The sequence below is a fragment of the Ahaetulla prasina genome, chromosome 7 (assembly GCF_028640845.1).
Source record: "Ahaetulla prasina isolate Xishuangbanna chromosome 7, ASM2864084v1, whole genome shotgun sequence".
Lineage (NCBI taxonomy): Eukaryota > Metazoa > Chordata > Lepidosauria > Squamata > Colubridae > Ahaetulla > Ahaetulla prasina.
The window spans coordinates 48420591-48492679 of record NC_080545.1 but is presented as its reverse complement, the minus strand read 5'-3'; the positions used below and the strand labels follow the sequence as shown (position 1 = coordinate 48492679).

The 72089-nt window shown below is 40.5% G+C and overlaps 1 long non-coding RNA gene across 1 annotated transcript; it reads left to right on the top strand.

Annotated features, from left to right (window-relative positions):
- The first annotated feature begins 25696 nt into the window (after positions 1 to 25696).
- LOC131202528 (uncharacterized) lies at positions 25697 to 47537 on the top strand. Its single transcript, XR_009156173.1, has 5 exons — positions 25697 to 25772; positions 27425 to 27534; positions 32612 to 32695; positions 42375 to 42520; positions 45279 to 47537. It is a non-coding gene; the product is annotated as an uncharacterized LOC131202528 (long non-coding RNA).
- The last annotated feature ends 24552 nt before the right edge of the window (positions 47538 to 72089 follow it).

Below are 72089 nucleotides of genomic sequence, written 5' to 3'. Positions count from 1 at the left end.
ATGCGAGGGATCTGCAAATATTTTCACGGCCCTCTTCTTGATTCGTGCAGTATACAGGTCCTCAATGGAAGGCAAGTTGGTAGCAATTATTTTTTCTGCAGTTCTAATTATCCTCTGAAGTCTGTGTTTTTCTTGTTGGGTTGCAGAACCGAACCAGACAGTTATAGAGGTGCAAATGACAGACTCAATAATTCCTCTGTAGAATTGGATCAGCAGCTCCTTGGGCAGTTTGAGCTTACTGAGTTGGCGCAGAAAGAACATTCTTTGTTGTCCTTTTTTAATGATGTTTTTGATGTTAGCTGTCCATTTGAGATCTTGCGATATGATAGAACCCAGAAATTTGAAGGTTTCTACTGTTGATACTGTGTTGTCAAGTATTGTGAGAGGTGGAAGTATGGAAGGGTTTTTCCTAAAGTCTACCACCATTTCTACGGTTTTGAGTGTGTTCAGTTCCAGATTGTTTTGGTTGCACCACAAGGCTAGTCTGATTAAATTATAATGATTAAATTAGTGGTTAAAGCATTGTCATTTTATTTGATAAAACAAAAATAAGATTTTAAAAAATAACACACTTTTTTTTTTAAAAAAATGGTACTGATATAGTATTAGTAGATAATTTGCTTGAAGATTTAGGCCCATGATGGCAAACCTATGGCAAATGTGCCACAGGTGGCATGCAGCGCCCTCTCAGTGGGCACACAAGCCGTTGCCCCAATTCAGCTCCGCTGCTCATGCAAGCACGCCTCCTGCTGGCCAGCTGGCCAGCTGGTCATCGGGTCTCTGCCGCACATGCACAGGGGGCGGGGCGCATGCCGGGGGGGGAGCTGCACGTGCATGCAGGGGCAAGAGCACGTGTGCATGGGCGGGGGTAAGGCACATGCAGGTGGCACATGCGCATTGCATTTTGGGGGTTCAGGTGCACGCTTTGGTCCGGAAAAGGTTAGCCATCACTGATTTAGGCTATAATCCATCAATGTGACCATATTGATGCTCAAAGGTGAAATGGACAGCTGGTCCAACTGTCAATTTTTTCCCTTCCTGGAGTAGGTGATTGGAGCTATTACAATTATTCAGAATAGGAGTATGCTACTCAGCCTGAATCACTTTTTCTTTTGAGGTAACGTATATGCAACATCCATTTCCTGTTAACTTGCACTACAAATTTGACAATGATAATGATAGCATAGTTTCCAACAGCAGAAATGATACACTTCCATCTCTTTAGTTTCTGTGCTGGGATCTACAAATATAGCACAATTTTTAATAGATTGGACTGTCCTATTTTAGAATATAGATACATGATTACAGTCTAAATTTTTTAAAAAATCCTTACCAAAAAAAGAGGACGAGAGTAATTGGCTGAGATCCTGGTAGAATATTTTTCTTTGATGAAAGCTTTTACAAGAAAGATACATCACAAAAGCCATATGCTTAGCACCATTTTTGCATCTCTTCCTTCAACTTATGTAACTCCCATTCGTGGTGGTTAAGAAACTCTCTTTGATAGTGAAGTCAAAGAAGTTGAAGATCAACTTCTGCCATATTGCATCTGCTAGAGTTGATGCATAGAGTAACACTAAAATGGAACTCCATGTAGCCATCTTTCTTTTAGGTCTTTTTGGACTAGTCGTCAGCTGCACAGGACTTAACCCAGTGTCCATATGGGTCTATTGCTATTGAAATGAAACAATTACCAAAACAAAGTCTTACCACATGGTTTTTCTGTGCCTCTGCTGCCTACACATCAATACGTATTGCACAATTCTGATATCAAAGAAGCAGTAACAGACAAGAACAACCCCCAACCCTATGATTCAGGGCATTCTTGGAAAACCAGCTTTTTAATTACATTTTTCTCTCCACATTTAGCATCAAGTGAAATGCTTCTTTCATCATGTTTTATCTGTGCTTGTCGGCATATTTTTCTTTGGAGATTGCCTGCCTTGCCTCTGCTTTCCAGCTTACATTTTACTCACACATCATTTTCTACAACAGTATTTGTCAATCTTGACAATTCTAAGATACTTACATACCAACTTCCAGAACTCTCCATCCAGCCATGGCTGGATGGGGAATTCTGGGGATTGAAGTGCAGGCACCTTAAAGTTACTAAGGTTGAAAAACACTGTCTTAGAAAGAAATTCTAAAATTGAGTTTTAGATTGCTGCTGAAGCTCAGGATTGACATTAACACATTTCACAGATTTATTCATCTGCTACTAAGATGAAAGTGACATTTTTGAGACTTCTCTGCTTTTAGCTATAGTTTCACATTTTAATCTTCCATTGCAAGCAACCCCATAGCAATGTGTCAAGAAGAATATTTATCCAAACCTCCAGAGAAATGTACACACACATATATGGTAAAATACCAGAATGGAAATCAAGAAGTATAAGCCTCTTCTTGAAAAAAAAAATAGGGAGAGGGAGAGGGGGAAGCTACACAAGAATGTTAGCAATGATACTACATATTCGGCTGAATAAATCCATTGCAAGCTACATGATAACAGCAATTTCCCATTACATTGCCTTCATGTGGTTCCCAGTCCATGAGTGAAACAGTCCTAAGTGTTCCTCAAAGTTAGTAATGTTTATCTTCTTATTTTATCACCATCCAACTGTATTCTTTACTATATTCTAACAGTAACTTCTGTTAAACTTTACGGTTTCCACTCCTGGATTTGAATTAGATATCTTCTAGAACTGCAGAAGCAACATATGGAGGTAAAAGCACTTGTGTTTTCCAGTCCTATTCTTTACATGCAGAATTTGAGTCTCAACAGATAATATGATCTGATGGCAATATTTTCCACAAATATGGTTACTATTTTTATAAACCATAGAAGAGATCACCAAGTTCACTAGAAATCCACTGTGTGGAAACATTGTAGGATGTGGTTTTGTTTTAGGAACAGGTGAATCAATCTCTGTGTGCTTGTCACACTATTGCACAAATTAACCCATTAATCCATTTCATTCTACCATTTTTGGAAGACCGCAGGGAAGTGACCTTTCAGTATTAGTTTTTAAGGTGTTTTCTGTGTTCTTATTAGTGTTTTCTGCCCGAATGTGGGTTTTTTTAAAGATGTATTTTGATACATTTATTGTTTTTTAAAACAAAAACTATATCAGAACATTTGTAAAGATTGGAAATCAATAAATAATTGGGTTCTAATCCATAACGTTTATCTCAGAGATATGAATAAGTACCATGCTTTTCAGAATGTGAAAATATCAAATTTGAAAAGCATCATTTCTTACTTATTTCTTCTTGTTCTAAATCCACTGCCAATCCAGTTTCTTTGAGTAATTCTATCTTGGGTTATAAGAGAGATTTCCCTTCTCCACTAAAAATATATTTGTTCCTAAATGAATATTAGGGAAGGAAAAATGCTTTGATTTCAAATAAGATCTTGCTAAAAGTTTACCTTTAAAAAATGTTATGTCTCCTCTTGCATTATAGAACTTTTAAGACAGAACATTTGCCAGTGAAGCCTAACTTCCTGTTGCTCCAAGTTTAATTTCCAAGTAATTACTAAGCTACTTTACTTTGAACAGATGGATCACAAAATGTTTCAGATTGAATGACAAAATAAAATTTCAGGCTTAAAAAATGTGTCTGTGTGTCTCTCTCTGTGTATGTGTATGTAGATGTGTGTTTGTGTGTCTGTCCATATGAGTGCATTTTATTATCTTGGCTGAGAAAATGGTGCAGATTTGCTCTTTGCTTTGTAACCTACATCCTGACTTGGCCTCCCCTAGATGACAGTGAAGCATTTCTACTACAATGGCAATTATTATTGTTGTTGTTGTTGTTGTTGTTGTTGTTGTCAGTTTTCTTTATGAATGATGAAAAATGTACACGAATATAGAACACAGCAATAAATATTCTAGTTATATATTCTAGATATATATTCTAAATATATATCACTTGAATTCATAATTCTCATTTTATTGTTTAAAATAATATTTATTTATAAAAAACCCAAATATTTTAGAAAGCAAATTATAAAGGATTCATATTCTCTACTTACTTCAAAGTAAGAAAATATTCAGAAAGTGAAAAGATCAAATAATTGTCAAAAATTGTAATTTGTTAACAAATGATTTATAGATATTTGTTTTCCACCTTGCTTCAGTGATAACATCCAAGGTGCCTGTTACCAGATGGTTTTCTATACAAACCTGAAGCATGGCAGCCAGAGGTGGTATTCAGCCAGTTCTGACAGGTTCTGGAGAACCGGTAGCAGAAATTTTGAGTAGTTCGGAGAACCGGCAAATACCACCTCTGGCTGGCCCTGCTCCCAATCTATTTGCTGCCTCCCAAGTCCCAGCTAATTGGCTGGGTCTTCTTTTGTTGCCCTGCACAGGAGAACAGAGCTGGAAAGCAGGTTGGTGGGGTGGGGTGGAAATGGAGATTTTGCAGTATCCTTCCCCTGCTATGCCTACCAAGCCACACCCACAGAACCAGTAGTAAAAAATTTTGAATCTCACCACTGATGCCAGCCCTACTGAATTTCAGTCACATAACTTTGGATTCTGCCATTGGACTATTGAGTCCACTGTAAACTTAAAACAGAAAAGCAACCCAGCACCCTCCAGATTTTACAATTCTATATTTCCTTGCCACTTTTATACATGTTAGGACTCATGGAGACAAAAACCCAAAGAAGGTTATCACTAAAAAAAATATTTTGCTCACATTTAAAGTTTGCTTATGCAAAGATGAAGAAGTCTACTGTTCGAAGGACTAACACTGAGAAAAAGTCCAGCCTTCTGCCTCTGAAAGCTGTATTTAATCAACAAGTTATGGAAGAATAGGGGGATGCATTACAGTCAAAAATATGAACAATGTACATATTCTTTTTTGTGGGATTTCCTTTTTTACTGAAATTCACTTTAGCATGAGCCTGAATATTGGAAGGGAGTGAAAGCTAATTCTATAAGTGCAACATTCAGTAGAATACTGTATAAATGAAAAAACACTTATGCCAAATGTCATCAGATTTTTGGGCCTACACACTAGTGGCAAGATGCTGAAGAAATATTTCTCTTCCACTTCCATTGCATCTTCTGAAGTGTCACCTGAGAGGATTTTTTCAATGTAAGGGGCCTATTACAATCTGGTTCAAGAGTAAAGTTGGAGTACCCTAGATAGCATGTTGGGAGAAATTTGTGAGGTGCTTTGTTCACATTCATCATTATTTACCCTTCACAGTTAATGTACCATAAATCCCTATGGGAAATGTCCATCCTGTCTTATTCTATTGGATAAGTTTCAGTTGTTCAGGCCTGAAGAGGTAGACAAGTGGTAGCCTACCACTTAGCTGCCCAACTTTTAACTTTCTTGGCTTTTCAAATCTAGTAGGAGACGGATGGGCTGTCCAGCTAGGTCCAGGAGATTGCAAACATCTTGTTGAGAGAGGGTGCATCTTTCACCCCTTTAAAAGAGACAGTGTTCTCTTTTAAAGAGACCCAGGGGATGAAAAAAGTTATAGGCCAGTGGTTAATCCACCTTCCTGGGTAAAGTGCTTGTATGAATGGTGGATTAGTCACTGACTTCAACTCCAAGATCGTGTACATGAAACTGATTTTTTAAAGATCCATTTCAATCTGACTTCAGACTTGACTAAAGAACAGAAATCCCCTTGATTATCTGCGGTATGATCTGTATTGGGAAAATGACAGGGGAAGTGCAACCCTGTTGATCTATCTGGAGGTCTCATCAGATTTCAATACCATCTAGACAAGACAGATATACTGTTGGTAAAGGGTATGTCCAGCCAGCTGAGTGAAGGATTACTTCTGGACACAGATATCCCATTTGTATAAGTGCAAATAAGTTGTATGATGGGGTTCTTTTTCAAAATTTTATTGACATTATTTTGGAGCCAGGCAAAACCTTTACATTTTTGCAGGCATATCATTTTAAGTATATTCAAATCATATTTTAATTCTTGTTGTTTTAGATTTTCACAACTGTCCTGCTACTGTTTATTTTTTAAGTTTGTATATTGTCCTTATTCTTTATTTTATTTAATTGTATTTGTTTTAAATCCAGTTCTATTAGAGCACCGTAAGACATCTCAAGAGCTCTGGCTATTGGGCAATTTAAAGTTTTAGATAAATAAACTGGGTTCTAGGGATAAAATATTGAGGATCATTTCATATATTTAATTAACAGTATTCAGATTACAGAGAGGCCAGAGTCAAAAGTTTTTGCTAAATAAAGTGGTTAACTTTAATTTTTGGTTGCAAGCAGCTATAAAACTTGGAATAATCAGAGGGCCAGGCAAGTGAATTTTATTCCTTCTTACCTTTCTCGTCATAATTCAAAGCTATTTAATTAAGTGATCCTTGTAGCACATTATTATCTGTACCATGTCCTGTGGATGGAACTGTCCATTTTTTAAAAAAATTAAAAAGACTGTATGTCATTGAGCTATAAGCAGGACCATGCAGGAAAAATAAATGGTTTAAAATCCAATAAAAACTAATACAAAGGGTTTTGTTTTTGCAGAAATTTTTTTAATAAGAATGATATGAGTGTCTTGCATGAAAAACTTATAACTTGTTCCATTTCTGTTGCTAGAGTCTGTTGCTCTAGTGCAACATGCCGAAATGGGAGCGTGCCTGTGAGTGCGTGCCGGAAACCGGAAAAGCAGCTGCCCGGTGCACATGCGTGCACTGGGAAGATGATTTTCCAATTTCTGGCACGCACAAGCGCACCAGCCAGCTTGTTGTGTCTTGCCCGCCCTCAGAGCAGCCGGGGCCTTCTTACCTGCTCCCGAACACTGAGGAATGTATGCCTCCCGGCCCCAGTCCTGGCTCCATGCCCACACAAACTGCAGAAGAAGGAGCATCTCCCTGCCCCAGCCCTGACTCCATGCCCAGGCAAACGGAGCAGCTAGACCCCTCCCCCTCCTCCACAGCAGGTGAGCCTGAGGAGGGTTTACTCCCAACAACAGCTGATTGGAGTGACCCTCGCATCAGAAGATTGGAGAGGCGGAGGCAACAGAAGGAAGGGAGGGGCAGGCCTTAATGAGTGCTGAGTCATGGAGCCACACCCCATGGCCTATATAAAGGATCTACTTTCTGGCAGTCTCTGAGTCAGGCAAAAGTCGAACTTATCTTGCTGAAGTCACTTACTGGTCTCCTGCCTGCTCTGAGGACTTTGCTAGGACTTTGGGCAGAGCTGCAGAGGCAAGCCTGATTCGGATTTCCCTGACCCAGCCGTCAGCGGAGGAGTGGGACACGACACAGCTGGTATTCTCTTGTGCATGCGAGCCAGAAACCGGAATACCAGGTGGTCGGTGCACATGTGTGCACCGGAAGCTGGAAGATTATCTTCCCAGCGTGCACATGCGCACCGGCAGCTGCTCTTCCAGTTTCTGTCACTCCCGCGCGCGTGAAGACCAGCTTGCTGGTGTGCCAGAACCCAGAAGAGCAATGAGCAATGGCTCGCGTGCCGGGAGAGATGGCTCTGCGTGCCACTTCCAGCACACGTGCCATAGGTTCACCATCACGGCTCTAGTGTATCCTAAATGTGGGTGTTTTAATTGGTTTATGGTCACTGCTTTATCTGCAAAGACTTTGTTCTGCCTAAGAGGCTTCTGTTATTCTGCATCTCATGCCACACCTTTTAAATTATCCTCCCATACCTAGCACCAAATACTGTATTTATGCAATGGCTGAAATGACTCACTTCAGAATTCTAAATTGCTCTGGTGCTTAGCTAAGTCTGGACAAAACTTGGTCTAAAAGGACTCAAAATTTCTTGCAAGGAGAAACACCTAGAAATCCCCCATTAAAAAAATTGATTGCTAGGACCAGGGCTGTTAAAGCAACTGAAAATACTTTTTAAAAGTAGTATCATTCAAAGTAATAATAATAATAATAATAATTGTAATGTATCTTTAAAAGTTTTGGCGGGAAAATAGCACGTTGCTGATTGGTTGAAGCCTCCGGCTAAACTGTATATAAAGAGAGGTTTTTCCCAGCACTGGCTGCTGGGTTCACCATATAGTAAAGAGCTGTTGTCACTATCCTGGTCTCCTGCCTCGTTATTGCCCGAATCTAACACTGGCGACGAAGGTGGGATCTCGAGGCTAAGAGCGCCAGGAAAAGAGCTGAACTCACCAGGAAGACGCGAACCCAGCAAACAAGGGGCGGAAAGCAGCGATGTCCGGCTACACACCGCCAGCGCCATTCGACCCAGCCAAGGAAAAATGGGGGTCATACATGGCTCGTTTCGAGTGTTTCCTCGAGGCGAACGAACTTCAAGGAGTTTCAGACAACAGGAAACGAGCGTATTTCCTGAGCCACTGCGGTCCAGAAGTTTTCGACACCGCAGAATCCCGGGCGGGCCCAACGCCGGTACAGTCGGTACCGTGGCAAACTCTGCAGACCTTATTGAAAGCCCATTATGCACCAACGCCGTCCAAGTATGTGCAACGGTTCGAATTCGGGGAGCGCAGACAGCAAGAGGGCGAGTCCATCAGCGCATACATGGCCGCCCTGAGGAAAGCCTCAAAACATTGCGAGTACCAGGACTTGGATGAGGCATTGCTGGAGCAACTCATCCGCGGGGTCAGGGACATCCGTTTGCGGAGGCGGCTGCTGTCTAAAAGCAACCTAACGCTGGCAAACGCCTTGGACGAAGCCAGGGCTCATGAGATGTCTACCCAAGCGGCGGAAACCCTACAAAAGCCGCTCACACCAACGGCTGGTGCGAAATCAACCCCGGTCCACAACGAGGAGATCCAGGCTGAGTCGGACGGTGAGGAAGAGGAAGGAGTCTTCCACACCGGGAGGCCAGAGAAAGAAGACCGGGGTGACTGCGCAAGTTGCGGAGGGCAACACCAACGACAACAATGCAAATTTAAGGATGCGGTGTGTCGGTGCGAAGGAAGGGCACATAGCACAGGCCTGTCGAGCACCCCAACCTTCCCGCAAAAATTCAAACCGACCAATCAGAGCGCTGGAACGCAAGCGGCCCGCGAGTGGTCAGTTTAAAAGGCGAAGTTGAATCAGACTGTCGTGAGAGTGGGTCACGCATCAACACGCCTAGAGAAAAAAATCTTTACAAAGGCAAAGATTGAGGGGGTGCCGTGCCGATTGGAGGTGGACACCGGCTCATCGATCACGATCATGTCCTGGGACAATCTCGTGAGAGCCTTACCCGCCATCGCAAAGCGCAAGCTGCAACCACAGAAATTAAAGGTACAAGACTACCAAGGGAATCGCATCCCTGTTCGAGGGGTAACGTCCGTCCACGTCGAGTATGGACAATACAAGAAAACTCTGCCCATCACCATAGTCGATGGGACCCTGCCAAGCTTGTTGGGACTGGACTGGTTCCGAGCATTGGGCATGGGAGTGACTGGAATCTTCAGAAACGAAGTCAACCTCAAAGACGTGCTCGTGAAAGAATTTGGGGACGTTTTCAGAGACTGTCTGGGCAAGTACACGGGGACCCCTATCTCTTTTAACTTAGACCCCCAAGTTGCCCCTATCCGTCTAAAGGCTAGGAGGGTCCCGTTCGCCCTAAAGCCCAGGATTGACCGGGAACTGGACAAGCTAGTAAACCAGGGAATTCTAGTGCCAGTTGACCATGCTAAGTGGGAGACCCCTATAGTCACCCCAGTCAAACCGGACGGGTCGGTCCGGATTTGCGCTGACTATAAGGCAACGCAACAAAGCGTTGCAAAGAGTGCTTACCCGTCCGGTGGTACAGCACTTACTGCACTCAATGGGGCAAGGGCAAGTTTTTGCCAAGCTAGACTTGGCCCAAGCCTATCAACAGCTGCCCGTAGATAGCAGCACAGCCGAAGCGCAGACAATTGTGACTCACAGAGGGGCTTTTAAGTGCACCCGGTTACAGTTTGGGGTTAGTGTGGCTCCAGAGTTATTCCAGAACCTAATGGAGCGGCTATTGCAGGGCCTACCAGGGGTGGTACCATACTTTGACGATGTACTGGTATCCGCTGAGAATCTAGAGGAATTAGGGGCAAGGCTGCGAAAAGTTTTGGGCATTTTCCGGTCTGCCGGTCTCACAGTTAAACTGAACAAATGCCAGATCGGGGTTGAGTCTGTGGAATTCCTGGGCTACCGAATAGACAGGGAAGGGATTCACCCCACTGAGAGCAAGGTACGGGCCATCAGGAAGGCCCCGGTTCCAAAGAACAAAACGGAGTTACAGGCATTCTTAGGTCTGGTCAATTTCTACGCGGTATTCTTAAGGAATAAGGCAACAGTAGCCGAGCCGCTGCATAAATTACTAACAAAGACGGCTGCATGGTCTTGGGGAAAGGCGGAAGCTAGGGCATTCGAAGGGGTAAAGAATCTCCTATCGAGTGATAGCCTCCTTATCCAATACAATGGCACGCTGCCATTAGTGTTAAGCTGCGATGCATCTCCCTATGGGGTGGGGGCTGTGCTCAGCCACAGGTTACCAAATGGCACAGAAGCCCCTATTGCATATTACTCCCGAACCATGTCATCAACTGAAAGGAATTATAGCCAGCTTGATAAGGAAGCCTTGGCTATAGTCTCCGGAGTAAAGAAATTCCATGAATATGTATTTGGTCGTGATTTTGAAATCATCACGGACCATAGACCTTTGCTAGGTCTGTTGGCAGGCGACCGCCCAACGCCCGTGGCACTTTCGCCAAGACTGACCCGATGGACTATCTTCCTGGCAGCGTATTCTTACAAATTACTACACCGGCCAGGAAAGGAATTAGGGCACGCAGACGCCCTGAGCAGATGCCCGTCACCAGAGACTATCGAAGACCCCACTCCGGGGATACCAGTTCTGCTAATTGACTCTTTGGACTCTGGCCCAGTCACATCCAAAGAGGTGGCTCGGGCTTCGTATAAGGACATTACAATAAGAACTATAATTGGTTGGGTACAAAGAGGTTGGCCCGCTGCGCCAGGCGAGCGTTTCAAAGAATTTGTAAAAAAACGTGGGGAACTCTCAGCCCAAGGGGGGTGCCTGCTATGGGGGGATCGAGTGGTGATCCCGGAGAAATTGAGGGAAAAGGTATTGGGACTCCTTCACGAAGGCCACCCAGGGATAGTCAGAATGAAGGGTTTAGCGAGAAGCTATGTGTGGTGGCCCTTAATGGACACGGAAATTGCTGAAAGGGTAGGGAAATGCCAGGCCTGCCAAGAATCCAGACCACTACCCCCAACGGCCCCGATTCGGGAGTGAGAGAGACCCCAGGGCCCTTGGTCTAGGATCCATATCGATTTTGCCGGTCCCTTTCACGGCCAAACCTTTCTGGTAGTAGTCGATGCCTACTCCAAATGGCTGGAAATCATTCTCATGAGATCCATGACAGCCGAGGCCGTGATTTCAGTCCTACGGCACCTATTCGTAACGCACGGGCTGCCCGACACGTTAGTCTCTGATAATGGCCCGCAATTCACGGCAACCCAGTTTGAAGGATATTTGGCAGAAGAGGGCATCCGGCATGTCCTCTCGGCGCCTTTCCACCCTGCGACGAATGGCCTTGCAGAACGTTCCATTCGGAACGCAAAAGAAGCATTGTCCAGAATCAGGCCAGGCGACTGGCAAACAAAAATCGATACCTTCCTGGCCGTCCAACACAGAACCTCCTGTGTCACAACTGGCAGAAGCCCGGCAGAGCTATTAATGGGTTGGAAGCTCAGGTGCCCACTAGACCGTTTAAACCCAAACTACACACCAGACGGTTACAAAGGGGTACAGGGTAAAACAAGAGGGATGGCAGTAGGCGACCTAGTGTGGGTACACAACTACAGCGAGGGTCCGACCTGGGTAACAGGAAAAATCCTAGAGATAACAGGACCAAAATCATATCTAGTAGAGATAGAGGATGGCTGGGTATGGAAGCGCCACATAGACCAGATAAGGAAACGCATAACCGGTAAATCAGAAACAGACGAAACAGGCCCTGACTACCCAACGAATGAATCCACAACTGACTCAAACCCGTGGCAAACGCGAGACTTATCTGAGTACCAGAAGGTCCAGCGACACCAACCGGCCCATCCTGAAGACAGCAGGGACGACTCTGCAAATAATCCAGGGCCGGATGGCCTAGAGGAGGAGCTGAGAGGAACAAACAGTCCCTCCGGTCAGCTCAACTCACTCCCAGAAAGTGAATTGCGCAGGTCCGAAAGAGTCAGGAGACGTCCAGTCTACCTGCGTGATTACGTAGAAAAATAAGATGCTAATTTTATGCAAATATTGGTAAAGTGTTTTCTGGGAGGGAAGGAGTGTAATGTATCTTTAAAAGTTTTGGCGGGAAAATAGCACGTTGCTGATTGGTTGAAGCCTCCGGCTAAACTGTATATAAAGAGAGGTTTTTCCCAGCACTGGCTGCTGGGTTCACCATATAGTAAAGAGCTGTTGTCACTATCCTGGTCTCCTGCCTCATTATTGCCCGAATCTAACAATAATATAACAACAGAATTGGAAGGGATCTTGGAGGCCTTCTAGTCCAACCCCCTGCCCAGGCAGGAAACCCTACACCATCTCAGTCAGATGGTTATCCAACATTTTCTTAAAAATTTCCAGTGTTGGAGCATTCACAGCTTCTGCAGGCAAGTTGTTCCACTTATTAATTGTTCTAATTGTCAGGAATTCCTTAGATTTTATAATCTATAGAAAGCCAAGATCACATTATGAAATCAAGGTGTCAATTTCCCCAGAAATCCACTACCACCCCTGGTAATTTCACTGCATCATCATGGCATCCACTGCAGGTTTTGGTGATCCAGTTGAAAGCAAACAATGCAGTCCTCAGACTTCACAAAAGTGGCAGTGTTTGGGAAAAGGCTGGTACCATAAGATCTTGGATAGTTGCTACCATTCAGAGGGATTGTACTGAGTTAGAAAAATTGTGCTTTAATTTGGTTTAAGGCAATTTCCTCCATTTAGCTGCAGAACCAGTTTTGGGGGCCTTTTCAGCATGATTGAACTGTCATAATTTCTTTGTTATCTTCGCATACCTACTTATCTTTTCTGAATCCTATAGCCTCGACTATTCAGATTTGTTCGAAAGATGTGCAAGAAAATATAAAGTTTTTTTCTGCCCATCTCTGAAGGATGCACCATGGCTCAATGGTTAAGATGCTGGGCTTAACGACTGGAAAGCTGGTAGCCCACTTTAAGACCCAAGCACCATACCATGGGGTGAGCTCCTGTCCTTTCCCCAGCTCCTGCCAACCTAGCAATTCAAAAGCATGCAAATGTGAGTAGATAAATAGATACCACTTCAGTGGGAAGGTAGAGCACTCTGTGATGTCATGCCACATAACTACGGAAATGTCTTCAGACAGTGCTGGCTCAATGGCCTTGAAATGGAGCTGAGCACTGCCCCCTATAGTCGGCAATAACTAGCAGAGTAAAATCTGCAGGGACTCCTTTATCTTTACCATTTTACCATCTCAGTTTGCAAAGTGACTCTGGGTGGCTAGCACTAATTTAAAGAGTATTTCATATTCTTATCAAGCAATAAAAAAGAATAGTTAAGAATTTGCTGCAGAGACCTGTCCAGTCTGTGTAGAAAAGAGTTATACTCATCATTATGATAACCATCATCACCACCACGAACATCATCATGATCCAGATCGTGTTTTTTACTCTCTCTCTCTCAAACACACACCCAGAGTGCTGGGATATCTGTGCAAAAATTGGCTGCACTCTTTGTAATACACTGTACTCAGAGAAAACGGCTTTGCATTGTTGACACAGTTCAATTTGTAGAGGAAGAGGCACTCACACGGTGAGTTTTACATTGGTTTATATTACTTACATAGGTGCCCCCAGTTGTGTACAAGAAACCTAAAGTACAAACCTAATAGCTCTCTCCCCTCCCCCCCCCACCATTGTTGTTTCCTAGCGACTGGTCCATTCAGAGATCTAAGGCTTTACATCTTGCACTTCCTGCAGTTCCCAACTAAACCAGTAGAGATATTTTTTCTTTAGTTTGGAGCAAGCTATACATTATGCACAGATGTCTGAAATATCCCCATGACATTTCTTTTCAAACAGGAAAAGATACCTCCTGGGATGTTAATGGGATTGGAGAAGTAGCAGGGGAGGACCAGCTTAAAACAGATCAACTCTTTCCCATCTGTCATTCTGCCATTTTAAATTCCTGTCCCTGTAACAGCTTCTTTGTGGGTTCTTCCCAGATACTGTATTTGCCTGTGTGTGCTATCTTTTGAATGGGAAAGTTTCTGGAGGGAGCAAGAGAGAACATCGTGCAAGTACAAAGCCGTTCCTCATCAACTTTTTGATTCTGATCACTTTTCTAAATGCTGCTAATTTCTGTTTTAAAAGTATGAAATGGCAATGGCATGATTGGATCTCTATCATTTCATGTAATCACAGTGATCAATCATGCACTCGCATTCACATACAGTATGTGAGCTTTCATTGAATACAATACTTTATATACATGCTTCATGAATATTCATCATCAACAAAAGCCTCGATTGTATTCTTGGTATGAAACTGGGTTTTTCCCATTGAATCACTGACAGCTGTACAGAGTTTGCTAGCTTTCTATTAGCCTCTAATCATATGTTTTTAACTATGAACTATGAACTCAGAAATGAATATTTTGGCTTTCCTAGGACAAGAATACTTCTCATGTTACGTTTGAAGAGGAAAGTGTAGTAACTCCAAATTCCTTCCAAATATAGATCAGTGCTGACTAGATAGTTGATGGCTACAGTACAAAGAATGGCACAGTAGATAAATACAACAGGAGCTAAATAAAATACCCAACTGGAATTGCCCTTATCACAAAATTAGCAGGCCTAGCAAAAACATGAGAGAGCGCTTGGAAAAACCTGATTTCTGTGAAGGAACAAGATTGTCCTGTGCTTCAGTGTGAGACATAAAACAATGTTGACATCACCCATTGTGTGAATGTTTAGTTTCAAGGGGGATTTGGTAGGGTAAATACAGTATGATAAATATTTATGTAATGACAACAATTCCCCTCCCATTTCCAGGCAATATCATATTTAATTGATCTCATGCCCAAACAACTAGAACCCAAGAACTTCCTTAGGTTGTTATACCAAATAAAACTCAGGATTCCATTTTTCCTCCTCAAAATGTTTCCTCATGAATCACTACTGAACATAAAACATCCGGGAAGGAAGCAGAGCTAAGACCGAGAACTCAAGCCATATATAATAGTGAATATTTATCACAAAACTGTATATTTTGAAACGCTATTTCAAAACTTCAACAGTACTATTCATAGATTGAGTCAATATGAAGGAGATTTGTTTGTTTGTTTATTTATTTACTTATTTAGTTATAAAATTTATATGCTACCCATGCTACTCAAGTTACCTTGAGGTAAGTTAACCATCAACATACATCCCTAAATTTATACAAAGAGCCAAATAAGTAAGCACATGGAAGTTGCTCCTTTTCCGAATACTTTGATTTATTTTGCTTCTAAAATTTGAGTACAAATATGTATACAGGGGAAAATTTACACATAACTGTATAGATCAGAGAGAAAATAATCAAGCAATGTAATATGGTATAAGTTTATAAACAGAACAAAATAGTAATAGGAAGTGACTATTAGGCAGTGCATGTACAAGAATATGTTCAGTATATGCAGGCTTTCAGGTACATCTGATAGAAATAGGCATTCAAAGCCTGAGATACTTTTTTTTTCTTCAGTTGTTGCAGATTCACTTAAGGAATAAATCTCTTGAGCCTCTGCTTGCCTAGTCTTTGGAAACCTTCTGCATATTCTAAACATATGTCTTCTATTTTTTTTTCAAAGCCAGTGAATCATTCTGTAAACCATGGCAGTTTGGATTAATTGACTGGCCTGTTCCTTTTTATTGCTGTTTGCAAAGCAGAACAGTACTGACCTTTTCCCAAAGTCCAGACTAGAATAAAGATCAAATTGAACGCTGTATCATCTGTTAATACTAGAGCTGGAAGGGCTTGTTCCATCCATCTCCTTATTATTGTTATTCAATTATAAATGTAATAGAGTAAAGAAAATAAATAGATGGCACTATGTACTTCATGTGCAAGACAAAAAGACTTAGTCACTGTTTCTGAATTATTTTACAAATATAAAAGCTTAAAAATTCATTGGCTTAAAAAATATTAAACGGTCAACCAACAGATTCAAACAGGCCAATTTCAAAATGATGTAGGGTTGATTCTCACATGGCTGCTAGAGCAGGGATCAAGCACCATTTCCAGCACACTAGTGTAATTGCATTGCACAACTGGTTAAATCAGTATCAGATAAATTGCTCCTAAATCCATGTTATAAAATCTCTGTCTTTTAAAATAAATAATACTGTCAGGGATATTTTCCCCCTCTCTTTTATTTTATGATACTTATAAAGGTTGCTTCTAGGCCTGTCTTAGATATGTGATTCTCAATCTTGGCAACTGAAGATGTGTGAATTTCAACTCCCGGAGTCCACAACAAGAATGCTAGGTTGAGAAACATGATTTTCTCAAAATGTCATTTGGAACTGCATTGTTTCTTAAAGTATGGTTTTTAGATCCCTTGCCTCTCCCAAAACCCTCTTAAGGGTGTGTGAAATCAAAATCATTTCCCAACCTATGTTCTATTACTTTTCAATATTAAAATCCCATCAAACAATCATGAGAAGCAATAATAGCAACAAATGCATCATTTTAATTTTTTAATATTGTATGCCAGGGGTCTCCAACCCCAGTATACAGACGGTACCGGACTGCAGCCCATTGGAAACTGGGCCATGCAGGCAACGTGTGAGTGTACGAAGCTCCATTTGCACAAGCGGCAGGCATGTGCACGAAACCATCTCCTCCCCTGCCCATTGCTGCTGCTGCTAGTCTACAGAGCCAGAAAGGTGGGGACCACCGCGGTACACTAAATATCAATAAATATAATCCAGACAAAATAAAGCTCTTTTGGCATCCTCCACATATATATTTTAAAGTAGGAGAGGATCTTGAAGAAAGGAAGTTTAAGAAACATGCTATAGGACAATGGCAATTTTCTGATGCTGTTTTGAGTAGAGGCTGGGGGTATTCTTCTTAAATGAAGAATACAAATTCTACAACCACCAGGAGAAATACTTTTTAGTTTCTGACCTTTGCCATTGTTACTATGTTTAGCGTCTGATTGGCAGATCAGAGAGTGGATAGACAGGAGGATAGAACATCTGTAATGCATTGATTGCCTTCAGGATCCAGTTGCTTGATTGTGCCACTCTAATTGGGAATTGCTATAGATTCACTAAGGCAGCAGGTAATTGGGACATGAGGAAGAATGGGACCAGAAGCTAAAGTAAATATGAACAAGCTCAGAAAGTCTTGAGTACCACAGATTGTAGTCAAATAGCTGTTTTTAATTCTAGATTTAAATTTCTCCAGGCTGTGAAAAAAAAAAGTGAATTATTCAGTATTTTTCCTACGTTGGTGAGGGTTGATTATTATTGTGAATAAGGGACACAACTAAATGAGGTATTTGGAGGCCTAACATGAGGTTTATGATATATGTAACCCCATGGAACATATTTATTTGGTTTTTAATTTTTGTTTATTCTTAAATTGAAGATTGGCTACCTGATCCCAGATAGCTTCTTGATATGCTTCTTGTCCAATGAGTATCAGTAGTAACCTTTTCTCTTTCTACATGTGAAGATTAACATGCCATGCAGAATTAAAGCATGGTAATCTTCCATGAGGTTTAACTTCAAAGAGTACTTATAATGAATGCTAAGGATATTGAAGATATATTGCCTTATGAGCTCTAAGCTTTAGTGGAAACTCAAGTGTATTAGCAAAATGTGACATTACCATCAAGAACACAGAAAGTGTGAAAAAATAAAGCAAAATGCCCCAATCCAGTCATCTCATTACAACAGAGTATAATTCACCCAATAACAACACAAACTACTAATTTATAAACCCTACAGAGGTAAGACTACAGCTGTGGAACATATCATTCTGTGTACACGTTGTACACTGCCCAGAATCACTTGCTTATGAGATGGGTAGCTATGTAAACTGGTTTAATAAATAAATACATAAGTAAGTAAGTAAATAACAGGGAATTTAGTGAGAGGACACTATCAATCTAGAATCTCTCTCACACACATATGCACACACACAAACAAACAATAAGGAAAGAAAAATAAAAATAAGAAATAAAATAGAAATAAAATAAATTATTTATTTATTTATTTATTTATTTTATTATTATTTATTTATTAATCGTATTTGTATACCGCCCTATCTCCCGAAGGACTCAGGGCGGTTAACAGGCACATAAAAACACATAAATACAGAGTAAAAACAATTAAAAAACTTATTCTAAAAGCCGAATATTTAAAACAATATAAAAATAAAACCCATTTAAAACCCATAAATTTAAAATCTAATTCAGTCCTGCGCAAATAAATAAGTGTGTTTTAAGCTCGCGGCGGAAGGTCCGGAGGTCCGGAAGTTGACGAAGTCCTGGGGGTAGTTCGTTCCAGAGGGTGGGAGCCCCCACAGAGAAGGCCCTTCCCCTGGGCATCACCAGACGACATTGCCTCGCTGACGGCACCCTGAGGAGTCCCTCTCTGTGAGAGCGCACGGGTCGGTGAGAGGTATTCGGTAGCAGTAGGCGGTCCCGTAAGTAACCCGGCCCTATGCCATGGAGCGCTTTAAAGGTGGTGCCCTTCAAGGGGAGCCCCATGTAGAGAGCATTGCAGTAATCCAGGCGAGACGTCACGAGGGCGTGAGTGACCGTGCATAGGGCATCCCGGTCTAGAAAGGGGCGCAACTGGCGCACCAGGCGAACCTGGTAGAACGCTCTCCTGGAGACGGCCGTCAAATGATCTTCCAGAGACAGCCGTTCATCCAGGAGGACGCCTAAGTTGCGCACCCTCTCCATCGGGGCCAATGACTCGCCACCGACAGTCAGCCGCGGACTCAGCTGACTGTACCGGGATGCCGGCATCCACAGCCACTCTGCATCCACAGCCACTCTGTCTTGGAGGGATTGAGCTTGAGCCTGTTTCTCCCCATCCAGACCCGTACGGCTTCCAGACACCGGGACAGCACTTCGATAGCTTCGTTGGGGTGGTCCGGTGTGGAAAAGTACAGCTGGGTGTCATCCGCGTACAGCTGGTACCTCACACCGAAACCACTGATGATCTCACCCAGCGGCTTCATATAGATGTTGAACAGAAGGGGCGAGAGGATCGACCCCTGCGGCACCCCACAAGTGAGGCGCCTCGGGGCCGACCTCTGCCCCCCTGTCAACACCGTCTGCGACCGATCGGAGAGATAGGAGGAGAACCACCGATAAACGGTGCCTCCCACTCCCAATCCCTCCAACCGGCGCAGCAGGATACCATGGTCGATGGTATCGAAAGCCGCTGAGAGGTCTAATAGGACCAGGGCAGAGGAACAACCCCTATCCCTGGCCCTCCAGAGATCATCCACCAATGCGACCAAAGCCGTCTCCGTGCTGTAACCGGGCCGGAAACCGGACTGGAACGGGTCTAGATAGACAGTTTCATCCAGGTGTAAGGGAAACTGATATGCCACCATACTCTCTACAACCTTCGCCGCAAAGCGAAGGTTGGAAACTGGACGATAATTACCTAAAACAGGGAAGGCTTCTTGAGGAGGGGCCTCACCACCGCCTCTTTCAAGGCGGCCGGAAAGACACCCTCCACCAAAGAAGCAGTCGTAATCGCCTGGAGCCAGCCTCGTGTCACCTCCTGAGTGGCCAGCACCAGCCAGGAGGGGCACGGGTCCAGTAAACACGTGGTGGCATTCAACCTACCCAACAACCTGTCCATGTCCTCGGGAGCCACAGGGTCAAACTCATCCCAAACAACGTCACCAAGACCACCCTCGGACGTCTCACCTGAGTCACCGCAATTTTGGTCCAACCCGTCCCGAAGCTGAACGATTTTATCGTATAGATAACCGTTAAACTCCTCAGCACGTCCCTGCAGCGGGTCATCCCGCTCCCCCTGGTGAAGGAGGGAACGAGTCACCCGAAACAGGGCGGCTGGGCGGTTATCTGCCGACGCAATGAGGGAGGAGGCGTAGCAACGCCTCGCTTCCCTCAATGCCACTAGGTAAGCCCTATTATAGGACTTCACTAGTGTCCGATCAGCCTCTGAACGGCTAGACCTCCAAGAACTCTCTAGGCGTCTTCTCCGGCGCTTCATCCCCCTCAGCTCCTCGGAGAACCAAGGAGCCGGTTGGGACCTGCGCCGGGTCAGAGGCCGCAAAGGCACGACACGATCTAAGGCCCCCGCCGTGGCCCGTTCCCAGGCCGCAACAAGTTCCTCAGACGTGCCGTGAGCCAGACCCTCAGGAAGTGGCCCAAGCTCCGTCCGGAACCTCTCCGGGTCCATCAGGCGCCTGGGACGGAACCAACGCATCGGCTCCGTCTCCCTGCGGTGTTGGATGGCGGTCAGAAAGTCCAGACGAAGGAGAGAGTGATCTGACCATGACAAAGGTTCAATGACTATTTCCTTCAAGTCCAGATCTCTCAACCACTGACCAGAGATAAAAATCAGATCCAGTGTACCACCCCCAGTGTGAGTAGGGCCATCAACTACTTGAGTCAGGTCCAAGGCCGTCATGGAGGCCGTGAACTCCCGAGCCGCTGTCGACGACGAGCCGGAAGATGGCAAGTTAAAATCCCCCATGACTAAAAGTCTGGGGGTCTCAACCGCCACCCCAGCAAGCACCTCCAGGAGCTCGGGCAGGGCAGCTGTCACGCAGCAAGGAGCCAGGTACGCGACCAGCAAGCCCATCTGACATCTATGGCCCCATTTCACAAAGAGGGATTCACACCCGGCAATCTGAGGCACAGTGGTCTCCCTCGGCTCCAGACTCTCTCTAATCACAACCGCCACCCCCCACCCCTACCCTGGGCTCTCGGTTGATGGAATGCACGGAAACCCGGTGGGCACATCTGCACCAGGGGCACGCCCCCTTCTGCGCCCAACCAGGTCTCCGTAATCCCTATAAAGTCCGCGGCACCCCCCTCAATAAGATCGTAGATTAGGGGGGCCTTATTGGCCACGGACCGTGCATTACACAACATCAGCCGAAGGCCCGGGCTCTGAGGGTCTTGACCATCCGGGGAACGGGAAAAGTCTGAGGGCTCGGGGCGCGCGATCGCCTGCAAGCATCGAGCGCGCACCCCCTTAACACGATCCGAGCCCCCACTTCCGCCATATCTGCCCCTCCCCCATACCGTGCAAATAGCACCACCCTCAACCAGTGGAACACGAACTCCCCCCGTAACCCTCGGACCTATTACACCGCCACGAGCATGCGCAGGAACTGGTACCCCACCTGACGGGTTTCCCCCAACACCCGCCCTTCCCCTCCCACCCCTTAAAAATGCCCTATCTAAAAAACCCCAAAGGCTCTTCCTCTTCGCATGCCACCTCTGTGGGTCCCAAGACCCGTCATTGAGGCCGGCCCTTGGTAATAAAACGGGCCATTCCTGCGAGGCGGGGGCACCTCGCAGGCGCAAGAGTTCCTGTACCGAATAGCGTAAACAAATCGTAGAAATAACACTTCGCTAGGAGATAGAAGTCGACGGGAGATGATAATTGTCCAGGATGGCAGGAAATTAGTCAATAGTTCTTCACATGGATACCCATCGTCCGATGGTGGCTGACACATGATGACAAATAGGCTAAAGATGGAAAAGGTGGAAAAAAATAGCCCAGTCCTAAAATCCATGGGGAAACGAGGTGGGTGGGTCTTCTACCACCACCAGCAATGTCTACAACTGTTTTTGGGTACGTCCTCTGGCAGATCTCAAATCGGTCTCCAAGCCTCTTCCATCACAGTTCCTAGGAACAATCCTGGCCAAAGGATCCCAAAAGGCCATATAAGTGCCGATGACAGTGCACATTAATAATAATGGAAGAAGCGGGCCCACAAAGGCCAGGACACCTCCAATATCCACCGCGCCAGTTCCCTCCGCTAAGATGGTCCAAAGCTGAAGATCCCTCCAGGCAAGTCCCACGCTCCAATTAGTCTAGAAACTGGCCATAGGCCAGAGGCCTGACCACTCCTCAGATCCAGGGCCTTTCCTAAAAACCGGGCCAGGCACCTCTGAGGAAGGCCGGTATGATGTAATAGGCCGCAGGTCCCAAACGCGGCAGAAGCGGGGTAAAACGTCCTCAAAGAGCCTCCCATGCATGGAAGGCAGTGGAAAAGCCGGTAATAACTCTCAACCCCCTTCGCCCCGAAAAAACCAGGCTGGGGGGAGGTAAACATACCGAAGGTAGCCCAATGCTCAATAGTCGCGATGAACAAGCCGCGATGAGCCGACGAGCCGACGGGCCGCGGCCACGGCCTCACCTCGCACCCAGGAAATGGCCGCCGTTCGCCGTTCGCCACTCACCCTCACCCGGCCTCGTTCTCGGCAACCGTGACACCGAGAAGGCCCGCAGACCTCTCCCACGGCTGCCGAGAAGATGACAAAGCGGGCTGGGGGGTGTAAGCAGCTCGGCTAGCCGCCTGGACACTGCCATCCCACGCCGAACATCCCGTCGGCGGCTCCGATCACCTAGCAAGCCGCCATCTTGCGCATGCGCAGAGCCAAAAATAAGAACAGACAATACAAATAAAATAAGAAAAATAGCTGTGCCAGATATCATCAGACCATTCTCAAGCTCATGCTCACCAGATATGTTGAAATTTTATTTATTTTTGGTCTGCCTTTTGTTATTTATAAATAACTCAAAGCAGTGATCATATCTAATTGTCCTTCTTCCTATTTTCTCAACAGCAACCCTGCAAGGTGAGTTACAAGTGTCCGAGACAGAATGGCTTTGTTGATAGCTGAAGTTTAACACATACATTCTTCATCAGGATGAAGAAAAATTGAGTCAGAGGAGTTTAAAACCACAAAGTAGAGATTCTAGGAGCCACAGTGCCAACACACCTGGGTAAGGCCACACTTGGAATACTGCATCCAGTTTTGGTCACCACGATGTAAAAAAGTTGTTGAGACTCTAGAAAGAGTGCAGAGAAGAGCAACAAAGATGATTAGTGGACTGGAGGCTAAAACATATGAAGAACGGTTGCAGGAACTGAGTATGTCTAGTTTAATGAAAAGAAGGACTAGGGGTGACATGATAGCTGTGTTCCAATATCTAAGGAACTACCACAAAAAAGAGGGAGTCAACCCATTCCCCAATGCCCCTGAAGGCAGGACAAGAAGCAATGGATGGAAACTAATCAAGGTGAGAAGCAATCTAGGACTAAGGAGAAATTTCTGACAGTTAGAACAATTGATTAGTGGAACAACTTGGTTCCAGAAGTTGTAAATGCTTAAAAACTGGAAGTTTTAAAAAACTGGAAGTTTTTAAGAAGAGATTGGACAACCATTTGTCTGAAATGGAATAGGGCTTCCTCCCTGAGCAGGGGGTTGGACTAGAAGACCTCCAAGGTCCCTTCCAATTCTGTTATTCTGTTATTTCAGAAAGCTAACAAGTGTTGGAATGATTTGATGTTCTTCTGTTCTAAGAATGTAATGGAACAAAACCTTTTCATTCTTCAGGTGATTGCCACTATTAATAAATTATCCAACCATTGCATTTGGACAGCTTACTTTACAGTCTTCATTATGAGATCTTGGGAACAGCACCACTGATTTCAGCTGAAGCCATTTCAAAGCAATCATGCTTTAGACAACATCTTGACTTATGATGTCAGACAACCAGCTACATGACAGTCCAGAAATGTTGTGGGTTAATTTGCTATTGAAACTACAAATGAGAAAATAGAGACTTAATAACAATCATCCATGCAACAAGAACAAGTACAAAACTTATGACCTAAATTGAGGCTGTTCTCTTGATGCTGACACATTCTTATTTTGTAGATGGGGCCCTGGGAAAAGCCAGGAGTTTAGGATTACAAGAGAGTGGCCTGTGCTTTTTGGTGGCTCCATACTTCAGCACTCACTTAAGGGCTTGTCACCTTGCCTCTGCTATCAACACTTGTTCTCACAGCTTCGATAACTCAGCTGGAAAGAACTCCATTAAGAATTCCCACACGACTAATTCTGCCCTGCATAATGCATTGCTCTCTGTTTACAGGAATATTGTATCTTCTGCCAGTCACATTTAGTCTTAAAATAGCCTGGTAACCTCCACAGAAGCTTCTCTTGCACCTTCAAATCCCTCATCAAGGATCCCTAAAATATTCCACAAGCAAACTCTTCCAAAGGGAACTGATTGTGCTCCATAGCATGCATGGCACAGAAAACATTGCTACAACCAAACAAATGACCTATTGAAAACTTGGCATTTCTTTAAATTGACACCATGCAGTTCAGGCTTGAAGTCTTTATCTGTACCTTCACACTCTCTCTTGGTATGTACTGGTTTTGGCACTCTTACAACTGAATGGCATGCAATAGTAGCAATGATAAAATTAATGAAATGAAAACAAAAAATATTGTAGCATGAATATGAGAAATATTTATTCCTGATTCTGTAGGAAGTTACTGTATTTTTTGGAGTATAAGATGCACTAAAGTATAATTTATAACTTATTATAAATTTATAATATGTAACCTTAATTTTGGGGGAGGAAAACAAGAAAACAAGAATTCTACCTTTGCCTACTAGCATTTAAGGTGGTGCTGCTTTTCGCTGCCCTCCTCCTCCTCCTGCAAGCGAGAGGTGCCTCAGAGACTTGGCTGGGAAAGAGGGCGTTGATTACTGAGAAGTTCTTTTCTGGAAAACTTATTGGGGTGCTCCTGCGATCCGCAGGGATTACTCGCTTTCCCTGAAGAGACGCCTCGCATGCTGGAGGGAAATCGATCGCTGCCTGAAACACGTCTCTGCGAATTGCATTGGGTCAATGGGTGGCGGTGCTGGAAAGGAGGGACGTTTCGCTTTAGGGGCTCCCAGGCATGAAGAGGGCTTAGGCGGTGGCGGCTAACATTGCTGGGGAGTGAAGTCATTGTGGTCATTGTCTGCCCTGAGCTGCCCGCTGGGTGACCAGAGGGGGGACCAGCCGTGAAACTTCCTTGTTCACCGAAGGCACCAGGCAGATTCTCCCACCCACAGACTGTCCCGAAGAGGCTCGTTCCTTAGGCTGTGCCCCGACCCAGATCCCCGCTGCCTGGGTCCGCCCAAAAATGCCACACGCAGAGATCGAAAATGTCCGAAGGGTGGGGGCTGGTGGGTGGACAGGGCTACATTCAGAGTATAAGACGCGCCCAGATTTTCACCTTCTTTTTTGGGGTAAAAAGGTGCATCGTATACTCTGAAAAATACGGTACTGGCTTCTGCCACTGAAGCTACTAAAGACACAAGAATGCAACCCTGTTACTTTTTTGTGAGAAGTTGGCAAGAGAACATTCCAAATTTAGGGTAAGCTGGAAGCAGGGCTTCAGAGTTGATCAATCTTCCAATTGCAGTGCCATCCAGATGTGTTGAGAAATGGTGCCAAGCGCCAGGGAAATCAGGAGATTCAGACAGTTTAAATGAGTATAAAGATTTATTGCAAGCTTAAGCTCTCTACAAGAATCTGAGCTACTAATGGTCAAAGCAAATTGGCGGTAGATAAAAGTCAAAGGAATTCAGGTGGGCTGAACTTAGATCTCTTGTGGGCATGTGGAGACTCATGACTGATGACACATTTGACTTCTTCCTCAGGTTCAGCCTAGTTGTCTCCTACAAGTGGAAAGCTAACTGGACATCTGAATGCAGAGTGCCAATTTCCTTCTGCAGGTAGCTTGGCAATGTGTATCATATATCACATCAGCAAAAGATATCAGGGATTGATAGCAGTTATTTTAAACATTCATAAATTTAAAGACTGGATTTTGACAATTTAAATAGAATAATAATCACTTTTGCTATAATTGAGGTGACTGTGCCACAGTAATTTACATACCTGCTCAGATGTTTACATGTTGATGAATAATTGAGGGTCCTTCTGTCCCATGAAATGTCACAAAATACATAGACAAATGCTTAGCTGATGTCAAGGTATTTTATGCCTACAGCATAAAATTAAATCTTTTCAGGATTGTTTATTAAGAAATAACAGTAGTCCCAAAGCAATCAACTGCTTTCTCAAAAATTTGCTGTGAAACTACAACAATTGGCATGTTTGAATAGACCCTGGGTTCAGACTTGACTGGAGTTTTCAGATGTCTGACATGCTACCATTAGATAAAAGTCAAACTAGAAAGAAGCCACTAAAAGAATTCCTTTCTGCCAACAGGTATGTGCACTTCCTCTTTATTCCCACTGCAAACAAATGTTACTTCTTTCTCCTGCTCTTCCCATGGATTAATGGACTTTTTGTCTGTGCTCCTCAGCCTTGAAGCTGGGCATCTGTCTGAGAAATTCTAATTCTCAATGTGTTCTGAGACTTGTAGCTTAAAACAATTACAGAGGAGCCAATTGGGAAAGACTGATCTAAGAAATTGGTTTGGGGGAGGGGACCAGATACTAGACTCCAATGGACTGCTGAAATATGTACTACTCAGCTGATGTGACGGTTTTGTTAATTGTAAACACAGAATTGTCTGGAACAAGACTGTAGCCTAGCAATGAAATAAGTAAATGAAATGAATTAAAGTTATAAATTTAGAGAGCGTGCAAAAGCATCTGATAGTATCCTCATTCAGGGCTTAAAGATAACCTGCTATCATTATGAAGTCAGTCAAGGATTTCATTTCCAAAAGGTCATTTCTGTGACGCAAGGCTATCAATTATACAGCAGCTGATAAGAAGACAAGGTTTCTGCCTTAGTTATTTCCATGCTAAAATATGTAGTAATCATTTATTTGTGGAAAGGGGAATTAAAGACACAGAACAACGTCTGAAAAAGAATTCAACTTTAAAAATATACTAAAGATATTTGCTTGATCAAACTATTTAATTACAAAACCTTGCCTTTAAAGTTATCAGTTATTTTGGAACCCCAAACAATGCATGATTAATGTTAGATCAGTTTCCCCCTTTAGCTGACTCCTTTCTTTGATACAATCTCATGACTAAGCATGCATGCTGTTATGAAATAAATGTGAAAGAATATTATTCTACAAAATATACTACTTTTGGTTTTGTTTTGTTTTTAAAAATAGAGAACAAAATGGAAAAAAATTGTTAGAATAAAAACCCAGGTTTCCCTTGGGATATAACAGACTAAAGAGCACGTTATTTCTGGAAATTATTTTTTAGTATTTTTCATAAATCCTGGCTTATTTGTCTCCTAGTCTTTCACTGTTTTTCTTGAAACATTAGCAGGTACTTAGCTGAATAGTTTTCACTTTGATTTATATTTTGTTTATTACAACTTCTTAAATGTATCTCTGTTACCTTTTCCATTATATAACTATGGTTCCTTCCATGTCAACATTTGTTGTCAGCCAAGCGTGCTTCATTTCAAGCTTTCTATTTATGGACCATATACTTACCTCAGCTGAAATCTGAAACAGTTTTTTGTGTGGGAGATGACACTTTTAATCGCTGCAAACAGGTTTGTATTTTTTTTCTCTCTGCTAAGTTTCAAGATGGTGTCACTCCATCTCCCCTTTCTTAGGTATTTAAAGGTTGTAACGTTAATTTTAGAAGAAAATTGCCTGCTTCTTTACAATATTCTCTTTTATGTATTGCTCAGGAAGGAAGAATTTAAAACTCTATGACAGTTTCTGGTTTTCTGACATTTTGTGAAAAGTGTCTGAATGAGTAATGTTATTCTGTTTGTAAACTATTCAGTAGTATCTTAGTAATTTATTCAGGCATAAATTTTATTGAATCTCCACATTTCAAGAAAAGTGATGTGCACAGTTACAGAGATAAAAATGAAACGTTGCTGTGAGCCAGAAGTATTGGAATGAATACACACACACATGCACGCACACACACACACACACACACACACACACACACATGCACAGTAATGCGTCAAAGGTGGTGCCAAAGTTTGTTGTAGTGTATTGTACTATCCTATTCTGTATTATAGTCTATTCACCATTTCTTTCAGTCTGATGGTTACCTAGGCCATTGAATGTTGTGCTGGGGATGCATCTTATCTCTGCCCCCAAATTAGGCTGGGACAAAGAACTGGATTGTCTAGGATAAAATTCTGATTTGATAGAATTTAATACACTTAAAACTCAGTTCATTAAATGCTGTGAATATGATCACTGTCTGATTAACCATTTCTCTTTGGTCACATGACAACTTGGGAATTTGGAAACACCCTTTGTAGGGGCTTCAAGGGTCATATACAACTGTGAGGCCCTAAATTAAGCATCTGTATTACAATAGAACAGGGATAAATAGACTGTGGTATAAACAGACTGAATTTCTTTTTGCAATATCTGAACAAAATAATTTTTATTTTTATTTTTTATTTTTATTTATTTATTTGTCACAATAGTATATGTAAGCGTAAGCATGAAATAACTATATGATATATAAGCATATATATAAGCATACGTATAAAAAAAGAAAAACTATACAAATTGGATACAATCAAAGGGAACATTAGGACAGGAACGGTAGGCATGTTTGTGCTCTTATGCACACCCCTTACAGACCTCTTAGGAATGGGGTGAGGTCAATAGTAGATAGTTTTTGGTTAAAGTTTTGGGGATTTTGGGAAGAGACCACAGAGTCAGGTAGTGAATTCCAGGCATTAACAACTCTATTACTGAAGTCATATTTTCTGCAGTCAAGATTGGAGCGGTTCACATTAAGTTTAAATCTATTGTGTGCTCGTGTAATGTTGCGATTGAAGATGAAGTAGTCTTCAACAGGAAGGATATTGTAACAGATTATTCTATGAGTTAAACTCAGGTCATATCGAAGGCGGCAGAGTTCTAAATTTTCTAAACCCAGTATTTCTAGTCTAGTGGTATAAGGTATATTCAGAGGAATGGAGAACTCTTCTTGTAAAATATTTTTGGACTCGTATTAATATCCGAAATGAGGTGTGGGTTCCAGACAGTCGAGCTGTATTCAAGAATTGGTCTAGCAAATGTTTTATATGCTTTGGTTAGTAGTGTAATGTTTCTGGAGAAGAAGCTATGCAAGATTAAGTTTACAACTCTTAAAGCCTTTTTTGCAATGTAGTTGCAGTGGGCTTTGGCATTTAGATCATTTGATATGAAAACTCCAAAGTCTTTAATGGGAGAATGGGGGTCATCTACAAGATAATGTCCATCGAGTTTGTATTTAATGTTTTGATTCTTTTTTCCAATGTGTAAGACAGAGCATTTGCTGGTCAAGATTTGGAGTTGCCAAATTTTTGACCATTCCGACACAAAGTCAAGGTCTTTTTGGAGGGTAGCCGTATTGTTGGTAGTGTTAAATAGTTTAACATCATCAGTGAAGAGAACACAATTACTTATAATATGGTCACAGAGGTCATATATATATAGTATGAAGAGTGTAGGTCCCAGAACGCTACCTTGGGGGACGCCGCTATTGACAGGAGCGGGATTTGATAGGGCACTGCCTATTTTGACAACTTGTTGTCTTTTTGACAGGAACGTTGTTATCCAGTTATGGAGGGGTCCGGAGATGCTGTAGGATTTTACTTTAAGGAGAAGTTTGTCATGTACTAATGAGTCAAAAGCTTTACAGAAGTCTATATAAATAGCATCTATAGCTTTGCCTTGATCAAGATTTGTAGTCCATATGATGCCATATGATGCCAAGGCTTTTAAAAGTTCCCAAAGTGTCATGTATATAAAAGGGGAACTAATGTTTCATCCCTTACTAATTTCAACAAGCAAAAGGGCTCTTAATATGGAAGCAACTACTTTATGTACAATATATACAATTATTATGTGTGTTAATGTATATGCCTTTGGATCATTTTTTGATGGCGGGCAACTGTCTGCATTAGTCCTGCAGATATCTTAGCAATCTTTTTTCTAAAGTGGTTTGCAATTTCCTGCCTCCTATTGCTGAGCGGGAGTGAGTGGCCCAAGGTCACAGTCTTCTGGTTTCTAGCCAGGTACCTTAACCATTACACCAAACTGCATCTCATACAGTTGCAAATTATGAGATAATCACATTTCCCTCACCAGACATTGTTGCTGGGAAAAATATGCTAACTACATATTTCCATGAAGGAGGTCACCTAGCTCTTGGATCAAAACTGAAGAACAGTAGTGCATATATGTGATGCAAATATGGAATCATTAGAAGGAGTTAAGCACATACAGTATCATTTCTGTACAAAATTGGGTCCCTGTTCCTCATAGTGGAAGAGATATTCATCTTTCAGCTTTTAAAACACATTTTGGCCTGACATAGACACAATAGAATAACCAGCAGTAAATGGACCAAGTAGTACTAGGTAGGAAGGATGAGGGATATGGGCAAGGGTTTTACAATTCCAGATATTTGGTTGGGTTGGGCAGACAAAGTTGTCAATATTTGGGTGCATCAATAACACTAAGCTGAAAGGCACTTTAAGTTTGAAAACTGCATAACAAAGGGACAAAGATACGTAATCATCCCCATGTAGAAAGTTAGCACCCAGCCCTTTCCTAGAAAAATGAAATATTCTAGAAAATATTAAAAAGGCAGAATATTATGTTTTCCCTAAAGGAGAAACATGTTTCTAAAAACATAAACTCAGAGCCTCAGCTCCCTGCAAACCACCACCACCCAGCAGATATTTTGGTGCCAACCTATTTATAAGACAAAAGGCTGGGCCAGCTTATCTACAAAACAAAATACTTTCATCCTCAGGACATGATAGGGTATACTGTAAATATATATCTCTTTCTCTTCCATGTGCTCAGTTGCCCAGGACCATGTGGTCCTGCCCACCATTAAACCATCTTTCCAAACAGCCTCCAGGTTTCTAGTGTTTTTCTCCCCACTTGGAACTGAACCCAGATGGACATTTCTTCCAACACCCATTTGGTGTTTATCTTGCTGTACATTTTGTGCACTGCAAAGAGATAGAAAAAAATGCAGTGCCCTGTGAAAGAGAGATTGCTTTCCAGGAGTTATCACAGCTGATGCAGACTCCTCTCAGCTTACTCACCAACCAGCCTTTAGTTTTTCTATCATCTGCAAAGCATTTTGAACCTCAGTTCTTAACAGAATTATGAACCAATTCATATTCATTTGCAGAGATAGATAAATAAATACGAAAATCAGTACATTCAAACCAATAATTTTAGAAAAGATCTTCTCAAATTTGGTAATTTAAGATATGTGGACTTCAACTCCCAGAGTTCACTAGTGAGCATGCTGGCTGGGGTTATTCTGGGAACCGAAGTCCACTATCTTAAAATTGCCAAGTTTGAAAAACATTGTTTTAAAATGAAATCTGAACAGGAAGGTAAGGGGGGTGGGGGTAAAGGGGAAAACTGCAGATTTGCTTTTCATTACCTCTGAATTCATGTTTCATCAGATTTTTAAACTACATTTGATTCAAAATTATCTTTTTTTACAAATATCCACCAGCCACTTTATTTGTTGTCTTTTTGCCCTTCTCCTACCTGTTTCCAAATAAATTGCAGTTAAGAGGAATTACTAATTTAGGAATGCAAATTAATAGGATGAGCTATTTCATTTGCAGTTAGATGGAGAGAAAAGTAATTTACTTTAATATAACTGTATGTATGTGTGCATCTATGTGTATACACGCACATGCACACACACAAACACACACACACAAATTTGTGTCTCATGAGTCCCTAATCATTCTGCAAATGTTTTCTGTCACTAAATTTCATCTCACTTTTTTCTGGCTAGCAACATCTAAACACAAAACCAAGTTACAGGCACCAATCATTTTCATTTTTTAAAACCATCTCTTGAACCCAGAGATATTCTCAAAAATAAAAATGTTAGAAGTGGGTGTGGTTTTGTAGTATATCTATTCTTTTTTTTAAATGTGAAAAGAATTTATTAAAATTGTTTGCAATCAGGAGAGGCAGGGAGACAGAAGGGTCTGTAGCCATTTTCATCCCCTGGAGCATCATATGAGAAGCTACATGTCTAGTGAAGAGCCATGGTGCTACAGTGGTTAGAATGCAGTATTGCAGGCTAATTCTGATGGTAGCCAGCAGTTTGATCCTAACCGGCTCAAGGTTGACTCAGCCTTCCATCCTTCCGAGGTAGGTAAAATGTTGAGGGCTATATGCTGACTCTGTAACCACTTAGAGAAGGCTGTAAAATACTGTGAAGCAGTATGTAAGTCTAAGTAGTCTTGTTATTAGCCGCTGCTGTAGGAGGTTCTGGAAAAGTGAATTTCAGGCTCCCTTTTCTCTAGAAAGTTTGTTTTCCATCAATATAGGAGGACTTTGGACTGGTTCTATTCCTGTTCAACAAGTTTGCCAGATTGATGGAATATACCTGCCTGTAGTTTATTGCTCTGAACTCTAACTGAATTTAATGATAACTGGATTATTTGTTTTGCCTCTCTGGTTCATCCACCAGTTTCATTTCTGAGTTCTGGCATTGCTGCTGTTGATAATATTTCATTTCAACTATAATTAATAAAGAGCTGGTGCCATTCAATCAGAGGCAGTAATAGAGGGACAATGTCAGTTTTATTTTCTTCCTTTATATGCCTGCAGATTTATATAGTTCAACTGAGCATGCTTTGAAACTGTTGGCAAGAAATGCCTCAGGCTAACAAGGACACAACACTTCTCTTTAAGGTATTCAACCTTTGCATGAACCTGCATGGACAACATGGCTGCTTTAAAAGTTATATGAGTTGACTGCTAAAAACACAAAAACATCTTTTTATCCAGGGTTGCACAGAAGCATGAAATAGTTAGATTGCTTTAATTAATGGCAGGTAGATGCTTCATTTCTGTGATATCCAAAGAACTTCTCCCAAATTATTTTTCAAGTCTGCAGAGCCCTATTATACAATCTTTCTCTTACAAATTATTTATTTTATGGAATAAAATAAATTATGGAAATGTTTTTGTAAGAATATATTTCTTGGTAGCAGTTATATGGTTACAAGCTTGCAGCATCTATCTATCTATTTTCCCTGGTTCTTTCATGAATTACCTTTTTTACTGCTCATGTTGATATAATAGGCAATATCGTATAGTTTCAAAAAAATTGATGATAGAGGAAAGTGCAATGGGTTGCTAAACTCTTGTACTGGCCTGGTTTACATTGAAGGCTTTACTGGGCCAGATCAAATAGGAGGCCTTTTCAAACTGGAATGTGGGGTCAAAAGGCCATTTCTCAGCATGAACGTTGCCCTTGTGGGTCCTTTCCATAAATGCATCCAGATGGCAGCTTTTCATCATTTAGTTCAGTGCATGTGCACTTAATTGAATGAATCCAATATTGTTTTTCAAATGCCACTTTGATGTTCTTAGAATGTAGTGGATGTCAGATCATCTAGACTGCATTGCTGCATTAGACCAAGGCCATCATAAAGAACAAGATTTTTCATGGGCACATGCAGTACCTTTACAATGGTTATAAGCTGCACAAATAAAACAACTCTGATAAAGTTCTATAATTCCATACTGATTAAACGTGTTGGGATTTCCCGCCTCCTCAAGAAGGATGAAGAGGCCATCAATTGGCTAAAATTTTAGTGCATATAAAGATAGCCTTGTTACTGACACTATTTCTTGAGCCATAAATCTGTATAGGTGTTATGTTCTCTACTTGGCTGGTTTGAGCTACAATCAGCTTTATTTATTATTCTGCCTTTACATTCACATTCCCACCAGGCTAATAACACAAACTTTCAGAAGGCTCTCTCCTGGGCTCTCACAGGTCCCTGAACAGAACTAGATGTCATCTGCACTTTGTGTTAAAATTGCTCAGGTAAACTACTAATTATCCTTTCCGTAGAATTCTAATAAGTCATTAGGACTACTTCATAATCAAGTGACACTAACGACATGTTTAACTACTGCTAGTTAATCTTTGGTATTTAAAGCATCAAGATTCTCTCTAGTCAGGCTTGACTTTTGGTGATTATGTGTTTTTCTGCAGCATTTAGAAATGCTTTAAAAATACCTTATTTGGTTATTTATTTTTCAATTTCCCAATTAACCTACAATCTTCCATGGTTATTTGCCATGCAAATATTATCCAGCTCCAAGCATACTTAATTTTTTTAAGATCAGTAAAAGTCACATACTTGTTACCACCTGTTGTATGTTTATTTACTAAGAAAGAATGACCCTTCCAGCTGATGTTGCAGTGAGAATGAATGCAAGGGTGGGTCTCCATGCTCCTGCGCCAAGTTCTCCCCATTGGAGGGCTCTGAAAGGAGCTAAAGCCACCCTGTAGGGGTGGTGAAGAAAAGAGGAGCACCCTGCAGATTGCGAAGATCAGCAGCTCTCCTGCTTGACCCACGGCTTCTTCCCTCTCATCCACAATGAAGAAAAGAGGCAGCCATCATGGCTGCAATGAATCTGAGACAACTGAGGCAACAAAGAAATGTGCAGGAGTGGTGTAGATGAACAGTGACTGGAGCTGGATGAGAAGATTCCTTTTTTATTTAGACCCTAACTTTTTTTAAAAAGGGAAGAAAATCCAGGAAAAGAGAGTCTTAGAACTATTTCTTAAAGTGGCAAACAACAATAGAGAGAAAAATCCTAGACCCAGAAGAAAGGAACTAAAGAGAGAAAAGTTAAAGACATTTTAAAACATAGAAAATTGGATTTTTAAACTGGGTAGGCATTGTTTTGGAAAGGCATTATAAAATGCTGGAACTATCTACTTAAATAGCTGACTTTGCTTCCATAAATTGAACTAAAATTGGATTAATCAATTTATCAGACTTGAAACAATGCTGAAACCTAAGCTGAGGGTGCCATCTACTGTTGAATGGAAAATATACCATACACCTACAAGCCTGGGAAAATTCCTGATAAGAGACATAAACATTCATCTAGGCGACTGTGGTGATACTTACTGTTCTATAGGTTTCTACTTTATGATACCTACTTTATCCAGCTACTTTACTGGAAGCTATTGCGAGAATAAGGAAGACTTTTAAGTAAATTAAAGTGACTTTTGATTTGTGGAAGCTGCCTGGATTACTTATATGGAACTGATTAATAATCTTGAGATGTAAAGAACTATGATTATTGAACTTTCTGAGGAGCAATGTTGGACTTGAATATATTGTCTTTGGACTATTGAGTAACAGCGGGACTTGCAAAAATAAGACAAGATGCTCCATCAGGGAAAATGATTGAGATTTCAAAAGAAATGGTGATGTTTCAAAGCATTAGGGTTACTATGACAAAGAATCAAAGAGAGATAAAGAACCTATTGCAAGGCATAAATGGGAAAATAGAAAATATCATACAACTGGTAATGAATAAAGATCAAAGAGTCCAAGAAAGAGAGGAGACAGCAGAAAAATGAAGGAAAAGATAGAACAGACAAACCAGCCAACAAAGCAAGAAAATGAGAAGGAGAAGACAATAAAGATAATAATGACTGATGAAATAAACCAAGGGAAAAGTACTTTAAGAGATTTAAAAAGGGAATTGGATAACCTGGAAGATACTTATGAAAGGAAGATAAGGGTTTGGATGGATACTCTGGAGACCTGCCAGGAGGATAGAGATGGGAGAAATATTCAGACTGAATGGTGAAGACAGATGCTGATAGAGACAAAGATCCAAGAGACCAGTATGGGAGGCAAGCTAAAAAATGAATAAGAATTGAAGTATTAAAATGGGCAAGAGATGATGGATAGAAAGATATTATTTTTATTTTTTTTCTAATATAATGATGGCCTGATTAAAAACTAGAATAGAGATAGAAATAAGAATACACACTTTTATATAAAGCAATAGTTAGATGGAAAGATTGGAGGTTGAACGAAGGTATTATTAGGTATTTTTAAATAATAGGATGATTGGTACTAGAATGGCATATTGTGACTTTGAACAACCAAATAATGAATAGAATAGAATAGAATTGAATAGAATTTTTTATTGGCCAAGTGTGATTGGACACACAAGGAAATTGTCTTGGTACATATGCTCTCAGTGTACATAAAAGAAAAGACAACATCATCAAGGTACAACACTTACAACACTTCGTGATAGTCATAGGGTACAAATAAGCAATCAGGAAACAATCAATATCAATATAAATCGTAAGGATACAAGCAACAAAGTTACAGTCATACAGTCATAAGTGGAAGGAGATGGGTGATGGGAATGAGGAGAAGATTAATAGTAGTGCAGATTTAATAAATTGTTTGATAATGTTGAGGGAATTATTTGTTTAGCAGAGTGATGGTGTTTGGGAAAAAAACTGTTCTTGTGTCTAGTTGTTCTGGTGTGCAATGCTCTATAGCGTCGTTTTGAGGGTAGGAGTTGAAACAGTTTATGTCCAGGATGCAAGGGGTCTGTAAATATTTTCACGGCCCTCTTTTTGATCCGTGCAGTATACAGGTCCTCAATGGAAGGAAGGTTGGTAGCAATTGTTTTTTCTGCAGTGCTAATTATCCTCTGAAGTCTGTATCTGTCTTGTTGGGTTGCACAACCAAACCAGACAGTTATAGAGGTGCAGATGACAGACACAATAATTCCTCTAGAACTGGATCAGCAGCTTCTTGGGCAGTTTGAGCTTTCTGAGTTGGCACAGAAAAAACATTCTTTGTTGTCCTTTTTTGATGACATTTTTGATGTTAGCTGTCCATTTTAGATCTTGCTATATGGCAGAACCTAGAAATCTGAAGGTCTCTACTGTTGATACTGTGTTGTCTAGTATTGTAAGAGGTGGAAATATGGAAGGGTTTCTCCTAAAGTCTACCATCATTTCTACGGTTTTGAGTGTGTTCAGTTCCAGATTGTTCCGGTTGCACCACGAGGCTAGTCGTTCAATTCCCATCTGTATGTGGAATCATCATTGTCTCGAATGAGACCGATTACTGTTTTGTCATCTGCGAACTTCAGTAGTTTAACAGATGGATCATTAGAGATGCAGTCATTGGACCATCTATCAAATAATGAAGGACTATGTCTTAATATAAACATGTGTATTAACACTAGGGTTAGTAATGGTGACCTGGTTAGAAGCTAGAATAGAGGTAGAAATAAGAAATATGGAGAATATTTTATATAATAGAATATAAGTAATAATTAGATGAAAAGATTAGAGGTTGAAAGATGGTATTAATATATAATTAATAGTATTATATAGTATTACTATGTACGCTTAATAATATCATTGGCATTAAAATGGAACGTTGAAATATTGAATAACTACTCTAAAACAAACATGTATATCAATACTAGTATATCAATACTAGGATTATATAAATTTGATTAATGTAACTATTATTATTATTGGTGTTTGTATAAAAATGAATTATATCCAGAGGCCACACTGTTCATGTATTGATATTGATGTATATTTAAAAATAAAAATACAATAAAACCTGAAAAAAAACAGGGCAGCGTGCAGAATGTTCATATAATTAAAATCCTTGACTACCTACCTCTCTATTAATTTAATAGAGTTGCCTAAATAAATAGCTGGTATGCTTTAAGGCAAAGTGCAAGCTTCTATTATCATGTTTATTTATAGAAATGCCTTTTGACCCACAAATCCTCCACTAGGAAGTCATTTTCTGATAAATATTTTTTTTGGGAACTTTTGTTACCAAGGCAGCCATATTTTGAACAGGCAAGGTCGCCCTATAAGCTATTATGAGGCTGTATCTACTACATGGCCTTTTTTTTTAATTTGAGCCTGTGGCTCAAAAACGTTGTCTAGCTATTAATGAAAGGTAATTCTTCATAGTAAAAAGCAATCTTAGACTGTTGGATAATCTTAGTAGTGTATATATTCCATTGCATTTGACAGCTCTAGAATTGTTTAGGGATGGGACACTGACTACTGCCAATTTCATATACAAATCTGTTTTCAAGGGTATTTGCAGGATGTGGTTAAAAAAAAAGCAAGATGGTGGCCACAATGATGTGATTGAAACATGCCTTGCACATAAATTATATGTATCACACGTAATAAACAAGCAGAGCTTTTAATCACATCATTGTGGCCCCCATCTTAACTTCACTCTGCAGACAAGGTGTCTTGTTTTCCTATCTGTCTACAGGGTTTCCTGAATCTCATCCATTTATCGGATATCTGCTACCTGGAGCAGGCTATTTTTTATTTTTATTTTTATTTTTTTGTATGCCCACCCACAAGACATTCAAGTGAACAGCAAGTTGAAAATAACAATAAAAATCCAAACTGACACATATCCTGCCTGGGGCAATGTGCATAATACTCTAAAACCATAGCCATCTGGGCTCCTGGCTAGTGCTTGGAGAATGCATTATACATCATTTTAACCCTTGAAGAAGGCAAGGCAAGCTGGCTAGATTTATTCATTCCTACCTGGAATACAAACAATATATTTAGTTTTTTAAAAACCGCACATCAATCCTACATCTGAAGAATCTTTCAGAATTGATAGCTACAAGGAGAAGTATAATTCCACAAAAGTTTACAAAGAAAATGGTTAAAAATTCCATTAGCAAAATATGCAGGGTGCTTTCTGAAACTAATTTAATCCCTAATGCTTATTTTAAGCATTTCATAATCATGTAATTAAAGCCAGTTCTAAAAAGTAAATCCTAAAACAAAAATAAAAAGTCTGTCAGAGTAGTTGAATAAATTAGTCTCCACTTATTTATGCTAGTGACCAAATTCAAATACGAGTGTGTGTGTACATGAGTGTACATGTACATGTATACATATACATATTGTTGTGGCTCCAGCCACATATACATGTTTTGGTAGGTTTTCACGGGTATAGGTATGTAGGTCTTGGCATTTTCGGGTCTTTTCCCAAGTAAGGTTGAGAGTATCTTGGCGACGTTTCGATGAGGTCTCACTCATCATTTTCAGGCTGGTGTCTTCGACTTCGTGCTTCTTGAGCTTTTTTGCTCGAGAAGCACGAAGCTGAAGACACCAGCCTGAAGATGACGAGTTAGACCTCATTGAAACGTCGCCAAGACACTCTCAACCTTACACGGGAAAAGACCTGAAAATGCCAAGACCTAAAAACATATACATATATATAGTTTGCATAGGGCAAAATATTAAATAAGAAAATTGTTAGGTGTTAATATTAGCTGTTCCAAATAAAACTGCCTTTTGCAATTGACTGATGGTGGCTTTGTCAATGCCAATGGTGTTGTTTTGGGATTATACTCAAGATGCTTATTACTATCAATACTAACTTTACTTTCTTTTGACACAGTTCTATTTTTATTTACAAGTCTTTATATTTTCTTATCTTCTCCAGTTTTTTCTTTTCTATTCTGCTGTCTGCAGATATTGCTAAATCCACTATCCCGACCTTTTGTCTTTCTTATTGACAATTGTTAAGTTTGGGGTGTTATTTGGCAGATTCCTGTCCAAATTCTACAGTCCCAGAGCACTTTAATTTTTTTGCCTTTTCATTTTCTATTATTTTTTCTATTGAATGAAGGGCATGATTCATTGTCATTATTTTTCTGATCTTCCTATCCAGGGTTTTTAGTTCTGCTTCAGTCCAGTCCGCTATTCCAGTGGTATCTAATGACTGGAATTGCTCAGGTATTCATCGTCTTGATGGTATTTCCTCCACTAAGTCTGGAGTTTAAGTTCTTCTTCATTCTCTTGCAGTATCCACGTCTAACCTTTTTCTTGACTTCAGTGTGCTTGATGTTGTCTCTTTGAAGGATGCCCAGGTATTTGTAGTGATTGTCTTCATCCAGACTCTTAATGTATTGTATATTATTATTATTATTATTATTATTATTATTATTATTATTATTAGTAGTAGTAGTAGTAGTAGTAGCAGCAGCAGCAGCAGCAGCAATAGTATTTTATATCAGTGTCAGAAAGATTGCCAAGTTCTGAGTTAAAATGTGAGTAAACCAAGATTATTTAATTAGCTTCAGTGCTAAGTGAAAATTTTAATTTGAATCTTAGTTGTTCATAAATGTAGACTGATATTACAATCTAGACTTTCTTAATGTATCGAGGCTATAATCTCCAGAATTCTAGCCAGCATAATCAGTTTCTCTATATGTGGCCCTCTAGTCATGCTAGCACTATGATTCCCAAAAGCTCCCAGGTACCAGTTGGGTGTTGTATTGTAATACCAATGGTTTCTATGCCAGAAAGAGAATCAGTTTAGTATAGTGGTTAAGCCACTAGCTAGAAAGTGGGAGATTGTGAATTCTGCTGGGTGACTTTGGGTCATTCTCTTTCAGCTCTAAGAAGGCGGCAATGGCAAACCACTTCTGAAATTCAGAAGTCTTGCCAAGAAAACTGTAGGACTTGTCCAGTCAGTCACCAGGAGTCAATACTCACTGGGAAACATGAACATGCATATGGACATGTACACACATACACTGCCAGGAAAACTGGCATAAGATGGTTGGGGTGGGTGGGTGGGGAAGATACTAAATCATTTCACCTTTCATATAGGTATAATGTCTCTTAGGGCAGGCGTTCCCAACTTCCGGGCCGTGGCCCACTACCAGGCCATAGCCTATTCAGAACTGGCTTTGCAAGAGGCGGGACAGTGCGCAAGTGCAGCTCCACTCACACGAGCAGCAGGCTGGTACACACAGCTCTATTTGCATGAAAGCGGACTGGCATGCATGTGCATGTGAGTGCAGGTCTACTGGCAGTTGAGCTGTAGTTGTGCATGTGCATCTCCCTGCTGTGAGTGGTGATGTGCATGTGTGCATGCTGGCCCAATGCTTGCACAGCCTCTCTTCCCTCCCTGCCTGCAGCCGGGCCGCCAAACCACAAAGGTTGGGGACCGTCTTAAGGTTTTCTGTGTTGTTGTTTTTAAAAAATGTACTAATATTGCTATTATTACAATAGCCATTTTAGTCATAATGAGCCATCCTCTGAATAATCATAAAGGATGGAGTAAGTGGCATACATAATATATTTGACACCTGGAGTGAAATCAGCAGCAACCTGATTCTACATTGGTCTAGTGCAGAGGTCTTCAAACTTGGCAGCTTTAAGACTTGTGGACTTCAACTCCCAGAAGCTTTGCTGGCTGGAGAATTCTGGGAGTTGAAGCCCACAAGTTTTAAAGCTGCCAAGTTTGAAGAACTCTGCACTAGTGGTTATAGCAACTCTGAACACTGGGAGACTGTGAGTTCTAGTCCTGCCTTAGGCATGAAAGCCAGCTGGGTGATTTGGGGCAAGACACAGTCTCTCAGCCCAACTTTATAAGGGGAAAAGCATATTAGGTAAAATTACCACCTTGAGTTATTTATAAAAATAAAAGCAGGATTAAAAAAATAATTTAAAATAAAATAAATTGCCATTAGCCTCCTTACCTCTTTTATTGCCTGCCTTGAAGCAGATTTCTCCTCCCACTCCACCTTGGTCTGCTACCAGGTGAAGTAACTGTTTTGGTAATACTGATAAAAGAAATGATAACAGCACATGCATTCAACTTTTGCATTGCTGTATAGCTCAATAGGGAGTAATTGCATATTTGGATAGAAGAAATCAAAATGTTTACAAACATTTTCTTTGATGCCATGAGCCAGCAGGGCCAAACTAGAAATTTACAAGATTGGTTATCTCCATAACACTTGTCTGCTCCTGACCTGCAGAATGTCAGTGTCTTGTTTTTCCTAAGGCAGAACAGCCACAATCATCAAATTTTTCCCATCCCAGGTGTTTTTCTCCTCCTTATTTCAGTAAGATTTTTTTTACCTAGAAAAGGTAGCATGCAAGAATATATTTATGTATCTTCCTGCATTAGTTTGGTTTTTTTAATCACATTTAATAACATGCTGTTAAAACTTTTTTACAATTGTGTGGTTTTACTGTGTAATTAATAAATAAATCTGAAGGGTCTGGTAGCATCTATTCTCACATATGTTAAAGTTTTATTTAAGACATAAACTTTTGTTAGTCAGACAAAGTGCTACCAGGTTCCTCCTGATTTTTTTTCTACCATAGACTAATACAATTGATAAGTAGTGGTACAGTTTTAGAATGATGGCTAAAGGCCCAGGGAGCTGCTGTCTTCCATTCAAAAGCAATAAAAAGGTTCATTGCACTTCTCTCTCTTGTGTTCTTGATTAGCCTTCCATGACCTTGAAGAGAGATAATTCCCACTGAGACTCTGGGTCCCCCCACCCCGAAAATGCTTCTAATGAACCAGAAAACTTCATGGAAAGGATATGCTCCGTAAGGTTGCTATGATCCATGGGGTCTTCCCAAAGTTGTCGGTGTGAATTTATAGATTCTATACCACTAATCAATTGGAAAAATTGTAACACATAATGGCTGGGTTCATATTTTATGCCCATCGTCATCCATACAATTTGCTTTTATTTCCAGGAAGAAAAACTGAAAGGAGCTGAATTGGAGTCCCAAGTCCAACAATTCATCATAAGCTACACGCCTTTTTCATTTTTGCTATGGAAAATCAAAGCCCAGCTAGAAAAAGAAATGACTGTATATCTAAAGCCGCTGGATTTGGAGGGGTACGTATGGTAGAAGGAACAGCAGTGTTCAGCTTTCATCTCTAATGGGCAAAGAGCTTGGGCAACAACGAACCCTGGAAACCGTTGCCTAAACAATCTATGTATCTGTTCGGAAGTAACTTGTTAGCAGTGAGGGCCAGTCATTCAGGAGGGAACAAATGTTTTGCTGGCAAAAAATCCCTGGTGTCTTCCTGAAAAAGAAAAAATGCTCAGGTTGTTGGCCTAGAATGCCTGAGTCTCAAATCTTGAATTGCTTGTATCTCCCAGCACTGGTCTTTTTAGAGCAGGGCTGAGAAATAGAGTGGGGATAATTTGTTTGCAGTTAAAGAGGAACTTAGATCCTCTTAGTGTGTTTGAGCAGAAATGGAGATATATAGAGATTTCAATTTAAGCCATTTAGATTAACAACAATTAGAGGAAACTTTTTTAAAGCTTATATTCATGAAAATAATGTATAACAGCAAACATTTACAGAAATGAGAATAAGCAGGCCAAATACATGTGCTTGGAGAATGTGCACAAAAATAATTTGGATTTTAAAAAATTGCAGAGTTTGTTGTGCTGAGGTTGACATATTAAAAAAGGAGAAATGGAAATTGATAATTGTAGTAGCCACAACTATTTCTGAAGCAGTAACAACATTACCATTCCTAGCAAACATTCTAATAGCAAGAGGCCCTTGTGTTCATGTCACTTTCCTGTGACATCTTACCTGGAAAAGGATATCCCATGACATACATTAGCAGAGCAGTCTGCCTTTAAAAACTCAGCAATTCTTTCCTATTGTAGTTAGTGCAGCAGGTAAAAATTCAACAGCTAGTTACTTAAGACTATAATTTCACACTAGGATTTAGCTGAGTTTTCAAAGTCAACAATTCACTTCCCAATGAATCCCTGTGGCAAATTATGGGAATAGTTACAAGTAAAACCAGCTCTTTTCATTACCTATTTCTTATCTTGAGAAACTGTTTATTTTTCTCTCAGTCTTTCTTCAAAGGCTGAGAAAATACACCAACATTGTTTTTATATATGTGTTTAGTTTACAGACAAAAAAAACCTATGGGTTCTCTAAATGTGGGTCTCTGAATATGCCCAAATGCTATACCACTCTTTCTCGCCCATGGGAAAGTTTCAAGTTGTTTATGTAGAACTGAATGTGTGCTGTAGTTTATACCTGAAATGGAAATAATAGGTCAAAGTAGGTGCCTCTGGAGGGGGAGTAGTTAAAAAAAAGAGTAAAGGGCTTTGATCCCACAATCACATAAGTTGCCTCAATAATTTTTTTTATCCCCTCCTCATTCACATCTTTTAAAACTGAAAGACCTATTTGCTTGATGCAATTTTGCTCTCACAAAGGTCTTTTAGACTGATTAATTGGGACAAGAGTTTATTCTGTTCAGTTGCTTGGCGAACAATTTCCTGCCTAATTATTGATGCTTCTGTGTTATTTTCTTTAGGATCCTTCACATATGATGGTCCATGATATTCCTTCAGGTTATGCCGTAATTTAAAATGGGTAGAGGAAAAAATATAACTTGCTTTCACTGCCTCAAAGACAGATGCATTGCTAACAGCATGAACAGTCATAATGTTATTATGCTGTTATTCGGTTCCCTTCTTAAGATTTTTGTGATGAGGAAAAAGAGGAGGGAGAACTTGAGAACATTACAAAAGGAACATGATATCTGGACACTCCTACATCCAGTAAAGATATATGAATGAAGCAGTGCAGAAAGTATGCTAACATGTTATTTGTTTGTGTCAGGAACAGCTGGGGATCTGTTTTCATGCGCCTATCCATTGTTCACATTGCAACCAGGATTTGAGGGGGGGAAGATGCACAGGGGCTCCCAATTTATTTTTGGACATTGTTTCCAGAAATTTAAAACTATTGCTTTAAATAATTAAGCCCTTCATAAATTTGGAAGGTGCCACTTCATGGATGGTTGTCTCCTCATGAGACTTTTGACAAGAGGGAGAGGAGCATATCCTTTTCAGTACTAAACTTCATTACAAAATTATTCCCTTTCAGAAAAAGGCAGATTCTGATTTTACTTCAACCCCAAGATGTTAATTTTAGCATGTATTAAGAAGCCACAATTCGACTGTTTCATCAGCTGAAGAGAAATTATTGTGATTTCAATTATTCCAATGAAAATGATATGATTTACATTACTCTGAATCCCCATGGTGAGATAGTAACTCCAAAATTAAATAAAACAAAATAATAAAATAGATAATTTGGCAGATAGGCCAATGGCAGTTACATTTAATAAAAACAGCAATGCACATTAGCCATCTACCATGCATTTTTGGGATATGTTTTTCCAATAGAGATAATCCCTGAAGATAACGAGCTTACCTTCAAAAAATACAGGTAATGATACTTTCTCCCACCTTCCATTCATTTATGTCCAACTCCCAGAGACGGCTAAACAAGTCCCTGCAATTTTCTGGACAAAGTTTTTCAGAAGCAGATTTCCATTGCCTTTTTCCTAAGGCTGGAAGTGATTAGCCCTTAGACACGAAGTTGGCTTTGTGCCTAGCATGGGTCTAGAATTCAGTGTCCCAGTTTCTAGCCTGATACCTTAACCACTATTCCAAACAGAGTCTTATCATGACATATAATTAGTTATTAATTCTTAGTGGTTGGATCCACAGTTTAGATCAACTGGAATCAATGGATCCTAAGTTTCATTGATTCATTGGCTCTATCCTTATTAAATTTTGATTCAGTACATTTTGTTTTGGTTTCCAGAAATGAAGAATACTTATTGGATTTTCTGTCTCAGGTATCATAATAGCCTGGTTGCTTTGTGAACTATGCAATTGTTTCAAGTGAGGGCATTTGTTACTACACTTCAAGGACTGCTATGAGTAAACAGCTGCAATTGCATTGCTACAAAAAATTGCACCAAATGGTAGAAATGCAATTTCTATGCTGCTTAAAGAGCCTGCCTTATCTTTATTTATTTATTTTATTTATTTGTCACAACAGTATATATAAGCATAAGCATGAAATAACTATACAATATATAAGCATATATATAAGCATAAGCATGAAATAACTATACAAATTGGATACAATCAAAGGGAACATTAGGACAGGAATGGTAGGCATGCTGGTGCTCTTATGTGTGTCCCTTACAGACCTCTTAGGAATGGGGTGAGGTCAATAGTAGATAGTCTTTGGTTAAAGCTTTGGGGATTAAGCTTAAATCTATTGTGTGCTCGTGTATTGTTGCGATTGAAGCTGAAGTAGTCTTCAACAGGAAGGACATTGTAACAGATGATTCTATGAGTTACACTCAGATCATGTCGAAGGCGGCGTAGTTCTAAATTTTCTAAACCCAGGATTTCAAGTCTGGTGGCATAAGGTATTTTGTTGTAATCAGAGGAATGGAGAACTCTTCTTGTAAAATATTTCTGGACACGCTCAATTGTATTTATGTCAGAAATGAGGTGTGGGTTCCAGACAGGCGAGCTGTATTCAAGAATTGGTCTAGCAAATGTTTTATATGCTCTGGTTAGATGTTTCTGGAGAAGAAGCTACGCAAGATTAAGTTTACAACTCTTAAAGCCTTTTTTGCGATGTAGTTGCAGTGGGCTTTGGCACTTAGATCATTTGATATGAAAACTCCAAGGTCTTTAACAGGAGAATGGGGTTCATCTACAAGGTAATGTCCATCGAGTTTGTATTTAGTGTTCTGATTCTTTTTTCCAATGTGTAAGACAGAGCATTTGCTGGTTGAGATTTGGAGTTGCCAGATTTTTGACCATTCCGACACAAAGTCAAGGTCTTTTTGAAGGGTAGCCATATTGTTGGTAGTGTTAAATAGTTTAACATCATCAGTGAAGAGAACAAAATTACTTATAATATGGTCACAGAGGTCATTAATGTATAATATGAAGAGTGTTGGTCCTAGAATGCTGCCATCTTGATGGCAAAGGCAATTATCCTCCAGAGCTGAAGATAGAGAATAGATGTGGTTCCAATCTCCCTAGTTTGTGTGTGTGTGTTTGTGATTAGTATAAAATGGTTAAGGGTTACATAATATTGTGTCACCTCAAGACTTATAATTGTGAATGCTTGCATTCTAAAGTGCTGTGAAATATTCTTTAAATTCACAGCATTCTGAAACACCTGGCTTTTGGGAAGAGAATATCTATTAAACCACTTCCATGACACTTGGAATGTCTGCTTCCACTCTTGTCATAATTTCATCATACTGAAATTCCAAAATTAATAATAAGATGTCTGTTATAATTAATGGCAATCTGCTTCCTCATCTAGTAACTCTGCCCCATCTCTTTGCAATTAATTTGTGCAGTTGGTTAATTAGCACTCTGGACATATCTAGTTCCTCTATTCCAATCACTCTGATAGACATATTTACATCCAAGCCTAGATTGCTTTATCTGTAGTATATGCTGAGGATAGCAGCAAAAGCAGATGTAATCAGTTGTTGACCTGCAGGTGAAAAAATATGGAACAAACTCTCCTCTACTAGCCTCTTGTTAGGACAGACTCTTCCAAGTGGAGTAAAGCATAATATGTGGTGGTTTTATCTCGTTTCCAGTTTTCTCATTACGGTACCCCATTAGTGTTATTTTCATACCCTTAGTATTCTAACAGCAGCATAAAATTAAGAATTAGAATTTCAAGAGTACCATTATTGGAAGAGAAAAAACACATAAAGAATCTTATATAAATTAACCATTTCACTGGGATTTTTATTACTTAATATCTAAGGATGCCTACCTGTTGACATCTCCAAGTAGCTTATACAAGAATAAAATAGTAAAATGTCAAATATTAAACAGTAACTTTGCTGGAAAGAAATATAGGAGACATACTTCAGCATCTTATTGTATCACACACAACTCAGCCTGTGAGACAGAAGGTTTTACCGTATTTTTCAGTGTATAAGATGCACTCTCCCCAAAAAAAGTGGGTGGAAATGTCTGTGCATCTTATACAGCTAATGTTGCCGAAGCCCCGCCTACCCATCAGCCCCCATCCTTCGGCCACTGCCTCCCAGCAATTTACCTCCTTGCAGCAAACATCAAACAGCCTGGTCAGCTTCAACACAGCCTGATTTAGCACAAGTAGCTGATTGGCAGTTGGATCAGCCTCCCTGAATACCGCCTATCAGCCGTTCCAGGCTGCGGGGAGCACCACCACCTGTTACCGCCATCACCGCCCATCGCTGCTGCCACCTATCGCTGCCTCCGTGTGCCCCATTTTCAGCCTTTGTCCCATTTTTGGCCCATTCCAGGCGGTGGGGATAGGTGGCAGCGATCCCCTCTGCCTGGAATGGGCCAAAAATGGGATGCGCAGAGACTGAAAATGGGACACATGGAGGCGGTGATAGGCAGCAGCAGCGATTGGCAGTGACAGCAGAGATGGGCGATGGCGATGGCGATGGCGATGGCGATGGCGATGCCCGCAGCCTGGAACAGTTGATAAGCAGTATTCCGGGAGGCCTAATCCAACTGCCAATCAGCTGCTTGTGCTAGATCAGGCTGTGCTGAAGCTGACCGGGCTGTTTGCTATTTGCTGCAAGGAGGTAGATTGCTCAGAGGCAGAGGCAGATTTTTTCCCCTTGTTTTCCTCCCCAAAAGCTAGGTGCGTTTTATACTTTGGAGTGTCTTATGGTCCGAAAAATATGATAAATGCTTTCTTGAATGCAACCAGAATTGGTGCCCTATAGACTTGGTCCTATAATGTTGGCCAAGAAATTAACATAGCATTTTCTTTCAGGAATTCAGTGTTGATCTGTATCTTCTAGGGCAGCGGTTCTCAACCTGTAGGTCGCGACCCCATTGGGGGTCGAATGACAATTTGCCAGGGGTCGCCTAAGACCATCGGAAATATGGGAAGTATATTTGCGAGTCAAAGAATTGCGCTCCAATGGTTGACTCCACAAGCCAGCTGCAGGCTCTTCAAATCGCTAGCCAAATTCGGCTTCAGGCACAATGAATTAAAAAAGAGAGAAATCTTTGCTCTGATGTCTCCCTCTCAAGCCAGCTGCAATCACTCCCAATCGCTAGCCTAATCTGGCTTTAGGCGCGATAAACTTAATAGGGGAGGAGTCTCTGCTTTAATGTCTCCATCCTCAAGGCAATCGCAAGCAGTTCAGATTGCTAGCCAATATGGCTTCAGGTGCGATAAATTCAAAAAAACAGTTTGCTGCTTTTTTCCCCGTTCTGCGGCTGCCAAGGTGCGCTGAGATCGCTGCCTAAAAAAATGATAATTTTACAGTTGGGGTCGCCACATCATGGGGAATTGTATTAAAGGGGTTGCAGCACTATAAAGGTTGAGAACCACTGTTCTAGGGGTTCTCTCTCTTTGCAAGTTGCAAGTGGGGAGTAAAGCTCAAACTTTGTGCATGCAAGCCTGATCAGGTGCCGCAGGGGTCGATCCTCTCGCCCCTTCTGTTTAACATCTACATGAAGCCGCTGGGTGAGATCATCAGTGGTTTCGGTGTGAGGTACCAGCTGTATGCGAATGACACCCAGCTGTACTTTTCCACACCGGACCACCCCAACGGTTATCAAGTGCTGCCCCGGTGTCTGGAGGCCGTACGGGTCTGGATGGGGAGAAACAGGCTCAAGCTCAATCCCTCCAAGACAGAGTGGCTGTGGATGCCGGCATCCCGGTACAGTCAGCTAAATCCGCGGCTGACCATCGGTGGCGAGTCATTGGCCCCGATGGAGAGGGTGCGCAACAGCGTCCTCCTGGATGAACGGCTGTCTCTAGAAGATCATCTGACGGCCGTCTCCAGGAGAGCGTTCTACCAGGTTCGCCTGGTGCGCCAGTTGCGCCCCTTTCTGGACCGGGATGCCCTATGCACGGTCACTCACGCACTCGTGATGTCTCGCCTGGATTACTGCAATGCTCTCTACATGGGGCTCCCCTTGAAGGGCATCCGGAGGCTACAGTTAGTCCAGAATGCGGCTGCGCGGGTGATAGATGGAGCCCCTCGTGGCTCCGCATAACACCTATCCTGCGCAGACTGCACTGGCTACCTGTGGCCTTCCGGTGCGCTTCAAGGTTTTGGTGACCACCTTTAAAGCACTCCATGGCATAGGGCGGGTTATTTACGGGACCGCCTGCTGCTACGAATACCTCTCACCGACCGTGCGCTCTCACAGAGGGACTCCTCAGGGTGCCGTCAGCGAGGCAATGTCGTTTGGCGGCGCCCAGGAAGGGCCTTCTCTGTGGGGCTCCACCCTCTGGAACGAACTATCCCCCGGACTTCGTCAGCTTCCGGACCTTCGGACCTTCCGCCGCGAGCTTAAAACATACTTATTTAATTGCGCAGGACTGAGTTAGATTTTAATTTATGGGTTTTAAATTGGGTTTTATTTCTATATTTTTAATTATCGGGCTTTTAGAATAAGTTTCTTAATTGTTTTTATATTGTATTTATGTGTTTTTTAAGTGCCTGTAAACCGCCCTGAGTCCTTCGGGAGATAGGGCGGTATATAAATATGATCAAATAAATAAATAAATAAATAAATAAATAAATAAAACTGCTGCAATGAAATAAATTGCTCATGATCTTCTGCAATGTCACATTTCTGTTTGAGGATTCCTGTTGTAATGCTTTAAAGATTAAAACTCTTAATACGATGTGCTTTTCTTGACTCAAGTTCACTTCTGATTTATGATTAATCCATTGGTAGATAGATGCACAAGAGGATACTTCAGAAGAGTTCTTTGTGCATTTGCATGTATGTATGCATGTAAAAAAATTAGCACATGTAGATTTCATCTATAAGTAGTTTCCTAATAGGACTATGAGACCACAAACCAGCAATGCTGCTGAGATATTAAACAACCACATCCAAATACTTAATTTTCAGCCTTCTACAACCTTTGCTGTACTTAAATTATATTTTCCCATGCTGGATGAAGCTTAATTTAATTCTTAGTTAAAAACGTTATTAATAGAAAATGCGGTGACTCCTTGAGGGGCATGGGAGAATACGGATCATGGATCTGCTTGACAGATTGCATGCTATAAAGGGACTGGATAATAATATGATATTCCCTTGCCAAAGTAATCAGCAGTCCGCAATCCTATACTTTGATGTTTCTATCTTGAAAATCTATTCTGGGTGACAAGCCTGGGCAAGTGTTTATAGCAGATGTAAGCACCCAGCATCCTCCAGATATTTGGGACCACAACCCTCATAACTCATGCCTGTTGACTATGGAGCTGGTACTTATTAAAACTATTGCTTCCAAAATCTGGAAAGCTCCAGGTTTGCTTAACAAGAAGCATGAGATTAATTGCACAGGAAATGAATTGTTTTGCTGCACGGAAAAAACCCAGCAGGAGCTTGCTATTTTTATTTAGCTAAACAAATCTGATTCTGACTAGACTGCCCTAGGACTCCTTTCAATAGAAGCCCATAAATGAAAGTGGTGTCAGCGACCTACAGCCCAGTAGATTCCTTTTTCTTTAAAGAATCAAACCTGGCATAGATTCAGATTTTAACATGAGCATGAGCTACAAGTTATTTTAGTGTGTGGGAATGGAAGTAAGAGATGAATTGGAACAATGCAGGACTTGCTTGCTTAAAATAACAAGGAAGATCAGAGTCCCCATGTCCTGCCTGTGTAATTCTCCGGTGGTTCAAGCAAGATTAAAGCTGATTTATTTTTCAGTGCATACCACAGACGATTTTACACCCACTGGAAGACTTTTTTTCCCTATCTTTTTTCCTGGATTCTGGCTGCATTTCACTAGTGACCTATTTTTTCTGCATTGAAATCAGCTGTGCATTGTAAGAAGTCAGCAATTGGCTCCCCCCCCCCCCCCAGCTCTGTCTGGCAGATTTTCTAACAGCTCAGACTATCTGAATATCTCTCTTCTATATTCCCCTAGATAGATTGGTATGAAATAACATTCTGCTTTGCAGAAGACAGATTGGACCAATAATTTGTAGTCAGACCATAAGGCCAAAGAAAGTACTAGCAGCTCAGATGACCAAACCTGAAAATAATGTCTTCTAATTGAATTAGACTAAATTTAGCAGAACCCTGGACTCTTCTATATGAAGTGGGAGCTGTTGTTGACGGATGACTGATCTGAGGCTGGGGAAGTACATTAAAGAGAGATGTCCAATTTCATGAAAGCACCAGACTATTTCAGAACCCATCTTCAAAATGTGCTTTCAATCTAAGATGAAAACTTGAAAAAAGCAGGAATGGCTCCTCCCTTAAATGCAGTGTTCACCTTTTTGTCCTATCATAGGACAAAATATATGCAAGACAAGTCTTATAGACAGAAAAGCAGGGGTGAAATCTAAAAAATTTCCCTACCAGTTCTGTGGGCGTGGCTTAATTGGTGGGCGTGGCTTGGTGGTCAGATGACTTGGTGGGCGTGGCCAATAACAATAAATAATAAAAATAATAAACAAAGTATACAAAACAATAAAACCAACTTTCACACTTTACACACATACAATACAACACAACTGACTCATACACAATGTAAAAGCAGCAGCGTTTCACCCAAAATGGCCCCTGCAACAAGCAGGAACCTCACACTTTCACACTTTACACACACACACCACAACTGACTCTCACACACACACACACACACAAAAGCCACATACAGCTTTGTGAGATTCTGTGTGTTTGTGTAGTTAGAGTGAAACACTACAGAAACACACCAAATCTCAGAAAGCTGAACAAATATTTTATTATTTTATTTATTTATTTATTTAGATCAGGGGTCTCCAACCTTAGAAACTTTAAGGTTTGTGGACTTCAACTCCCAGAGTTCCTCATTCAGCAAAGCAGGCAGTCAAAGCAGGCTGTAATCAGTAGCTGAAGTAAAGCATGGCGTTGCCAGCCCGAAAGGAGCAGCAATTATAAGTGTGAGGAGGGGTCATTGGGTGGGCATGAGTGGGGGCTCTTGTAAGTGGGGGCTGTTAAAAAATGATTCTAAAAGCCTGTGAGGATCAGGCAAGTCATCTGGTATCGCCAGAGGAAAAAAGATTTTAAAAGCTCCTCTGATGATCTCAGCTGAAGTTCCCTCATAGCAGCCCAGAACCTCTTAAAATAATTGTTTTAACAAGCTCTTCGGCCAAAGAGCTTTAGAAAACATGTTTTTAAAGGTTCTGGTGATGAGGAACTCAGGTGAGATCGCCAGAGGAGCCTTTTAAAACTAAAGTTTTAAAAGTTTTAAAGTTTTTTTAAAAAGAGTTTAAAGGCTCTGCCGATCTCAGCTGAGCTGCGGGATCCTCAAAGGCTTTTTTTTTTCTTTCAAAGGCATGTTTTCAACTGAAGAAAAACTGCTTTTAAAAGTAAAAAAAATCTCTGCTGATGGTGCGGCTCAGCAGAGGCAGGGGGCGGGGCCAGGGATTTTTGCTACCGGTCCTCCGAACCAGCAGCCGCCATCGCTATCGGATCGTCCGAACCAGGAGCATTTCACCTCTGCAGAAAAGGTAATTTCTACAAGAAATCTTTCTTTGTAGAAATGTATAAATCTACTATTGATCATAATAGCAAATTGTAGGGCAAGCTATTCACTTAAATTTATTAGGCAATGTGTTCCTACAGACATCAGAACAGAGTTTCTCAACCTCAGCAACTTTAATATGTGTGGACTTCAACTCCCAGAATTCCCCAGCCAGCATGTTGGTTTTCTGTTTTAATTCGCCCGTTCTGCAGAAGCAACTTAAAACAAACCCAGGTTGAAAATATTGAATAAAAGCCCCCAGTTACCTTTCTGGAAGAATACGAGAAATCAACATCTTGCTCCCTGAAGTACTGTAACAAAAATCCCTAAAGCGAATGCAGCGATGACCGGCTACCGCCACCCACTCCGTTTGACCCTGCCCAGGAGACATGGGGAATATATATGACCCGTTTGAAAGTTTCCTGGAGGCAAGCGAGCTACAGGAGTCTCCGACAACCGCAAACGGGCTTACTTCATAAGCCACTGTGGGTCCGCAGTCATCGCCGTCGCAGAAGCCCTAGCGGAGCCAACACCGCTACACTCCGTGTCGTGGCAGACCCTTCAGACCCTCCTGAAGAATCACTACGCACCAGCCCGTCCAAATCGTTCGGCAGTGCGAGTTTGGGGGCGCGGGCAACAAGAAGGCGAGTCTATCAGCGACTACATGGCAGCCCTGAGACAAGCCTCCAAGCATTGCAGTACCGCGATCTGGACGAAGAGCTGCTGGAACAACTTATACGGGGGTCAGAGACATCCGTTTGAGGAGACGGTTGCTAGCCAAGAGCAACCTGACATTGGCAAACGCTCTGGGCGAAGCCAGAGCCCATGAGATGTCAACCATGCAGCAGACACCTTACAAAGCGACTCACGCCGATGGCGGGCGCAAAGCCGAGCACAGTCCACCACGAAGAAACCTATCGTGAGTCAACCAGCGAAGAGGAGGAAGAAGTCCACTACACGGAAAATCGACAAGGAAGACCGGAGGAATGCGGAAGTTGCGGGCGACATCAGCGCCAAAGATGTAAGTTCAGGGCGCCATTTGCGGCGGTGTGAAAGGAAGGGCACCTGGCTCAAGTCTGCGAGCACCCCAACCTTCCCGAAAATTCAAATCGGCCAATCAGAGCGGCTCTGAGTCAGAGATGCAAACCCCACATTCCGCGAAATTTCAAACCAGCCAATCAGAGCGCGAGATCGGCGAGGCGACCCGCGATTGGCCAGGAAAGAAAGAGCGAAGTCAAACCGAATGACTGTTACCATAGACCACGCAGCTACCGCATCGAAGAAAAGATCTTCACAAACCCGACAATTGAAGGCGTACCGTGCCGACTGGAAGTAGACACAGGATCAGCTATCACAATCATGTCCTGGGACACTTTTGTGAAAGCCTTGCCGCACATCGCAGCGCAAGCTACAGAAACAACGGCTCCGGGTGCAGGATTACCAGGGCAACCGCATCCCTGTTCGAGGACAACGACCGTCGAGGTCAAGTCACGGGACATACGAAAAGACCCTGCCCATCACGTTAGTCGAGGAACCTTGCCAAGCTTGCTGGGGCTAGACTGGTTCAGGCGTTGGGAATGGGGTGACTGGCGTCCACGGGCGGATGCAACCTGCAAAACGCCCTAATGGAGGAATTCGCAGGCGTATTCGAGGACCGTTTAGGCAAGTACAAGGGACCCCTATCTCCTTCAATTTAGACCCCAAATAGCTCCCATTAGGTTAAAGGCAAGGAGGGTTCCTTTTGCACTCAAACCTAAAATCGACAAAGAGTTAGATAAATTAGTCAGCCAGGGATACTAGTGCCAGTTGACCATGCCAAATGGGAGACGCCAATCGTCACCCTATAAAACCAGACGGGTCCATAAGAATTTGCGCTGATTACAAGGCTACCTTGAACAAAGCATTGCAAAAGCGCCTACCCAGTTCCAGTAGTGCAACACTTATTGCACTCACTAGGGCACGGACAAGTTTTCGCCAAATTAGACTTGGCACAAGCGTACCAACAGCTACCCGTAGATGCTAGCACAGCTGAAGCCCAGACCATTGTAACGCACCGGGTGCCTTTAAGTGCACCCGGTTACAGTTCGGGTGAGTGTGGCCCGGGCTATTCAAAATTTGATGGGCGGCTCCTACATATCCTTTTTAGGCATACTCTTTCTAGGCATGGCAGTAATCCTGGTGAAATATACTTGGGAAGCTGACTTCTGTTTCCTTTTCTCTTCAGAGAGCCAGAGCTGGCTGGAAAAACACTAGGCAGATGTTTAGGTTTGTTTATTTCTTGTTGAGTGACATTGTTTCCTAGCGTATGTTGTCAATTGAAGTGTTCTGGAAGGCAAGGGGGATACGTATGGCTTCAATGGCAGTGTCTCTCAAACTTGGCAAGTTTAAGATGTTCAGATTTCAGTGGAGAATTCTGGAACTTGAAGGCCATGCTTCTTAAAGTTGCCAAGATTGAGAAACATTGTTGTACAGGAACAGAAATTAATCTGGTGGCAATATTCAGCAGAATTAAGTATAAGTCCTTCACAGACATTCCTATAACTCATGAATTTCAGAAATGTCATTTTCTGCTGTAGTAACATGGCTATAGGAACAATCAGAACCGTAGACTCTTTGCAATTTGCATTTGTTTATTGATGCTACAATACATGTATCCCACATTTGAACTTTCAAATGGCAAAGAAGTCTAGAAAGAGGGATTCTCAGGAGTTACTGTATATATGAGCCATTTATGGGGAAAAAGCAATGGTCTTTTGATGAGATATTTCCATATTCTAGAATTGGAAAGGAGTAGTTATTGATACTTCAAGCTATCTTGGACTATTTTCATCACCAATGATGTTGAGGTACACTTTTTGGACTGAATGGCAAAGAAGTCTAGAAAGAGGGATTCTCAGGAGTTACTGTATATATGAGCCATTTATGGGGAAAAAGCAATGGTCTTTTGATGAGATATTTCCATATTCTAGAATTGGAAAGGAGTAGTTATTGATACTTCAAGCTATCTTGGACTATTTTCATCACCAATGATGTTGAGGTACACTTTTTGGACTGAATGGCAAAGAAGTCTAGAAAGAGGATTCTCAGGAGTTACTGTATATATGAGCCATTTATGGGAAAAAGCAATGGTCTTTTGATGAGATATTTCCATATTCTAGAATTGGAAAGGAGTAGTTATTGATACTTCAAGCTATCTTGGACTATTTTCATCACCAATGATGTTGAGGTACACTTTTTGGACTGAATGGCAAAGAAGTCTAGAAAGAGGATTCTCAGGAGTTACTGTATATGAGCCATTTATGGGAAAAAGCAATGGTCTTTTGATGAGATATTTCCATATTCTAGAATTGGAAAGGAGTAGTTATTGATACTTCAAGCTATCTTGGACTATTTTCATCACCAATGATGTTGAGGTACACTTTTTGGACTGAATGGCAAAGAAGTCTAGAAAGAGGATTCTCAGGAGTTACTGTATATGAGCCATTTATGGGAAAAAGCAATGGTCTTTTGATGAGATATTTCCATATTCTAGAATTGGAAAGGAGTAGTTATTGATACTTCAAGCTATCTTGGACTATTTTCATCACCAATGATGTTGAGGTACACTTTTTGGACTGAATGGCAAAGATCATCCTATCATCATCCTAAAAGGAAGAGGAGATCGTTTACTTTATCTCAGCAATCTTTTCTTTCCATAATCCTTTTGATGGAGACAGTGTATGCAATTCTTATTCTATATAGTTCACTGAGTCCAAGAATGCTTAAAAAGAACAACGCCAGAAGGACTTCAGCAAGCGATTGTTAATGAAACTGCTCAGGCAGACTCTAATTCCTTGTGTGGGGTCCATGAATTATTGTACATCTGTTATGTATTCTTGTATGTACCTTTAAATGGGTCGGTTTAGCTCTGTTGGGCCGGTTTAGCTCTGCCTGGTAAGGCCTGTTATTAAGAACACAAAGCCTGCAATTACTGCAGGTTCGAGCCCGGCCCAAGGTTGACTCAGCCTTCCATCCTTTATAAGGTAGGTAAAATGAGGACCCAGATTGTTGGGGGGGCAATAAGTTGACTTTGTAAATATATACAAATAGAATGAGACTATTGCCCTATACATTGTAAGTCGCCCTGAGTCTTCGGAGAGAAGGCGTATAAATGTAAACAAAATAAATAACATGCCAAGAAATGATGCAAAATTTCTCAAATTAATTTCCTTGGGTTTGATCTATATAAAATTAACTAAATTTATATCTTTATAACTTTAAAACTTTATAGTTTTAAAACTGGGACAATCCATTGTGAATCCTTGGATCTCAATAAGAACTGAGTTTGGCTCAGTTGCCTACAAATTGTATTAATTGAATGCAGTGGATTCACTTTTCAATAAACATAAATAGGATTGTGTTGTGAAGTGTTGTGAAGAGTTTAATCTTGGTCCTACTCAGTACAATCGAAACATTAATATTTTAATTAAATTCTGTTCCACTGCTATTACAATAGTACTGAAATGCATTCCAAATACATTACAAGAAATAAACTATTACTGAATTTGGGGAATTGTTTTGTTGTTTGCTGCCTCCAACAGGATGGTTCCAGAATTTTCTCATGCATATAATAGAAACATGTTAATTGAACATGCAAATAGATGTTAGAAGCAATGTTCAGGAATTTTCACATAAATGCACAAGAGCAACATATCCTGTATAAGTTATTACTTGGAATGTCTCAATCCCTAAATAGACCAAAAAGATCATTACAGGAAATGGTACAGCTACACTGGAGGCATATGATGAGTTTGCCACAAATCAATATATGTCATTGCTATGATATAAGATAGTACAAATGTAATTTATCTATCCTTGAAGATATTAGAAACAATACCCAAAGGAAAATCACATCAAGAAGAAGAAATTTTACAAACCCTATCTCTATAAAACCAATCTGAATATAATAGATGGGTCAAAACGCAATCTTTTCTTTCCATAATCCTTTTGATGGAGACAGTGTATGCAATTCTTATTCTATATAGTTCCCACTGAGTCCAAGAATGCTTAAAAAAAGAACAACGCCAGAAGGACTTCAGCAAGACAAAGAAGGAGAAATGACCAGAGGAACTGTGTGAGTTCTGAGGTATTGTGTCCTGAGTTGTGAGGAATGAAAATATCTTCTGAATAGGCAATATGGGAAGCGGTCCTTAGATCTGGGGAGTTGCAGTGTGGTGATCCTGCTGAATAAGCATAGACCAAAATAAGTAGTTACTTGGGCAACAAAGCAGAGAAATTAATCTGGTGGCAATATTCAGCAGGGGAATTAAGTATAAGTCCTTCACAGACATTCCCTATAACTCATGAATTTCAGAAATGTCATTTTCTGCTGTAGTAGCATGGCTATAGGAACAATCCAGAACCGTAGACTCTTTGCAATTTGCATTTGTTTATTGATGCTACAATACATGTATCCCACATTTGAACTTTCAAATGGCAAAGAAGTCTAGAAAGAGGATTCTCAGGAGTTACTGTATATGAGCCATTTATGGGAAAAAGCAATGGTCTTTTGATGAGATATTTCCATATTCTAGAATTGGAAAGGAGTAGTTATTGATACTTCAAGCTATCTTGGACTATTTTCATCACCAATGATGTTGAGGTACACTTTTTGGACTGAATGGCGCAAAAGATCATCCTATCATCATCCTAAAAAGGAAGAGGAGATCGTTTACTTTATCTCAGCAATCTTTTATCTTCTTAATGAATTTTTTTAAAAAAATATTGCGGAATGATGGAGAGAAATAATAAATAAATGTCAATAGTGGAGTTAGATTTACATGACTTTCCAGAATCAGAAAGACCACATTTCTTAACATTTAAATAACAGGTACAGACTGGCTGGAACAACATCTTGTATGTGGTTTTTCTACAGAGCAGAATTTCTTCTGTGGCAGAAAGGTGTTTTGTTTCTCTGTTGTAATAAAACAAAGCAGCGATTGTTAACGAAAGCAGCGATTGTTAATGAAACTGCTCAGGCAGACTCTAATTCCTTGTGTGGGGTCCATGAATTATTGTACATCTGTTATGTATTCTTGTATGTACCTTTAAATGGGTCGGTTTAGCTCTGTTGGGCCGGTTTAGCTCTGCCTGGTAAGGCCTGTTATTAAGAACACAAAGCCTGCAATTACTGCAGGTTCGAGCCCGGCCCAAGGTTGACTCAGCCTTCCATCCTTTATAAGGTAGGTAAAATGAGGACCCAGATTGTTGGGGGGGCAATAAGTTGACTTTGTAAATATATACAAATAGAATGAGACTATTGTATACATTGTAAAGCCCTGAGTCTTGGAGAAGGCGGGTATAATGTAAACAAAATAAATAAATAAATAAATAAATAAATAAATAAATATTTAGGCGGAAGTATCTCGCTTCTGATTGGATGCAGCCTCTGGCTGAAGTGTATATAAGGAGAGGTTTTTCTCCAGAGTTTTGCTGGGTCACACTATATTAAAGAGCTGTTGTCACTAACCTGGTCTCCTGCCTCGTCAATACCCAAACTTAACAATAAGTGTGAGGAGGGGTCATTGGGTGGGCATGAGTGGGGGCTCTTGTAAGTGGGGGCTGTTAAAAAATGATTCTAAAAGCCTGTGAGGATCAGGCAAGTCATCTGGTATCGCCAGGGGAAAAAAGATTTTACAAGCTCCTCTGATGATCTCAGCTGAAGTTCCCTCATAGCAGCCCAGAACCTCTTAAAATAATTGTTTTAACAAGCTCTTCGGCCAAAGAGCTTTAGAAAACATGTTTTTAAAGGTTCTGGTGATGAGGAACTCAGGTGAGATCGCCAGAGGAGCCTTTTAAAACTAATTTTTTAAAAAGTTTTTTAAAAAAGAGTTTAAAGGCTCTGCCGATCTCAGCTGAGCTGCGGGATCCTCAAAGGCTTTTTTTTTCTTTCAAAGGCATGTTTTCAACTGAAGAAAAACTGCTTTTAAAAGTAAAAAAAATCTCTGCTGATGGTGCGGCTCAGCAGAGGCAGGGGGCGGGGCCAGGGATTTTTGCTACCGGTCCTCCGAACCAGCAGCCGCCATCGCTATCGGATCGTCCGAACCAGGAGCATTTCACCTCTGCAGAAAAGGTAATTTCTACAAGAAATCTTTCTTTGTAGAAATGTATAAATCTACTATTGATCATAATAGCAAATTGTAGGGCAAGCTATTCACTTAAATTTATTAGGCAATGTGTTCCTACAGACATCAGAACAGAGTTTCTCAACCTCAGCAACTTTAATATGTGTGGACTTCAACTCCCAGAATTCCCCAGCCAGCATGTTGGTTTTCTGTTTTAATTCGCCCGTTCTGCAGAAGCAACTTAAAACAAACCCAGGTTGAAAATATTGAATAAAAGCCCCCAGTTACCTTTCTGGAAGAATACGAGAAATCAACATCTTGCTCCCTGAAGTACTGTAACAAAAATCCCTAAAGGAAAGACATTCAATTGCCAATGCCCCCACTTAGAAGTGAGTAATATTTGCCTGACAGTTTGCTCCATGCACCCCCATGGAGTGATTGAGCCAGAGAGCAAGGGATTCATTCCCCCCCCCCTTTTAATCCATAAATTGTAAAATCAAAAATTGAGCAACTTTGCATTTTTGTAATGAAAAAGACTTCATAAATTTTTTTAATAACAGTTATTTCAACAATATTGGCAAATAATTGAACTGGAATGTTTTGACTGCCTGCATATCCTTTTTAGGCATACTCTTTCTAGGCATGGCAGTAATCCTGGTGAAATATACTTGGGGAAGCTGACTTCTGTTTCCCTTTTCTCTTCCAGAGAGCCAGAGCTGGCTGGAAAACACTAGGCAGATGTTTAGGTTTGTTTATTTCTTGTTGAGTGACATTGTTTCCTAGCGTATGTTGTCAATTGAAGTGTTCTGGAAGGCAAGGGGGATACGTATGGCTTCAATGGCAGTGTCTCTCAAACTTGGCAAGTTTAAGATGTTCAGATTTCAGTGGAGAATTCTGGAACTTGAAGGCCATGCTTCTTAAAGTTGCCAAGATTGAGAAACATTGTTGTACAGGAACAGAAATTAATGACTGTCTTAAGTTGAAGAACCACAAAGTGAGGTGATTCCTGCCAGTGAAAAATTGGACTGCTCAAAAGCGCTGCAATTTAAAAGTTTGTAAAAGAAAATACTAATTTCAGTGCAGTTAATTTGTGTACGTATGTTTACTTCTCTTCTGTCATGTTCTCATCATATGCTAAATAAACACTAATAAATTTCAGTGCAGTTTCAAATGCACTATAAACTGAGCCAGAAATAAATTAGCTCAGCTTTTACCCACTGTTGATGTTGTGGGACCACAAAGATGAAAAGGTGTTTTCAAACCGATATAGCTACCATGCTTAATTGCAGAAATCTAGATGGCCATGACAGAGTAGAGTACAGAGTACAGAAAATCTTTCGTACATCTAATGGCTGCCTGAATGTTTGGAGCCCAAATATGACATGACAGCCAGTTTGATGTAGTGATTAAAAACACTGGATCAGAAACCAGGAGAATGTGAGAATTAGTCCTGCCGTAGATGCAAAGCTACTCTTTCTCAGTCCAAGGAAAAAAGCAAAGGCAAACCACTTCTGAAAAAGTTTCCAGGAAAACATGCCAAGTTCATGTAATTGCCAGGAATCAAAACTGACTTGATGGCACTAAAATAAATAACATGCCAAGAAATGATGCAAAATTTCTCAAATTAATTTCCTTGGGTTTGATCTATATAAAATTAACTAAATTTATATCTTTATAACTTTAAAACTTTATAGTTTTTAAAACTGGGACAATCCCATTGTGAATCCCTTGGATCTCAATAAGAACTGAGTTTGGCTCAGTTGCCTACAAATTGTATTAATTGAATGCAGTGGATTCACTTTTCAATAAACATAAATAGGATTGTGTTGTGAAGTGTTGTGAAGAGTTTAATCTTGGTCCTACTCAGTACAATCGAAACATTAATATTTTAATTAAATTCTGTTCCACTGTTATTACAATAGTACTGAAATGCATTCCAAATACATTACAAGAAATAAACTATTACTGAATTTGGGGAATTGTTTTGTTGTTTGCTGCCTCCAACAGGATGGTTCCAGAATTTTCTCATGCATATAATAGAAACATGTTAATTGAACATGCAAATAGATGTTAGAAGCAATGTTCAGGAATTTTCACATAAATGCACAAGAGCAACATATCCTGTATAAGTTATTACTTGGAATGTCTCAATCCCTAAATAGACCAAAAAGATCATTACAGGAAATGGTACAGCTACACTGGAGGCATATGATGAGTTTGCCACAAATCAATATATGTCATTGCTATGATATAAGATAGTACAAATGTAATTTATCTATCCTTGAAGATATTAGAAACAATACCCAAAGGAAAATCACATCAAGAAGAAGAAATTTTACAAACCCTATCTCTATAAAACCAATCTGAATATAATAGATGGGTCAAAGAGAGGGCCTTCTCAGGGTGCCGTCCGCCAGACAATGTCGGCTGGCGGCCCCCAGAGGAAGATCCTTCTCTGTGGGGGCCCCCACTCTTTGGAACGAACTCCCCCCTGGTTTACGTCAAATTTCTGACCTTTGGACTTTTCACCGCGAACTGAAAACATATCTGTTTGTTCGTGCGGGGCTTTCTTAAATTGTTGAATTTTAAATTTTAAATTTTCTCTCTAGTTTTAATTGGGGTTTTTAGATTCATAATTCTTAATTATTTCGGCCATACTGTATAATAAGTTTTTTTAATTGTATTTTAACTGTATATTGTTCTTTTTTATCCTGGCTGTACACCGCCCTGAGTCCTTCGGGAGAAGGGCGGTTTATAAATTCAATAAATAATAATAATAATAATAAAAACGCAATCTTTTCTTTCCATAATCCTTTTGATGGAGACAGTGTATGCAATTCTTATTCTATATAGTTCCCACTGAGCAAAATGAACAAGAATGCTTAAAAAAAGAACAACGCCAGAAGGACTTCAGCAAGACAAAGAAGGAGAAATGACCAGAGGAACTGTGTGAGTTCTGAGGTATTGTGTCCTGAGTTGTGAGGAATGAAAATATCTTCTGAATAGGCAATATGGGAAAAGCGAGGTCCTTAGATCTGGGGAGTTGCAGTGTGGTGATCCTGCTGAATAAGCATAGACCAAAATAAGTAGTTACTTGGGCAACAAAGCAGAGAAATTAATCTGGTGGCAATATTCAGCAGGGGAATTAAGTATAAGTCCTTCACAGACATTCCCTATAACTCATGAATTTCAGAAATGTCATTTTCTGCTGTAGTAGCATGGCTATAGGAACAATCCAGAACCGTAGACTCTTTGCAATTTGCATTTGTTTATTGATGCTACAATACATGTATCCCACATTTGAACTTTCAAATGGCAAAGAAGTCTAGAAAGAGGGATTCTCAGGAGTTACTGTATATATGAGCCATTTATGGGGAAAAAGCAATGGTCTTTTGATGAGATATTTCCATATTCTAGAATTGGAAAGGAGTAGTTATTGATACTTCAAGCTATCTTGGACTATTTTCATCACCAATGATGTTGAGGTACACTTTTTGGACTGAATGGCGCAAAAGATCATCCTATCATCATCCTAAAAAGGAAGAGGAGATCGTTTACTTTATCTCAGCAATCTTTTATCTTCTTAATGAATTTTTTTAAAAAAATATTGCGGAATGATGGTATCTTTATAAGGAGAGAAATAATAAATAAATGTCAATAGTGGAGTTAGATTTACATGACTTTCCAGAATCAGAAAGACCACATTTCTTAACATTTAAATAACAGGTACAGACTGGCTGGAACAACATCTTGTATGTGGTTTTTCTACAGAGCAGAATTTCTTCTGTGGCAGAAAGGTGTTTTGTTTCTCTGTTGTAATAAAACAAAGCAGCGATTGTTAACGAAAGCAGCGATTGTTAATGAAACTGCTCAGGCAGACTCTAATTCCTTGTGTGGGGTCCATGAATTATTGTACATCCTAACTAGCTTTTCACATGTAACTAACACTGCATAGCAAATACTATAAAATCTGACTGTGGAAGCAAATGATTATGTTTAAAATAAGAAATAAATTTATTAAATATTTAAAAAATCAGCTACAATTTGCCGTAGTCATTATTTGGATCTAAAAGAGCTCCATTCACTGCAATATGCCTTTGTGTTGCCCTGCACTTACATGAACCTTTGCAGGGGAATAAAGCATAAATCAGTCCTCTGGGCTTTAATTTTAGAATGAGTGTGATTCTGTGACCAATATTTGCTTAATAGATGCATTAGGCCACACAGTGCATCAGTGACTTAAGTGCGCCATCTTCTGGTGGGGGAGATCAAACTGTTCTGGGAAGGGTGAATATAAATTAAATGCTAATTTTCATTTGACAGAATGATGAAGATTTTTTTCCTGTTTTTTGCGGAACACTGGAAAATCAAATGCATAAAAGGGCTACAGCCTATCCCATTCACAAAATGAATGCAAACACCAATAAAACTCAGATTAACTTCAATTCCCTGCTATATAATCTTTCTCTGAGAGAAGATGTTTGTGCTCCATTTTGGTGAGATGACATCAGCAGGCATCTATGAGGCAGCAGCACTCTGGGAACAGGAGTCTGATCTCAAGTGGCCAATTTCTCTCCCACAGTCTGCTCCAAACAGAATTTAACACTCATCATTGTATCTAGATATTATGAGAAATAAGCATCACATACTGTTTATTTTACATCTTTCAACTGGGTAAAAGACATATGGACACCATGATTACACTAACTCTATTCAGATACTGAATTGATCAAACAGAACATTCTTTCCCCAGATAATTTGTAAGCTGAGAGAATTATCTTTCCTTCATACATAGAAGGAAATAGAAAGAATAGAAAAAGCTGTTGAAAATGAAAGAACGTGCAGAAGGTATAACCTTCAGAATATTAACCTTTTTTCTAAAAGAGCATCTCTTTTTTATTTCTTTCTCTGTTTAGTAACCTCTTGTCTTTGTCTTTGCTCCAGCTTGTTTTGCCTCTCAACCCTGCTTCCTTTCCCCTAACTAGGCTTCCATTTTATTATTTTATTTTAATTTTATATTTTAAAGTTTGTTCAGTGGAGACATATTTTGGATGATGATGATGATGATGTGACCCACATAATTCTATGGAATAGGAATTTCTAACTGTCCTAGCGGAGTTCTCTTCCTTTAATTTGTTTTGTCCATAAATATAATGGAATATGTGGATAACTCTGGGGAATAAGGGAAGAGATGCTGCCTAATTCATATTTTTCTAACTTATCAGATAGTAGGTTGTGGTCTATTATATCCAATTCTTTATTGAAGTCCAAGTAAATTATATCTACAGCATTATTTGTGATGTCAATGCTTCACATAAATGGCAGAACATAGTTTCAATTGCTTTAGAGGAGGGCAAGTCCTCATGACAGAATTGCTAACAGAACATCATAGAAACAGTTTTAGCTAGGATATCCAACCAACTTTGAAAGAGAAGGAAACATAAATGGCAGAACATAGTTTCAATTGCTTTAGAGGAGGGCAAGTCCTCATGACAGAATTGCTAACAGAACATCATAGAAACAGTTTTAGCTAGGATATCCAACCAACTTTGAAAGAGAAGGAAACATAAATGGCAGAACATAGTTTCAATTGCTTTAGAGGAGGGCAAGTCCTCATGACAGAATTGCTAACAGAACATCATAGAAACAGTTTTAGCTAGGATATCCAACCAACTTTGAAAGAGAAGGAAACATAAATGGCAGAACATAGTTTCAATTGCTTTAGAGGAGGGCAAGTCCTCATGACAGAATTGCTAACAGAACATCATAGAAACAGTTTTAGCTAGGATATCCAACCAACTTTGAAAGAGAAGGAAACATAAATGGCAGAACATAGTTTCAATTGCTTTAGAGGAGGGCAAGTCCTCATGACAGAATTGCTAACAGAACATCATAGAAACAGTTTTAGCTAGGATATCCAACCAACTTTGAAAGAGAAGGAAACATAAATGGCAGAACATAGTTTCAATTGCTTTAGAGGAGGGCAAGTCCTCATGACAGAATTGCTAACAGAACATCATAGAAACAGTTTTAGCTAGGATATCCAACCAACTTTGAAAGAGAAGGAAACATAAATGGCAGAACATAGTTTCAATTGCTTTAGAGGAGGGCAAGTCCTCATGACAGAATTGCTAACAGAACATCATAGAAACAGTTTTAGCTAGGATATCCAACCAACTTTGAAAGAGAAGGAAACATAAATGGCAGAACATAGTTTCAATTGCTTTAGAGGAGGGCAAGTCCTCATGACAGAATTGCTAACAGAACATCATAGAAACAGTTTTAGCTAGGATATCCAACCAACTTTGAAAGAGAAGGAAACATAAATGGCAGAACATAGTTTCAATTGCTTTAGAGGAGGGCAAGTCCTCATGACAGAATTGCTAACAGAACATCATAGAAACAGTTTTAGCTAGGATATCCAACCAACTTTGAAAGAGAAGGAAACATAAATGGCAGAACATAGTTTCAATTGCTTTAGAGGAGGGCAAGTCCTCATGACAGAATTGCTAACAGAACATCATAGAAACAGTTTTAGCTAGGATATCCAACCAACTTTGAAAGAGAAGGAAACATAAATGGCCAAGATAGATAGAAATCTCCAGGATAAGGTTGTAATTATAATTATAATTCCACAGCATCTGGTGATGATCTGCTAACAAAAAAGCAGCCATTTTTGGCTTTCCCAACCAAGGATCACAATTTTATGGGTATAATTTGAGGTAGGCCCAAGGGAAGATGACTTCTTCTGGCAGGATCTGGGTTGTGGCATTTCAGACTGCTTAATAATGAGATATTTTGTTTTTTGTAAGTTCTATAGTTCAAAACATTGTTTTGGCTTTACTGATTCCCTTGTAGTTGGCTTTTATGATGTTTTTTATGATGCATTTTAATTTTATATCTGAAAGTTTGTTCAGTGGAGACATATTTTGGATGATGTTTGGATGATGATGATGATGATGATGATGATGATGTGACCCACATAATTCTATGGAATAGGAATTTCTAACTGTCCTAGCGGAGTTCTCTTCCTTTAATTTGTTTTGTCCATAAATATAATGGAATATGTGGATAACTCTGGGGAATAAGGGAAGAGATGCTGCCTAATTCATATTTTTCTAACTTATCAGATAGTAGGTTGTGGTCTATTATATCCAATTCTTTATTGAAGTCCAAGTAAATTATATCTACAGCATTATTTGTGATGTCAATGCTTCACATAAATGGCCAAGATAGATAGAAATCTCCAGGGATAAGAAGACCTTGAAATTTTCATATATCTTAATGTTCACAATTGGATTATCTGCAGGTAATCTACATGTTATCCATTTGTCAAGATATTTTGGTTATAAATTTGAGAGTCATCTTATCTGTGGATGGGATTATACACAAGAATATATGGGATACATAAGAATATATGGGATATATAGCAGTGGTGGGATTCAAATAATTTAACAACCGGTTCTCTGCCCTAATGATTTCTTCCAACAACCAGTTCACCAAACTGCTCAGAAAGTTAACAACCGGTTCTCCCGAAGTGGTGCGAACTGGCTGAATCCCACCACTGATATATAGGCATAGTAATAGGTATATTACTTGTATATACTTGCAGATAAGTTGAACCCATTTTGGGGGATATGTTTTCACCAAAATTTCAGTTTAGTCAAGACTATATACAATATGTATAAACAAGTGCTAACACAGCCACACAGTTACTGAGGATAGGGAAATCTCCAGGATAAGGTTGTAATTATAATTATAATTCAAATTGAAGTGGATTGCACGATTATTTCCTGACAAAATACATATACTACTTTTCTAGTTTGGTTTATTCATCTCCCTAGACTAGAGGCTTTTAGCAGCTAGGAAGAGTGGGGATCCAATCAACAGGTGGCAGAGCCGATTGTCCTGTTCTAGACAAAGCAATCACACCAAAGGAAGTCGCAGTTGGTTTAATGATGAAAGTCTACTTCAAGCAACTAAAATGTCAGATAGAATTCTTGGCTGAGTTGTATCCACAGAGAAGATGACCTTGTCTGGTAATCAAGGACTACTGTTGGAATCAGTGCAGCTCCAAAGCTGAGAATTCAGAAATCCAGCGCCAGAGGTCCAGAGTTCTGCCTGGTCATAACCATGAGAAAAAACAGGCAGGATTAGAAGGCAGGCAGCCTACAGCATGCAGGATTGGGAAATCAGGCATGACAACCGCAAGAAACAAAAGTGGCCTGTTTCAGTCCAGACTTTAGGTCAGAGTTCCACAAATAGTCCAAATCATATAGCGGAGACTTCATGAGCAGAGCTAGGATACAGGAATGCAGGTTGTATGATGGAGAGTAGTTTTCAAAGGTGAGCAGAGTCTTGCTGGCTGCGCCTAAGTAATCCCAACTACAAACACGGCTCAGTTAAGGGCCTTATCATACATTGCCTTTGCTGGTTTTCTGATTTTGAAGGAAAAAATACTGAAGGAACAGGAATGTTTTAATCATTACAACTGTAAAATATTATGTTCCGCTCTACACCCATGTAATCATTCTAATCTAATGTGTATCACAATTGATGGTAACAAATACTCAAAAAAATATATATATCAGATCACACTTCCCCATCCCAGTCCCGCCTTCATCCCCAAGAGAGATCAATGTAGTTTGGTACCATACTGTGTCAATTGAAGACTCAGCAAGTTTCCAACTTTGGTATGAAGCCAAGTTTAAAAATGGTACAAGAACTATTTCTCTGGTATATTATGATGATCCCTGACCTGGGCAGGGCATTGGACTAGAAAACATCTAAGGTCCTTTCTAACTTTATGATTATACTTCAAATTGAAGTGGATTGCACGATTATTTCCTGACAAAAATACATATACTACTTTTCTAGTTTGGTTTATTCATCTCCCTAGACTAGAGGCTTTTAGCAGCTAGGAAGAGTGGGGATCCAATCAACAGGTGGCAGAGCCGATTGTCCTGTTCTAGACAAAGCAATCACACCAAAGGAAGTCGCAGTTGGTTTAATGATGAAAGTCTACTTCAAGCAACTAAAATGTCAGATAGAATTCTTGGCTGAGTTGTATCCACAGAGAAGATGACCTTGTCTGGTAATCAAGGACTACTGTTGGAATCAGTGCAGCTCCAAAGCTGAGAATTCAGAAATCCAGCGCCAGAGGTCCAGAGTTCTGCCTGGTCATAACCATGAGAAAAAACAGGCAGGATTAGAAGGCAGGCAGCCTACAGCATGCAGGATTGGGAAATCAGGCATGACAACCGCAAGAAACAAAAGTGGCCTGTTTCAGTCCAGACTTTAGGTCAGAGTTCCACAAATAGTCCAAATCATATAGCGGAGACTTCATGAGCAGAGCTAGGATACAGGAATGCAGGTTGTATGATGGAGAGTAGTTTTCAAAGGTGAGCAGAGTCTTGCTGGCTGCGCCTAAGTAATCCCAACTACAAACACGGCTCAGTTAAGGGCCTTATCATACATTGCCTTTGCTGGTTTTCTGATTCCCTTGTAGTTGGCTTTTATGATGTTTTTTATGATGCATTTTAATTTTCCAGTTCCATGAACTTCCAATATCTTTCAACTTTGGGATAAGCCAGGGGTGAAATCTACTTACCTTCCTTACCGGCTCAGCAGTCCACATTAATTTGGCCTATATGAATAATAGTTAATATTTATTAATTTTCTATCTGAAAGTTTGTTCAGTGGAGACATATTTTGGATGATGTTTGGATGATGATGATGATGTGACCCACATAATTCTATGGGAATAGGAATTTCTAACTGTCCTAGCCGGAGTTCTCTTCCTTTAATTTGTTTTTGTCCATAAATATAATGGAATATGTGGATAACTCTGGGGAATAAGGGGAAGAGATGCTGCCTAGCAAATGATCAGACAAGAGAGGCAGGAGCCCTCAGTGGCCCAAACAGTCAGAACTTAGGGAGGATCCACCCAAATGGATTAAGCAGTTAAAAGTGGTGGCAGCAAGTTTGGTTTGCAAGATTCTGTTAATGTACCCTTACAACATGAAAGTAGAATTAGATCATTTAGTTGTCCGTTTTACCTGGAAGACTTGACAAGGTTTATATGTCAATCAACTCTCTCTCTGTGTGTGTGTGTGTGTGTGTGTGTGTGCCTTCAAGTCACTGTTGACTCCTGGAAACTGACTGGACTATTTTTACAGTTTCTTGATAAGATTTCAGGAGTGTCTTGCTATTGTCTCCTTCCTAGGGCTGAAAGAGAATGGCTCAAGGTCATCCAGTTGGCTTTGGTCTCCAAATTCTTAAACACTACACCAAACTGGCTTGTATCAGTGATACACTTGAGCTTTAAAAGATTGACATTTAAGATGGTTAGAGAAAAAGTTGTATTGATTCTACTGAAAAATTTCTATCATATGTTTTAGTTCTTTGCCATAATGCATGAAAACTAGAATAGTAAAATAATACAAATGTGAATAAGAATGTCAATAAGAGGTCTGCCACACACCATTTCTCACCATTGAATTTCATTTTGTTAGATAGGACCCAGTGTTTAAAAGTCTGTCAAGATCCTTCTGTACCTTGAGCCTATTTTCTGGAGTGTTGGCTATTCCTGCCAGCTTGGTGTCCTCTGCAAATTTGATTAGTTCCCCTTCTATCCTCTCATCTAAATCATTGATGAATGATATTGAAGAGTACTGGTCCTAAGACAGAACCTTAGGATATTTTCCTCCATGTAGGTGCAGTTCCATTAAGGATTACATGTTGAGCGTGGTTGGTCAGCCAGTTACGAATCCATCTGGTAGTGATGCTGCCTAATTCATATTTTTCTAACTTATCAGATAGTAGGTTGTGGTCTATTATATCCAATTCCTTATTGAAGTCCAAGTAAATTATATCTACAGCATTATTTGTGATGTCAATGCTTCACATAAATGGCAGAACATAGTTTCAATTGCTTTAGAGGAGGGGCAAGTCCTCATGACAGAATTGCTAACAGAACATCATAGAAACAGTTTTAGCTAGGATATCCAACCAACTTTGAAAGAGAAGGAAACATAAATGGCCAAGATAGATAGAAATCTTACGCTGTCTTTGGTAAGAAAATTAATGTTATACTGAACAACTTCATCTCTATAAAAAAGGCAAGAGGGGAATCCATTTGTAGGGCAGCTGGTTCAGTGACTTGACAAATCCAAGTGATTGCAAATTGACCAACTTCTCCATGTAAATATTAGGAGGGAAATGAGAATAAACCCCGAGGCATCCTATAATGTTCTCCTTTAATTACCATTGATTAAAATTAATGCAAGAGGAACAAAGAATACTGCTGTAAAATATTATGTTCCGCTCTACACCCATGTAATCATTCTAATCTAATGTGTATCACAGTTGATGGTAACAAATACTCAAAAATATATATATATCAGATCACACTTCCCCATCCCAGTCCCGCCTTCATCCCCAAGAGAGATCAATGTAGTTTGGTACCATACTGTGTCAATTGAAGACTCAGCAAGTTTCCAACTTTGGTATGAAGCCAAGTTTAAAAATGGTACAAGAACTATTTCTCTGGTATATTATGATGATCCCTGACCTGGGCAGGGCATTGGACTAGAAAACATCTAAGGTCCTTTCTAACTTTATGATTATACTTCAAATTGAAGTGGATTGCACGATTATTTCCTGACAAAAATACATATACTACTTTTCTAGTTTGGTTTATTCATCTCCCTAGAGGCTTTTAGCAGCTAGGAAGAGTGGGGATCCAATCAACAGGTGGCAGAGCCGATTGTCCTGTTCTAGACAAAGCAATCACACCAAAGGAAGTCGCAGTTGGTTTAATGATGAAAGTCTACTTCAAGCAACTAAAATGTCAGATAGAATTCTTGGCTGAGTTGTATCCACAGAGAAGATGACCTTGTCTGGTAATCAAGGACTACTGTTGGAATCAGTGCAGCTCCAAAGCTGAGAATTCAGAAATCCAGCGCCAGAGGTCCAGAGTTCTGC